The sequence below is a fragment of the Caretta caretta genome, chromosome 1, assembly GCF_965140235.1.
Source record: "Caretta caretta isolate rCarCar2 chromosome 1, rCarCar1.hap1, whole genome shotgun sequence".
NCBI classification, from domain to species: Eukaryota; Metazoa; Chordata; order Testudines; family Cheloniidae; genus Caretta; species Caretta caretta.
In genome coordinates this window covers 42,392,088-42,464,176 of record NC_134206.1, presented here as the reverse complement: position 1 = coordinate 42,464,176, position 72,089 = coordinate 42,392,088, and the positions used below count along the sequence as shown (strand labels likewise).

Genomic DNA, 72,089 nt, shown 5'->3' with positions numbered 1-72,089 from the left:
TATGTGTCTGACAATTTTGTTCTTTACTAAAATTTCAACCAGTTTGCCTGGTATTGGTTTACCAGCCTGTAATTGCCAGGATCACCTCTGGAGCCCTTTTTAAAAATTGGCGTCAGGTTAGCTATCCTCCAGTCACTTGGTACAGAAGCTTATTTAAATGATAGGTTACAAACTACAGTTAGAGTTCTGCAATTTCACCTTTGAGTTCCTTCAGAACTCTTGGGTGAATACCATCTGATCCTGGTGACTTATTACTGTTTAATTTATGAAATTGTTCCAAAATCTCCTCTAATGACACCTCAGTCTGGGACAGTTCCTCAGATTTCTAACCTAAAAGGAATGGCCCAGGTTTGGGAATCTCCCTCAAATCCTCAGCTGTGAAGCCAATGGAAAGAATTCATTTAGTTTCTCTGCAATGTCCTTATCATCCTTGAGTGCTCCTTTATCATCTCAATCATCCAGTGGCCCCAGTGGTTGTTTAGCAGGCTTCCTGCTTCTGACGTACTTAAAACAATTGTTTTGCTTTTACTTTTTGAGGCTTTGGATACCTAATTGTAAGCAGGGTCTGAATGAATGCTACCCTGACAGCTAGCTGGGAGGGGAAGAGACTATGGATATGTTTATGTAAATACAATTTGCTCCTGCTCTGTTTACATATTCATCATTTACTGCTGTGTCAAAGAATCAACTTTGGCTGGAGTTGGGTACAAATGACCTAAGAACTGAAGGCAGGGGTAGTGAAAAATGATTTCCAATGTTGTAATTATTGTAGGAATACAAAAAAGCAGGACTTGCTTAACCTTTCCCAGATGAGGGGAGCTTTCCTCAGTTGAAAGAACCTTGTTAAGCAGGGGCTCGAATTTCAGAGCCTGTGAAAGTAGAGGGATGGATATCTGTATCCCAGCCAGGAGGCTGCACATCCTCAAGGAGTCTTCCTAGACTGGTTTAACCTGTCCCTCCCCACTGTTCAAACAATAAAGCTAAATAGGTTTCATTAGGAGCCTCTTTGTTATGTTAGAGACTAACCAATTTATTTGAGCATGAGCTTTCGTGAGCCACAGCTCACTTCATCAGATGTTTACCGTGGAAACTGCAGCAGACTTTATATACACACAGAAATCATGAAACAATACCTCCTCCCACCCCACTGTCCTGCTGGTAATAGCTGATCTAAAGTGATCAACAGGTGGGCCATTTCCAGCACAAATCCAGGTTTTCTCACCCTCCACCCCCCCACACAAATTCACTCTCCTGCTGGTGCTAGCCCATCCAAAGTGACAACTCTTTACATAATCAAGTCCGGCTATTTCCTGCATAGATCAAGGTTTTCTCACATCCCCCCCACCCCCATACACACACAAACTCACTCTCCTGCTGGTAATAGCTCATCTAAACTGACCACTCTCCAGGTTTAAATCCAAGTTAAACCAGAACATCTGGGGGGGGGGGGTAGGAAAAAACAAGAGGAAACAGGCTACCTTGCATAATGACTTAGTGGTAGCCTGTTTCCTCTTGTTTTTTCCTACCCCCCCCCCCCCCAGATGTTCTGGTTTAACTTGGATTTAAACCTGGAGAGTGGTCAGTTTAGATGAGCTATTACCAGCAGGAGAGTGAGTTTGTGTGTGTATGGGGGTGGGGGGGATGTGAGAAAACCTTGATCTATGCAGGAAATAGCCGGACTTGATTATGTAAAGAGTTGTCACTTTGGATGGGCTAGCACCAGCAGGAGAGTGAATTTGTGTGGGGGGGTGGAGGGTGAGAAAACCTGGATTTGTGCTGGAAATGGCCCACCTGTTGATCACTTTAGATCAGCTATTACCAGCAGGACAGTGGGGTGGGAGGAGGTATTGTTTCATGATTTCTGTGTGTATATAAAGTCTGCTGCAGTTTCCACGGTAAACATCTGATGAAGTGAGCTGTGGCTCACGAAAGCTCATGCTCAAATAAATTGGTTAGTCTCTAAGGTGCCACAAGTACTCCTTTTCTTTTTGCGAATACAGACTAACACGGCTGTTCCTCTGAAATTTGTTATGTTAAATGCCCAATCAGAGCTGAAATCAGTTGTGGTAAGACTGTGTTTCTGCCCTTTCTGCTAAGACCTAAAAATCACTGAGAGCTGAAATCACTTGAGTTGGGGCAATGTTTCTGCCCAGCCTGCAATGAGCTGAAAATTATGAAGAGACTGATGTGCAGAGGTCACAGCAGAGAGGCAGGTGGCAGCAGAAGGCAACTGACAGTCAGCTGGTGAAGGAGTGGCTGCTGCAGAGGAGTGGCGTGATGAGCAGCCAGCAGGGCGGCTGGTGGAGAGGTACGGCAAGAGCGGTAAGCAGGTGGCCAGCAGGAGCGGCCAGCAGAGAGGGGCGGTGAGCGAGTGCCCGAGCAACAGAGCGAGTAAGGTACCTCTTTACCCCAACGGGGGGAGGAAGGGGAACTCTGCCGATGCACCTCTGAACTCTGGGTCTGCACTGACCAAGGACAGCAACTGTGAGTGGGGTGCAGAGAAGGGATGGGCACGTGAAAGGGACTTTTGTGTTGCTGGACTTAAGAACCTGAGGGGAAAAGGACACTGCCCAACCTACTTGGGAGTGGGTCTTTTACTCATGGTTAATGTTTATGAACCCTGTTTGCGGTGTTTTCCCAAATTACTTTCATCCTTTAATTAAAAGTTTCTTTTCTACACTCAGACTCTGTGCTTGCGAGTGGGGAAGTACTACCTCCCAGAGGTGGTGTGTAATTGTCCCAGGTTACTGGGTGGTGGCTTGAGCCAGTTCTGTGCTGTATCAATGGAAAGAAACCCCTAGATATTGAACCTGGCCCTGGTTGCTGCTGGCTCCACCTAGCAGAAGAGTTACATAATTATATTTTTACCCTTCGTTTGCCACAGTTTATGCTCCTTTCTATTTTCCTCACTAGGATTTAACTTCCACTTTTTAAAGGATGCCTTTTTTGCCTCTCACTGCTTCTTTTACTTTGTTGTTTAGCCACTGTGGCACTTTTTTGGTTCTCTTACTACGTTTTTTTAATTTGGGTATACATTTCAGTTGAACCTCTATTATGATGTCTTTAAAAAGTTTCCATGCAGCTTGCAGGGATTTCACTTTTGGCACTGTGGCTTTTAATTTCTGTTTAACTAACCTCCTCATTTTTGTGTAGTTCCCCTTTCAGAGAATGCTACCATGGAGGTCCTGGACTTCAATCTTTTATCTAGCAGCCTAGATTTGGCTTCCAGGACCTCTCTCCTATCCTTCCCTATGTCATTGGTACCTACATTTACCATGACCACCGACTCCTCCCCAGCACTACACATAAGTCTATCTAGATGTCTCGAGAGATCCGCAACCTTCGCACCAGGCAGGCAAGTCACTACGCGGTTCTCCCAGTCGTCGCAAACCCAGCTATCTATGTTTCTAATGATCGAATCACCCATTACTAATACCAGTCTCTTCCTAATAACGGGAGTTCCCTCCCCCAGAGAGGTATCCTCAGTGCAAGAGGATACCACAACTTCATCTGGAAGGAGGGTCCCAACTATGGGATCGTTTCCCTCTGCTCCAGTTGGATGTTCTCCTTCCCTGAGACTTTCATCCTCCTCAACAGCACAGAGGCTGTTAGACCAGGGGTGGGACTGTTCTCCTGTGTCCTGGAAAATCTCATCTATGTACCTCTCCGTCTCCCTTAGCTCCTCTAGTTCAGCCACTCTGGTCTCCAAAGCCCGTACACAGTCTCTGAGGGACAGGAGTTCCTGGCACCGAATGCACACATACACCACCTCGCCATAGGACAGGTAATTGTACATGCTGCATTGGGTGCAATAAACTGGGTAACCCCCACTCTGTTGCTGGACTTCTGCCTGCATTATCTTTTCCCTCTTGAAGTTAGTTCCTTTGTTGATGTTTTGTTTTTATCTGGAGGGTTTTGGCTTTAAGTTTAAGGAATGTTAAGTGTATCTAGCTCCCCCATACACTTCCCCCCTAAACTCCCTCACAAAACTCTCCTGTTAGCAACTCCTGTTCTCTAGCTCCTCTGGTAGCTTAGGAGCAAGCTTTTTAAAGCCCCGGCCTCCCTGAATAGCCCTGCCCCCTGGTTAAGGGTTGATAGGTGCCAAAGGGCTCATTAAGTGTGAGTGCTAAAGCCTTATTAAGAAGCTCTCAGCCTTGCCTAGCAGGCCGCTAGGCTCAGCACACAAAGGGGCAGCACACGGTCCCCCAAACAAACAGACCACACGGTATATTTCAGTCAAGCAGCAAGCACAGCACAAACACATACACTCCCACTAAGTATGGCTAGTGCGCTGTCATTAAAAGCAGCAAAGAGTCCTATGGCACCTTATAGACTAACCAACGTATTGGAGCATAAGCTTTCATGGGGGAATACCCACTTCGTCAGATGCATGAGCTGTCATTAGCCAGATGCATAAGCTGTCGTCTGAGCTTCGACAGATGCATGAGCTGTCATTAGCCATACTTTTGGTGTTAGAGAGTGTGCATGAACAATACTATGAAATATATACTATAGTGTACCATGAACTCCAGTAGCTATACCTGGATCACCTCCATGACAACCCAAATCTTCCATTTTGAATCTCTTTCACTTCCCAATTCACATGTCAGGAGACAGACTATATTATCCTATGTCATCACTGAGTTAAACTACTGTACAATGGCTCAGTAGGCAATGTCACCAGCATGTGCAGATACAATATAATGTTAAAATCTGTTATTTCATTTCTGATATTACAAATGATAAATACTTTGCATAACAGTAAGTGTAATTATTTTACCTTCTCACGCTACAGTTTACTGAACTATTTATATTAGTATATAATTCTAGGTTTCAGAGTAGCAGCCATGTTAGTCTGTATTCTCAAAAAGAAAAGGAGTACTTGTGGCACCTTAGAGACGAACAAATTTATTTGAGCATAAGCTTTCGTGAGCTACAGCTCACTTCATCGGATGCATTCAGTGGAAAACTGAATGCATCCGATGAATTGAGCTGAATGCATCCGATGAAGTGAGCTGTAGCTCACAAAAGCTTATGCTCAAATAAATTTGTTCGTCTCTAAGGTGCCACAAGTACTCCTTTTCTTTTTATATAATTCTAGATACACATGTGAACTGAAAAAGATTATAAAAAACTGATATTGTTTTACATTTGTGATTAACTCAGTGGGTAATAGATCTGTTGATAATTCACCTAGATATGAACTGTAATTAACAAACAGGGTCTGGGATAATTTCTCCAGGGTACCTGCCCAGAATGTCCAACTGTAATTGTCACAACCTCTCCCCTATTTACTGATCTGTATTGCTTCAGTAAAATACAGCTAAGAAGGACATCTATTAATGGTCAGAAATGTGAATTTAAAAAATCAGTGCAGCTGTGACACTTTTTGCAGTTTTGGCTTATTGCTTATGTTATCTTCAAAATGAAGTTCATTTCTAAAGAATTCCCATCAGAAATCTTGGAACCCCTATAAAAATTCCTGATATTTGAGCTCTCTGCATTAATTATTGGCATAGCTATGTACCACTAACAATCCCATTAAATAAACAAAGAGAGCATAAGAGGTTGGTGCTGGTCCAAGTTTTGTGGGTTTGAAAACAATTATTCAATTTGCAATAACTATAGCTATCTTTAAAAAGCCCCAGAAAAGACATATTTTTAAAAACTACGTTTTTAAAACCATAAATACAGTTTGCTTAGGGACGTGTTGACATTTTGTTGCGTGTATCTGCACATGATCTGAGCTGGATGAGCTATGTGAACTGGGCTTCATCTAACAGTCTCAGAGCGCTGTCTGAAATTTTCAAATGGAACATAACCAATGTGAAAGCATTCCCTGTTCAACAGAAGCCAAGAGCTTTGGGCAGGGCTTTTAAAAAATGTTTAATGCAGCAAAGTATAGGATGAGTGATGATAAGCTATACAATCCTAGTTATGTGGCACCATGGCAGCTGGAAGCATACCAAGTTTCTCTTTGCTTGTGCATATGTGAATTCTACAGGAGCCCCAGTTCGGTGCTTCCTGGCCTAAACCCTGCTGTTCAGGAACCAGTGAGGAACCTCTGGATTGGATGGAGCATCAAGAGTCAGCAATTTGTCTTAATAGGGCATTCTCATATATGTATTCATTTATTTAGATTTTGGCTTCTAAAATACACCTATCATTTCACCATAGAGACCAGCCCTGGCCAGGAGTATGACTTGAGTAGAGGGTGAGACATAATGAATTTACAAAAATGCTAAACCTTTGAAGTGGAGGATGATTTACATTTTAGATGTGTTCTATTATATTTTTTGCCAAGTTTAGCTATGTTTCTTGTTAAAACAGCTGCATAGTTTGAGTGTTGATACAACAGTACACTATTTAAAACTTATGGTACAGTTCTAAGAGATTGTTAGGAGCCTCTCTCCCACTGAAATCAGTGGGAGTTAGGTGTATCTTTGAGGATCTGGGCCTATATATCATCTCATGCCAGGTCAGGTCAGCGTAAGACTTAATACAATCCACACTATTTGTGTGAAACTGACTTGTGATCCGACACATGATATGGAGACTCAGCAGTGGGACAAAACAGGTCTGTTAGCAGAGCTCATGTACTACTTGTTCCACTGTTCCAGATTTGGGGGAAGAGAAGAACCTTTGCTATGTGGCTGCATATGGTATTAGCTGATCCTGGTGTCCAATCCAGGAATTTGTTTGTGGAATTGATCATCTGACCCTAACTTGTGGCTCTTGAGAAGGACTTTGTTAAAAATGGTCATGGTGAACTGTCCAAAAATATAAATATGGCTTAGTAAGGGGTACAGTTTTTCAATTTAGTTGACTTAATGTTAACTGTACACCTTCCCCTCCTCCCACCACACACACTTGTTTAATTTTAAATGAGCCTTTTAGTTCACTGGAGAGATCATTTTACTGACCCTCTGAAAAATTTTAAAGCCAGTACTGCTAAGGAGAATCATTCCTGTTAAGCTATTCCCAGGGCTTGTTGTTCAACTCAGGGAAATTAAATAGACTGCAGTGAAGAGGTACTGGACTTGGGGAGCAATGAAGGCTGGATACGGGAACACCAGTGGGCTAGGAGGAATGCTTTCCTTTGACTACAAGTATGCTTAGATGATAAGATCTATGGGACAGGCACCATATTTTTGTTATGTATGGATCACTGCAGAGCACAACGGGCCCTGATCCCTGACTGTAGCTTCTTGGCATGACCAAACTACAAATAATAATAAAAAAAGAGGAAATATGGATGGAAGAGGGGACACCACACACCTTAATGGCAAAGGAAACAGATATATGACCGGACGCAAAACCTACGGAAGCCAATGGTAAGGCTTCCATTGACTTCCCTTGGCTCTGGATCATGCCCAGGGAGGATGGTGATGCTTGGCTATTGGTTGTTTTACATTGCGGGAAGGAATGCCCCCCTCCCCCCTCCAAAAAATAGCACCCCCAGCATAGTCTTTCCTCCTGAGTGTTGTTTATGGTACTCTCCTCTACTCCCCAGATCCATCATTTAATTTAAATTACCATTCCCACCTCCCCACACACATACACATAAACTAAAAAAGTACCCAAACAGGGGAGAAACAACTTAATAGCATTTTAAAAATCCAATTAATATGGTTGCATTGGCCATTGGCAACAACAAGTGTGAGAAAAAGTATCTGCCATCTGTTTATCTCACAGCTGCATCTTCTGAATGACAAGAAGAGGAGTGAGAAGCAAAGTATATTCCTGTCTGTACCACCAGGAGTACTGAAAATGATATACGGTGTGCTCTGTAGACAAGTCAGCAGTGGTACACAGGAAGCTGTGTGTATTTTTCAGCTGGGTGTCTGATTTTTCCTCTCAGTCACACAGCTTCATTTGTTACAGAGATGGGGAGAGACTATTCCATGTAGTATATCCCTAATGATGACCACCTTCTTCTATGACAAGCTCAGTATTCTAGAGAAAGCCATTCCTTCCACATTCCACTATTGTCACTATAAGGTGTACCTTTAGGAGCCCTGCTGAGGAGATTATTATGGGTACAATTTGCCAGGTGTGCAAACAGCTGTGCGAAGAAAGTTTCCAAAAGGAAAAATACCTACATTTTGCAAAAAGTAAAGGGTAGGGCCCAGGGTTATATGCCTCCTTCTGAACTCTGAAAAGGAAAAATATTCAGAGGGATACCTATTTTCAGGTCCCTGTGTACTCTGTGCCACAATGAGACCTGACTAGAATGGCTGATGTCCCTGAATTCTTTGGCACCATTCATTTATCACCACAATACCCCCTTCATTCCCACCCCTCCACACTCACACAACTATGGCTCATACTTAACAATACTAATTGATGTACAGTTTGTTGATGATTATTTTCAAACTTTTGCTTTTTATTCTGCTCTGCCGTCGGCCTGGTTCCACTCCCCAGGTGCCATCTTCCACGACATTGTTCAGGAGATCCAGCTCAGAACCTCCTTCTCCTCATGTACACTGGGGAAGCAAGGCACTTGTAGTTGGCTTTAATAACTCATTTCCTTGGCACCTGCAGTGTTCTCCTTACTGCCAATCTCACCAAATTAAACATCTGACTCCCACCATCCCTGACTGCAAACTGGATGTCAGCTCTGTCATGTCAACCCAGTGCTGTCTAGCTCCCTGAAACAGTGCAGGGACATGCACTGAAATCCAATTAAGTCATCCTTGTGGGGAAAGCTGGAGAGCAAGAGACACCTCTGGGCAGGTTCTGGCAGGGCAGAACAACAGGAAAAAATCACCTCAGACTCTTGGTGGCAATACAATGATGAATTCTGCAGCAAGAATGCTAAATGTCATGGCAATTTGGGAAGATGCCAGATTTCATGGCTGTAGAGTCATGGCATTCTCAGGGCCCTAAAGTTAAGATGAATGGAGCAGTTCACACCTCCGATTGCTATTGCATCAGGCTTTGCAGGTTCAGGCAGACATCACTACCTTGCACATACTTGATTCACATTTGTAAGGTTATCTTTGTAACCCTAAGGGCTAAAAACATCATAAAAAACCCAACAAAAATGAAAAGCTCAGATTCTGTGGCAATGGGTAGATTCCATGGCAAGTTCTGCCGCCTTGAAATTGTGGAATATATGGACCCTTCTTATGTTCCACATAGAAACACATTTAACCATCACAAAAACTAAACTGAGAGAACAAACACCAATTCAGCTACAATTAAATGACCTAACTTCTGCTTGTGTAAAAGTCTGTCACAATTTGCATAAGATATTCCAACATCCCCACCTGGGGTTTGTATCTGGAACATCACTGCTCTGCTTTGGTCTCTTATTTAGTTGCAAGATTGTTAGTGGATTTCTCCCTAAAACTATAGCAGCTAATAATAGGAAGTACAATGCTGCAGACCATCAGTTTGCATTTTACATTATGCTGTGTAATGACTGCCATTGTTCTTTTGCACACATGAAATATTTTAAAATGTTCACCTTTCCAAGCCACTAACTCAGGCACATGCAAAGTTATTATTTATTTGTATTACAATATTGTAATACTGGGGGTCCCATCTGAGATATAGGGTCCATTTGTGGTAGGCACTGTACAAACAAATAATAAGAGAAAGTCCTTGCCCCCAAGAGCTTACAATCTAAATAGATAAAACAGCCAGAGCTTGAGAGGGGAACAAGAGGTATAGAGAGAAAGAAAATGACCCAAGATCACACAGCAAAGACAAGAATAGAACTGACATTGTTTTATCCCTAGTCCACTTTCTTATCCACTAGACCAGTGTTTCCCAAACTTGGGATGCCACTTGTTCAGGGAAAGTCCCTGGCGGGCCAGGCCAGTTTGTTTACTTGCCGCGTTTGCAGGTTCGGCCGATCGCGGCTCCCACTGGCCGGGGTTCGCTGTGCCCAGCCAATGGGGGCTGCAAGAAGCAGCATGGGCCGAGGGACGTACTGGCCGCTGCTTCCTGCAGCCCCCATTGGCTGGGCACAGCGAACCCCGGCCAGTGGGAGCCGCGATCGGCCGAACCTGGAGATGCGGCAGGTAAACAAACTGGCCCGGCCAGCCAGGGGCTTTCCCTGAACAAGCGGCATGCCAAGTTTGGGAAACACTGCACTAGACCATAGAATAGAATTCCCCATTATACCTATTATTGTCTATAGGTGTCCATGAGGTGGGTGATGCACAATGATAAGTATCTAAGAGGCAATGCAGAGCATTACTGATAATGAATTATTGCACATATTTCAAAGTGCAAAATATAAAATGTGCACCTTGTAGTTGTAATAAATTGGGCTGTCATGATACCCAACATTTCAAAAATGCAAGAGACCAGTCCATTTACACAGGAGTTCAGAATTGGCTGAATGTATCATTATCTTACATGGGATGATTATGGCAATTGAATCCCAATGGTGGGGCTGAAAATGAATGCCAGCTAGATTTTATATAGCCACACTCCCTTCTGCTCCAGACATACTAACTTTGCAGCTCGCAGAGAGCCATGCTGTCGACAGCAGTTTAACTCTCTCTGCACAGCTTTAGACAGGCAAAGGATTACCTCACTCGCCCATCTGGGACTGAGAACGTGGTAGGCAGTGTTTTACACCCAACTTATCCTCACTTTACAGGCATGTAAATGACTACAGAGGGCACAAAGCAGTGGCGAACTGAGACCCGTCTCCTTCTTAATATTTGGGAGTGGGGTGTGAGGGGAAAAGAATGAAAAATGTAGAACCCAATTCACTTACACTGGTATAAATCAGAAGTATCACATTGAAAGCAATGATGTTACACCACTGCAATAATAGTGCAAGTAAAATTGGAATCAGTCCCTTAAAGTATTCTTTACGCCCTCAAATTCCCTTTGCTTCATCATTTTAACCATGCCTTCTCTCACCCATTTTGTTTGCTTCCTCCAAAACATAAATATTTTATATTCTCTCAGCCTCTGCGTGGATAGTTCTAGACGGAAAAGCATTTTGCTGTGCTGATCTCATTCACTTGCAATATGTGCTACATGTCCTGGGCTAGATCCTCATCTGGTGTAAATCACTGTAACTCTATTTATGTTAATGGAGCTATGCCAATTTACACCAGCTGAGCTTCTGACCTTTGAAGCAAGTTCTGCATTAAGCTCACCTTACTTGCACTCATCTCCTCCCAGAAGAATTCCATCCTGAGGGGTCATCATGCAAGACTCTTGTTCTGATCTAAGCATGACATTTTTTTAACCAGCCCCAGAGAATATCTCTGCTACTAACTTCGGAGCACACAAAAGCCTAGCAAAGTTTGGAAGAAGAGCTAAAAAAAAAAAAGAAAAGAAAGAGAATCATGGCAAAAGTTGTGCTTGGAATTTGGAAGCCTCTCACACTGCAACCAAGTGCAATGCCAACAAACCACAAGAAAGGCATTTCTTTGTTATGCATTTAGGTTCAGATGGCCAAATACAGCTCTTACCCACCCCAGAGTAACCCTATGTACTTCACTGGGATTGCACCTGTGCGAGAGCAGTATTTGAGTCATGACTTGATCATATGTATTAACACACAAACAGAATAAAGTCCAGACCAGTAATATATGTATTTGGTGCTTTAAAAGGGCCAATTTCACAAAGTAAAAACATTTATGAGCCAGTTGGGAGGAAGAATTTAACCAGAAAAATGTGAATGATAATTGGGAATTGTTTAAAAATGGGGAAGTTGATAGTAATGAATACAAATCAGAAGCTAGGAATAGTAGAAAATTGGTAAGAGAAGCAAAGGCACACAAGATGAAATCTATGGTCAGCAGAGTTAAGGACAATAAGAAGGATTTTTAAAGTATTTTGATAACAAAAAGAATCCTGACAATGGTATTTGTCCATTTCTAGATGGAAACGATAGAATTATCAATAATAATGCTGAAAAGACAGAAATATTCAGTAAATATATCTATTCTGCATTTGGGAAAGAAACAGTTGATACAGTTATATCATATGATGATACTCTGTCCATTCCACTAGTATCTCAGGACTATGATAAACAGCATCTACTAAAGTTAGATATTTTTGAATAAGCAGGTTCCAGATCATTTGCACCCAAGAGTTTTCAAAGAGTTGACTGAGTAGCTCACTGGACATTAATACTGATTTTCAACAAGTCTTCGAACATTGGGGAAGTTCCAGAAGACTGGAAGGAAGCTTAGGTTGTTCCAATATTTAAAAGGGGTAGGTGGGATGACCCACATAATTTTAAGTCTGTCAGTCTGACACTGATCCTATGCTAGATAATAGTGCAGTTGATTTGGATTAAATTAATAAAAAACAAAAAGTAGGGTAATCTAGTTAATGCTAATCAAGATGAGTTTATGGAAAATAGTCCCTGTCAAACTAACCTGATATCTTTTTTATGAGATTACAGGTTTGATTGATAAAGATAATAGTGTTGATATAATAAATGTAGACTTTTGTAAGGCATTTGACTTAGTACCGCATGGCATTTTGATTTAAAAACCAGGATGACATTAAATTAACAGAGCACCCATTAAATGGATTTCAAGCTGGCTAATTAATAAATCTTAAAATGTAATTGTAAATGGGGAATCATCATCCAGTTGGTGTGTTTCTAGTGAGGTCCTGCACTGGTCAGTTTTTGGCCCTATGCTATTTAACCTTTTAATCAATGATCTGGAAGAAAATATAAAATCATCACTGATAAAGTTTTCAGATGACACAAAAAATGGGTAAATAATGATAAATAAGTGGTAAATAATGAAGAGGATAGCTCAATCTGGATTGCTTGGTAAACTGGGTACAAGCAAACAATATGAGTCTGAACATGGCTAAATGTAAGTGTATACAACTATGAACAAAAAATGTAGGCCATATTCTCTCCTGGGAAGCAGTGACTCGGAAAAAGATTTGGAGGTCATGGTGGGTAATCAGCTGAACATGAGCTCCCAGTGCAATCATGTGGCCAAAAGAGCTAATGTGATCCTTGGATATATACACAGGGGAATCTCGAGCAGCAGTAGAGAGGTTATTTGACCTCTGTATGTGGCACTCATGCAACCACTGATGGAATACTGCATCCAGTTCTGGTGTCTACAATCCAAGAAGGATGTTGATATACTGAAGAGGGTTTAGAAGGAGCCACGAGAATGATTAAAGGATTAAAATATATACCTTATGGTGATAGGAGCTCAATCTAGTTAGCTTACCAAAAAGACGGTTAAGGGGTGACTTTGTTACAGTCTATAAGGACCTACATGGGGAACAAGTATTTGTGAATAGAGTCTTCAATCTAGCAGAGAAATATGTAACACAATCCAATGGCTGGAAATTGTAGCTAGACAATTTCAGACTGGAAATGAGGCATGAATTTTTAACAGTGAATGTAATTAACCATTGGAACAATTTACTAAGAATTGTGATGTATTCTCCATCACTGGCAATTTTTAAATCAAGATTCAATGTTTTTCAAAAAGATCTGCTCTAGGAATTAATTTGGGGAAGTTCTATGGCCTGTGTTATACAGGAGGTCAGACTAGAAGATTACAATGGTTCCTTCTGGCCTTGGAATCTATGGGTATGTCTACACTATGAAATCAGGTCGAATTTATAGAAGTCGGTTTTTTAGAAATCAGTTTTATATATTCGAGTGTGTGTGTCCCCACAGAAAATGCTCTAAGTGCATTAAGTGCATTAACTTGGCGGAGTGCTTCCACAGTACCGAGGCTAGCGTCGACTTCCGGAGTGTTACACTGTGGGTGGCTATCCCACAGTTCCCGCAGTCTCCGCTGCCCATTGGAATTCTGGGTTGAGATCCCAATGCCTGATGGGGCTAAAACATTGTCACGGGTGGTTCTGGGTACATAACCTCAGGCCCCCGTTCCCTCCCTCCCTCCGTGAAAGCAAGGGCAGACAATCGTTTCGCGCCTTTTTTCCTGAGTTACCTGTGCAGACGCCATACCACGGCAAGGATGGAGCCTGCTCAGGTAACCGTCACCCTATGTCTCCTGGGTGCTGGCAGACATGTTACTGCATTGCTACACAGTAGCAGCAACCCATTGCCTTGTGGCAGCAGACGGTACAGTACGACTGGTAACCATCCTCGTCATGTCCAAGGTGCTCCTGGCCACATCGGCCAGGAGCGCCTGGGCAGACATGGGCGCAGGGACTAAATTTGGAGTGACTCGACCAGGTCATTCTCTTTAGTCCTGCAGTCAGTCCTATTGAACCATCTTATGGTGAGCAGGCAGGCGATACGGATTGCTAGCAGTCCTATTGCATCATCTTCTGCCGGGCAGCCATGAGATGTAGATGGCATGCAGTCCTTCTGCACCGTCTGCTGCCAGTCAAAGATGTAAAAGATAGATGGAGTGGATGAAAACAAGAAATAGACCAGATTTGTTTTGTACTCATTTGTTTCCCTCCCCTCCCCCATCTAGGGGACTCATTCCTCTAGGTCACACTGCAGTCACTCACAGAGAAGGTGCAGCAAGGTAAATCTAGCCATGTATCAATCAGAGGCCAGACTAACCTCATTGTTCCAATAAGAACAATAACTTAGGTGCACCATTTCTTATTGGAACCCTCCGTGAAGTCCTGCCTGAAATACTCCTTGATGTAAAGCCACCGCCTTTGTTGATTTTAGCTCCCTGAAGCCAACCCTGTAAGCCATGTTGTCAGCCGCCCCTCCCTCCGTCAGAGCAACGGCAGACAATCGTTCCGCGCCTTTTTTCTGTGCGGACGCCATACCAAGGCAAGCATGGAGGCCGCTCAGCTCACTTTGGCAATTAGGAGCACATTAAACACCACACGCATTATCCAGCAGTATATGCAGCACCAGAACCTGGCAAAGCGATACCGGGCGAGGAGGCGACGTCAGCGCAGTCACGTGAGTGATCAGGACATGGACACAGATTTCTCTGAAAGCATGGGCCCTGCCAATGCATGCATCATGGTGCTAATGGGGCAGGTTCATGCTGTGGAACACCGATTCTGGGCTCGGGAAACAAGCACAGACTGGTGGGACTGCATAGTGTTGCAGGTCTGGGATGATTCCCAGTGGCTGCGAAACTTTCGCATGCGTAGGGGCACTTTCATGGAACTTTGTGACTTGCTTTCCCCTGCCCTGAGGCACATGAATACCAAGGTGAGAGCAGCCCTCACAGTTGAGAAGCGAGTGGCGATAGCCCTGTGGAAGCTTGCAACGCCAGACAGCTACCGGTCAGATGGGAATCAATTTGGAGTGGGCAAATCTACTGTTGGGGCTGCTGTGATGCAAGTAGCCCACGCAATCAAAGATCTGCTGATATCAAGGGTAGTGACCCTGGGAAATGTGCAGGTCATAGTGGAGGGCTTTGCTGCAATGGGATTCCCTAACTGTGGTGGGGCCATAGATGGAACCCATATCCCTATCTTGGCACCGGAGCACCAAGCCGGCGAGTACATAAACCGCAAGGGGTACTTTTCAATAGTGCTGCAAGCTCTGGTGGATCACAAGGGACGTTTCACCAACATCAACGTGGGATGGCTGGGAAAGGTGCATGATGCTCGCATCTTCAGGAACTCTGGTCTGTTTCAAAAGCTGCAGGAAGGGACTTTATTCCCAGACCGGAAAATAACTATTGGGGACGTTGAAATGCCTATATGTATCCTTGGGGACCCAGCCTACCCCTTAATGCCATGACTCATGAAGCCGTACACAGGCAGCCTGGACAGTAGTCAGGAGCTGTTCAACTACAGGCTGAGCAAGTGCAGAATGGTGGTAGAATGTGCATTTGGACGTTTAAAGGCACGCTGGTGCAGTTTACTGACTCGCTTAGACCTCAGCGAAACCAATATTCCCACTGTTATTACTGCTTGCTGTGTGCTCCACAATATCTGTGAGAGTAAGGGGGAGACGTTTATGGCGGGGTGGGAGGTTGAGGCAAATCGCCTGGCTGCTGGTTACGCGCAGCCAGACACCAGGGCGGTTAGAAGAGCACAGGAGGGCGCGGTACGCATCAGAGAAGCTTTGAAAACCAGTTTCATGACTGGCCAGGCTACGGTGTAAAAGTTCTCTTTGTTTCTCCTTGATGAAACCCACCGCCCCTTGGTTCACTCTACTTCCCTGCAAGCTAACCACCCTTTAATCATTGCTTGCAGAGGCAATAAAGTCATTGTTGCTTCACATTCATGCATTCTTTATTCATTCATCACACAAATAGGGGGATGACTACCAAGGTAGCCCAGGAGGGGTGGTGGAGGAGGGAAGGAAAATGCCACACAGCACTTTAAGCACAGCACTTTAAAAGTTTACAACTTTAAAATTTATTGAATGCCAGCCTTCTTTTTTTTGGGCAATCCTCTGTGGCGGAGTGACTGGTTGGCTGGTGGCCCCCCCACCGCGTTGTTGGGCATCTGGGTGTGGAGGCTATGGAACTTGGGGAGGAGAGCGGTTGGTTACAGAGGGGCTGCAGTGGCAGTCTGTGCTCCAGCTGCCTTTGCTGCAACTCAACCATACACTGGAGCATACTGGTTTGGTCCTGCAGCAGCCTCAGCATTGAATCCTGCCTCCTCTCATCACGCTGCCGCCACATTTGAGCTTCAGCCCTGTCTTCAGCCCGCCACTTACTCTCTTCCGCCTGCCACCTCTCCTCCCGGTCATTTTGTGCTTTCCTGCACTCTGACATTATTTGCCTCCACGCATTTGTCTGTGCTCTGTCAGTGTGGGAGGACAGCATGAGCTCGGAGAACATTTCATCGCGAGTGCGTATTTTCTTTCTTTCTAATCTTCACTAGTCTCTGGGAAGGAGAAGATCCTGTGATCATTGAAACACATGCAGCTGGTGGAGAAAAAAAATGGGAGAGCGGTATTTAAAAAGATACATTTTATAAAACACTGGCTACACTCTTTCAGGGTAAACCTTGCTGTTAACATTACATACATAGCACATGTGCTTTTGTTACAAGGTCGCATTTTGCCTCCCCCTACCACGTGGCTACCCCCTCAACCCTCCCCCCTCCCCGTGGCTAACAGCGGGGAACATTTCTGTTCAGCCACAGGTAAACAGCCCAGCAGGAACGGGCTCCTCTGAGTGTCCCCTGAAGAAAAGCACCCTATTTCAACCAGGTGACCATGAATGATATCTCACTCTCCTGAGGATAACACAGAGAGATAAAGAACGGATGTTGTTTGAACGCCAGCAAACATACACTGCAATGCTTTGTTGTACAATGATTCCCGGGTTCGTGTTACTGGCCTGGAGTGGTAAAGTGTCCTACCATGAAGGACGCAATAAGGCTGCCCTCCCCAGAAACCTTTTGCAAAGGCTTTGGGAGTACATCCAGGATAGCCGCGAATGCCAGGGCAAAGTAATCCTTTCACATGCTTGCTTTTAAACCATGTATAGTATTTTAAAAGGTACACTCACCGGAGGTCCCTTCTCCGCCTGCCGGGTCCAGGAAGCAGCCATGGGTGGGTTCGGAGGGTACTTGCTCCAGGTCCAGGGTGAGAAACAGTTCCTGGCTGTCGGGAAAACTGGTTTCTCCACTTGCTTGCTGTGAGCTATCTACAACCTCCTCCTCATCATCATCTTCTTCTTCGTCCCCAAAACCTGCTTCCGTATTGCCTCCATCTCCATTGAAGGAGTCAAACAACATGGCTGGGGTAGTGGTGGCTGAACCCCCTAAAATGGCATGCAGCTCATCATAGAAGCAGCATGTTTGGGGCTCTGACCCGGAGCGGCCGTTCGCCTCTCTGGTTTTCTGGTAGGCTTGCCTCAGCTCCTTAAGTTTCATGCGGCACTGCTTCGGGTCCCTGTTATGGCCTCTGTCCTTCATGCCCTGGGAGATTTTGACAAAGGTTTTGGCATTTCGAAAACTGGAATGGAGTTCTGATAGCACGGATTCCTCTTCCCATACAGCGATCAGATCCCGTACCTCCCGTTCAGTCCATGCTGGAGCTCTTTTGCGATTCTGGGACTCCATCATGGTCACCTCTGCTGATGAGCTCCACATGGTCACCTGCAGCTTGCCACGCTGGCCAAACAGGAAATGAGATTCAAAAGTTCGCGGTTCTTTTCCTGTCTACCTGGCCAGTGCATCTGAGTTGAGAGTGCTGTCCAGAGCGGTCACAATGGAGCACTCTGGGATAGCTCCCAGAGGCCAATACTGTCGAATTGTGTCCACAGTACCCCAAATTCGACCCAGCAAGGCCGATTTAAGCGCTAATCCACTTGTCAGGGGTGGAGTAAGGAAATCGATTTTAAGAGCCCTTTAAGTCGAAATAAAGGGCTTCATCGTGTGGACGGGTGCAGGTTTACATCGATTTAACGCTGCTAAATTCGACCTAAAGTCCTAGTGTAGACCAGGGCTATGAAGTTGTCTTTGAGGGGTGTTTAAGCAGGTGACCATCTACATATAATATCAAAAAGAGAAAAGGTTGAAAGTGGTTGTGATTTGTGATAAGAATATAAAGCATTTGCACCCTGAATAACACTGATTAATATTGTAAAATGCATATTTGAGATTAATTAGGGTGTTTCTCTTTGTTCATCATCTCTTTCCTCTTCCCTTCCTCACTGAAATTCACTAGATTTAACAAGTCATATCACAGAAGAAATCCAAATACTCTTCTAGTCTCTGATATGTGTGAACAGGACAGGGGCAGAAAAGGAACATGAGTATCCTTATTTTTAAAAGTACCCAGTCTTCCAAGCTGGTTCTACCCATCTTTTCATGGTGAATTGTTTTCAGCTGCCCTTGAAGTAATCTGACAGCTTGGTGGAAGATTTAGTACTCCACACATTAAGGAGTTGGAATAGCAAATTATTTTACTGATCATAACATTTTTAAGGTGAACACTTTGCTAATCCTAAATGATGCCAGCTAGGTATAACTAAGATTTGTCTTAGTTGAGGAGGGATATTGGATGTTGTAATGCCTATTACCAAATGAAATGAATAGAGGTATGTCAGTTAACACCAGCTGAGTATCTGGGTCTGTATCTTTAAAAATATTTTTTCAGGCAGACATTCCAGTCAAGGCATTAAAATGCAAAATCATGGTAGTTGCACAAGAAAAAAAGGGGAAACTGGGCTAGGGGAGAAATAGAGATTGAAAATATTGTGTAAACTTTGACTGAAAGACAACTATCTTGCATTTAAAAGAATTTTCTTAACTTGTGCATGAAAAACAGGAATAAAGCTGTCCAAAGCAAGAAATACAATTCGGAATGGACTGAGGAAACATATAATATACATTTCATAAGAGAAAGAGAAACATTTAATAAGAGACAGATGTCTTCAGAGAGGGCATTTATGTAAATACCTTTGTGATATTGCAATGGATGGGCTAACACCATTAAGATCCAAAGGATCACAGACTGTAACTGGGAGAACATGAGATGCCTAAAAAAGGAAGAGAGCAGGTCAACTACCTGAGAAACGGTAGACTGATTCTGACATGCTCATCAACCACACCAACTATAGGGGAGAAAGGAGAATACATTCTCTTAACATGCAAGGTTGTACTTCTTTACTGCAGGTGAATCCAAGATGCACTTAGCTAGCTGAACTCTTGCTAGGTATTAGACAAGACATACTATGCAGAGTGGTTGTTTGTGACCATCCCCTACTAACCTTTCCCCTGTCCTTATGACTGGAGAAGTGCTAACTGGTCACTTCACCTTGAATGGTCCCTTGAAATGCGTGTTAACTACCTATGCTAAACAATCTGTTCCATCTTGTATCTAGCTGTGACACTCTGAGTACATTTCCCAGACCTGAAGAAGAGCTCTGTGTAGCTTGAAAGCTTGTCTCTCTCACCAACAGAAGTTGGTCCAGTAAAAGATATTATCTGGGACTTTTCAGCTTGGAAAAGAGACAACTAAGGGGGGATATGGTGGAGGTCTATAAAATCTTGACTGATGTGGAGAAAGTGAATAAGGAAATGTTATTTACTCCTGCACATAACACAAGAACTAGTGGTCCCCCAATGACATTAATAGGCAGCAGGTTTTAAACAAACAAAAGGAAGTACTTCACACAATGCAGTCAACGTGTTGAACACATTGCCACGGGATGTTGTGAAAGCCAAAACTACAAAAGGCTTCAAAAAAGAAATAGGTAAGTTCGCAAGAGGATAGGTCCATCAATGGCTATTAGCCAGGATGGGCAGGGATGCAAAACCATGCTTTGAGTGTCCCTAGCCTCTGTCTGTGTGAAGCTGTGGATGACAGTGGATGAATCACGTGATTGCCTGTTCTGTTCATTCCCTTTGAAGCACCTGGCATTGGCCAAGACAGGATACTGGGCTAGCTGGACCATTGGTCTGACCCAGTATGGCCGCTCTTATGTTCTTACCTCACCAACACTGTCATACTACGCAGAGATCATTTCTTTTCCATTTGTTTTTCTTTCTAACCTGAAGAAATCATGTTTATTAATATTGAAGCCTTAGGCTCTCGTTTGAGAATTTCACACAGACTGTCCCAGAGAAGTGAAATAGCCCTCACTCTATCAGAGGAGATAGTGAAGAAAGGGAGGGTGAGGCTGTCGCCATTTGGGATTTGGGGTTAAAAAATAACAGACGAAAGCCCTGATCTTGCAAACATGTATTTAACTCTATGCATGTGAGTAATCTACTCTATCTGTCCATCTGTGGTACTTCTGTGACTCCCATTACCATAATATCTAAGCACCTAACAATCTTTAAGGTTTTTATCCTTGCAACACCACTGCAAAGTGTTATTATCCCTATTTTACAGACAGGGAACTGAGGCACAGAGAGACTGAGGGCTTGTCCATGTGCACATTTATTTCATGGAAAGCTGTGTGGGGAGGTGGGTGCTGAATCTACTCCATACGAGCCTGCCACACACTAACTATCCATGTGGACCCTGCTGTTGCTTGCTAACAGTTTGTGAATGTACTTTGATCTACCGCACTTTAAAACAGCAGTAGATTAAAACTCACTAACAAATTATTAGTGTGCATCAGTTGGGTCCATATGCAGAGTTAGTTCTTGGTAGGCTAGTGCATGGTAGATTCACACCCCAGCTTGCCACGAAAAGAAACGTTCATGTTGATAGTTCTAAGTGACTTGGCCAAGGTCACACAGGAAGTCTGTGTGAAAAGGAATTAAGAACAGATCCATAGTCTTCGGCTAGTGCCTTGACCATCCTTTCCATCATGAGTTTAATTGAATGGGATTACCTAAATGCTTAAGGGTAAGCCCATGAATAACTGGTTTTTGCCGGATCAGTGTCTGTCTTGCAGTCCTGTCTTGGAAGTCTGATGATGCATGGTAAACATCTAATGACTACAGAGAAGAACCAATTTTAAGGCGTTTAAGATAATGTTCTTTCTTTTCATAAAATCTCTGACTAGCATTTGCTAAACTCAAATAGTCTCCAATACTTTTTCATTAGTTATGCGATCTAGCCATGATATTTTGAGAATTCTTCTATAATACCATAATTCAAAGGGTTATCGTTTCTATTATTAATTGTTGCATGTCCATGTTTCACATCTGTAATTTAAAAAAAAACAAATGTAAGTTTTTAAAAGTCATAATTTAGTCATCAGATTTATTTCCCTTCTCATCAGAGGCTTATTCTTTCAGAATGTGTCTTTTGCTCTTGCTGTTCTGGTGCTAACTTCAGTATCCTATCTTCCATCTTCTGTACTTATGCTTCCTAAGTAGCAATAATTTCTCACTGGCTGTATGGCTGTGTGGTACATTGGAATCTTTCATGTTTTTCCAGGATGCTTGCATAACACCAGAGTTTTGTCTTGTCCACATTCAACTCTAAACCATATTCTTTGCCATACTCATAATCTCCACTAACTTCATCAGACCTTTTTCTAAATCATCAACAACACTGTATCATCTGCATAGTGAATGTTACTCACCTATTTCCATTCATCTTACTATCTTCATCTGTTTCTTCTATTAATTTAATCAAACATGCATAATAAATATTGAATACATTCGGGGACATTATGCAACCTTGTCTCACTCCTCTCTTGATCTCTGTTAGATTTTTATTTTCATCTCCCATTATAATATCCTTCTGGTTTCACTATAAATTGTCTTATGACTCAGAGTTTGTATCCATCAATCCCTACAGATCTTAATATGTTGAGCTATTTGTAGTCGTAGATTCTGTCAAATGCTTTTTGGAAGTCAACAAAACACAAGTATACTGTTTTTGTCATTTCAACTGAACTTTCTTGTAGGAGCTTCAAGTTCAGATTGATGATTATTGTGCACTTTCCACGTTTGAAGCAGTATTGTTATTTGCTTATTTCCTTAACAATTTTTCTTTGTATGTGGTCTTGAACAACTCACAAAAGTATCTTGGAGGCATGCAATAGTAGGCTGATTGTTCCATAGTCTTTACAATCCATAGAGTTGGTCTTTTGTTGATTTGGATACACATTGAGGTAGTAAAGTCTTCTGGCAATTCTTCTGTTTCAAACATATTCTTCATTATTCTGATAGGGCTTTCAAGCCTTCATAACCTATGCTTTTTAACAGTTCAGCCTATATTCCATCACAACCTGATGGTTTTCCATTCAGAGATCTTATGAAAAGGAAGATTTGATTTGCAGGGCACATTTAAGAGGTTCATTGGGTGGTGTATGTTTATGGGCACTGGAAGGGAACGTTAATGGCAGAAGAATATGAGGCAGAAAAAAAGATCTTGGATGCATGATGTAGTATCCTGGGTGGATCAAAAGGATGATTCATCCACAAAGAGATTAGCAGAGGACAATACAGAATGAACTACCATGGTTGCAAACCTACAGTAGTTATTTTCACACACGTGATACTGACCAACGTACATATGCTGACATAAATTTTAAGTGCTCAATTTCATCTCTTCCTCCGTTCAGAAAATTTGTGGGCAGCTCATGATATTTTCAGATTTATTTATTTGAAATTATTTGCCACTTGTTTATGGATTATGTTTCCCTATGAATAAGTCACAAACTGTTCACTGCAAACACTTTAATTTTGAGACTCCTAAAGCACATTATTTTGTTACATTACATGTTGTTATATTGTTTCTGTTCCCTAATTAGATGACTTAGGTAACTAATGTTGTGACAATTGGGCCTACAAAAGTTACCCTAATTGGGAGCGCAACTGTAAAAAGTGAGTGTAAATTCAAAAGCTGTCACAATAACCCATAACAACTGCTGATGGGAAAAGGTGCAAAAAAGAGACAGGCTGAATTAGGCCAAACAAAAATGGCTACTGATCTAACTCAAGGATTGTATTAAGATCTTGTTTGGTAAACAGGAAAAGGATAAAACCAGAAATCAGTGAACCAAAATTGGTGCATTTGAAATTAGGCCTAATTAGTGGGCATAATAATGAGGAGATGGGCTATTCAACCCACCACTTCCTTTTTGGATCCTTAAAGAGAGAGATTTTGGGGTGAAAAAGTGGCTATTGGAGCAAGTGTCACCATCATGGCTGCGACCCCCACTATCCCCTGCTATCTTGGGCCTTCTGATGGATCACTTGATGATTACCTGTTCTATTGATTCCCTCTGAAGTATCTGGCATTGGCCACAGTTGGAAGACAGGATACTGGCCTAGATGGACCTTTGGTATGACCCAGTATGGCCATTCTTATGTTTTTTCTAATCCTAAGAGATGTCTTGATCAGACAGGGACAAAAGAGAGAGGGAGCCAGATGACATTGCCACCAGCTGAAACACAAACACCACCTGGATGTGAGACTTTATCTCCACACTGCACCTCTTCTGCCCCATGTGTCCTTTGCTTTCCCCTCCTTATTTCTTCTCTTTCCTACGTCTCTCCTTTTTCCTTCTGTCTAATAAGAGTCAGGCTTAGCCAGTCAAGACTGCAACATTGCTGTAAGTCTGTGACCAGAGAGGCAGCTAAAAGCAATGACCTAACCTGCCTGACGCTGGTACAAATTTGCCAGGTCTCAGATTGGCTGGTAAGACTGTGTTCTGGGTCTGGGTTTTCCAGCTCTGAGGTTGCAAGTAAGAGTCAACACCAGAGAAACAAGCTACCTTTTCTTTCTTTCCTGCTTTTTTCTCTTTCCTCATGCATGTGTTTTGTTTTGTCTTCTAGGAAACAGGATCAGACTTTAAAAACAACAGCAACAATGACAGTTTCAGCCCATTTCAAGCTTTTTCACTTTTTGCCAAAAAGGACAATTACTGTCATCTTTGAGATCTCACCATCATCTTGCTATTCAAACAAGGTGTTTTTTTTCTCTTTAACAAGCTCTCTACAGATGAAGGGAAAGGGAACAAGAGGAGCTGTTAAAATGAAAGCCTTCTTAATACTTAACATTTCAAATTCTTTAACTGTTTTCATTTATTTTTGTACCTTAAATAAAAGGTTAAAATGATGTGTTTGCCACGGTACTAAGCAGTCTGAGGTGTCTGCATACCAAATCCCAAATATTGTTTAAAACTGTTTAATATTGGATAGTGACTAGGTTATGTTAATACCTTTGATTCTTTGGGCCCCCTTTTTCCATGTAAATTAATTCAACACTAACCAACAGAACATGGTTTTAGAATTTAAATTTTTGAATTGAATATGCAATTCAAAATTTGCCTTTTTCAGATGTTTGAGTGCTCAACTGTAAAATGCATTTTCCACAAGTGTTTGTGATAATAAAACTCAGCTGCTTGAACGTTCATTGAAAGAAAACATAAAAGTGTTTCCAAGAGATACAAATCAAAATTAATTTTAGAAATTCAAACAAGGTTTTGCTGAAAATTGTTTCTACTGTTCTCTCAGCAAAGACAATCATTTGTGTTCAGCACACATATACAAATTATAATAAATGTATCCGTTAAGAGAGTTGGATTCAATCAAAATCAGGAAATATGAAATAAGGCTGCTGATACTTCCTTAGTCATATAGTTGCAAAAATTATATAAGTTTGGGATATCACCATGGCTTTTGCCATTTCTTTTATTTTCTTTGATAAGTTATTGCATATGATTGAAACAAACATCCGTTGGGCAAATGGCAGCTGAGAAATATATTAACAAAGATTATGAAGCTAATGGCTAAGGAGTCATTCTGATATTAGATAAGTACTGTATATTTTTAGCTATTGACTTGTCCTCCACCATATACATATCATTGACATCAGCCTGAAACCTTTTAAAGAGGTTTCATGGAATTTGAACAACTTTGCAAAATTCTACTTGCCTGCTTCTTAAAAAAAGGCTGTAGGGAGATCCAGGTAATGACAGACCAGATAAGATTTACACCTGTATGGGGCAAATTGATTGAAATTATAATTAAAAATAGAATAACAAAATACTTGGAAGATCACCACATCTTGAATACTGCTTGCAGATTTGGTTGCCTCATCTCAAAAAAGCTATGTTGGAATTGGAAAAGGTTCAGAAAAGGGTAACAAAAATAATTAGGGGTATGGAACAGCTTTCATATGAGAAGAGATTAAAAGGACTGGGACTGTTCAGCATGGAAGAGACGACTAAAGGGGAATATGATAGAGGTCTATAAAATCATGACTGGTGTGGAAAAATTAAATAAGGAGGTAAAAGAAGAACTAGATAAGTTCATGAAGGATAGGTCCATCAATAGCTAGCCTCTGTTTGCCAGAACCTGGGAATGGATGAGAAGAGATGGATCACTCAATGATTGCCTGTTCTATTCATTCCTTCTGAAGCCCCTGGCATTGGCCACTGTTGAAAGACAGGACACTGGGCTAAATGGATTATATGTCCGATCCAGTATGGCCGTTCTTATCTTCTTATGTTCATAGGATCAACAAGGGAAATCAGTGGGGGAATCTGCTCAACTTCTTACGTATCTATACATAAATGCAAGGAGTATGAGGAATGAACAGGAAGAATTGGAAATATTAGTCCATAAACTAAATTATGATTTAATTGGTATCACAGGGACTTGGTGGGATAAATCTCATGACTGGAATATTGGTACAGGCGGGTATAGCTTGCTCAGGAAGGCTAAAAAGGGAGGAGGTGCTGCATTATACATTAAGACTATATACATTACATATTAAGAATATCTATACACTCGTTCTGAGATCAATAAGGAGCTAGGAGGCAGTCAAGTTGAAATCTCTGGGCAAAAATAAAAGGGAAAAAAATAGAGGTGATGTCATAGTAAGGGTCTACTATTGATCACCAAATCAGGAAGAGAAGGGGGAGGAGGCATTTCTAGAACAAATAACAGAAATATTCAAAACACAAGGCCTGGTAGTAATGTGGGACTTTAAATACCCAGACATATGTTGGAAACATAATCAAATGCACAACTATAAAATGGGGAATAACTAGCTAGGTGGTAGTGCAAAAAGCATCTGGGGGTTATAGCGGATCACAAATTGAATCGGAGTCAACAATGTGATGTTGAAAAAAAGGCTATTAACATTCTGGGGTGTATTAAAAGAAATGTTGTAGGTAAGACATGGGAGGTAATTGTCCCACTCTCCTTAGCACTGGTGAGGCCTCAGCTGGAGTATTGTGTCCAATTCTGGGTGCCACACTTTAGGAAACGTGTGGACAAATTGGAGTGAGTCCAGAGGAGAACAACAAAAAATTATAAAAGGTTTAGAAAACCTGCCTGTAAGGAAAAGTTAAAAATACTGGGCATCTTTAGTTTTGAGAAACAAAGACTGTTAACAGTCATCCAATATGTGAAGGGCTGTTAGACAGACAACAGTGATCAATTGTTCTCCATGTTCTCTGAAGGTAGGACAAGAAGAAATGGGCTTAGTCTTCAGTAAGGGAGATTAGGTGAGATATTCGGAAACCCTTCCATCATCAGCATGGACACATGTCCTCTGGAATGGTGACCGAAGCATGAAGAAGCATACAAATGTTTAGCATATCTGGCATGTAAATACCTTGCAACGTTTGCTACAATCTGTTCTCACTTTCAGGTGACATTGTAAATAAGAAGTGGGCAGCATTATCTCCCATAAATGTAAACAAACTTGTTTGTCTTAATGATTGGCTGAACAAGAAGTAGGACTGAGTGGACTTAGAGGCTCTAAAGTTTTATATAGTTTTGGTTTTGAGTGCAATTATGTAACAAAAAAATCTATATTTGTAAGTTATACTTTCACAATAGAGATTGCATTATGGTACCAGTATGAGGTAATTGAAAAATACTATTTCTTTTGTTTATCTTTTTAACAGTGCCAATATTTGTAATAAAAAATAATGATATAAAGTAAGCACTGTTCATTTTGTATTCTGTGTTGTAATTGAAATCAATATATTTGAAAATGTAGAAAAACATCCAAAAATATTTATAATAAATTTCAGTTGGTATTCTATTATTGTTTAGCAGAGTGATTAAAACTGCAATTAATTGTAATTAATTTTTTTAATCAAGTTACTTTGTTTTGAGTTAATTGCTTGAGTTAATTGACAGCCCTAAAAAAAAGCAAGAGATCTGGATTACAATTACTATTATCATTATTGTTATTGGCCTAGCAAAGTGAGGTCTCACACTGAACTCAATGGCATTCCTCTGTCGGTCTGTAACGTGTCTATAACTTTGGAATGTTACATCTGATCAGTTCCAAAATGTCACCTGAATGACTTATCTCCCAGAAAGAAAGAAAAGAAAAAATAATGGTGGGGGGGGGAGAGGGAGAAATGGCACACACACAGCCCCTGGCATGGGGGAGAGAATGGAGGTCCCTGGTATGTAGGAGAAGGAGGCATGCGGAACATAGGGAAAGGGGCAAATGGGTAGCATGTAGATATTCCAAGCATTGGGGGGTGGGTGGGTAATGGAGGACAATGATATAGGGGAGGGGGACATAAAGGACCCAGAGAGCCCCTAGCATATGGTAGAGAGAGGAATGGGGGCACACAGATCCCCTGTCATGGTGGGGAACAGATGAGTGGAAGGAAGGGGGAAATGAGAGGACATAAAAACAGCCATATTGGGTCAGAACAATGATCCATCTAACGCTGTATCCTGTCTTCTGACTGTAGCCATGCCAGGTGCTTTAAACCTAGTGCCTATTAATTTCATTGGATGACCCTTGGTTCTTGTGTTATGTCAAGGAGTAAATAACACTTCCCTATTCATTTTCTCCACATCATTCATGATTTTATAGACCTCTATTATACCACACACACACCGTAGTCATCTCTTTTCCAAGCTGAAAAGTCCCAGTCTTTTTAACCTCTCCTCATATAGAAGATGTTCCATACCATTAATAATTTTTGTTGCCCTTCTTTGTACTTTTTTCTACTCTAAGACATCTTTTTGTGAAATGGGGTGACCAGAACTGCACACAGTATTCAAGGTGTGGGCATACCATGGATTTATATAGTGGCATTATGATATTTTATGGCTTATCACCCAACCCTTTCCTAATGGTTCCTAACATTCTGCTAGCTTTTTTGGCTGCCGCTGCACGTTGAGCAGATGTTTTCAAAGAATGACCCACAATTACTCCAAGATATCTTTCCTGAGTGGTAACAGCTAATTTAGATCCCATCATTTCATATATATAGTTAGGATTATGTTTTCCAGTGTGCATTACTTTGTATTTGTCAACACTGAATTGTATCTGTCATTTTGTTGCCCAGTCACCCAGTTTTGTGGGATCCCTTTGTACCTCTTGGGACTCCCTGCTTGCACTTGGGGGGAGTGAATTGTCATCTCCATTTATGGGCTGCAGCATCCTTTCCCCTCTGCACATCCAGCTGTAATAACAGATGTATGAGGAGGAAATAAAGCTGTGGCTCCGTCTGTCCCCCAGCCAGTTAATCCTGTGTGGGACACCTCATGTGCAATCCCTGTCCTCTCTAATATATCTGAACCTGTGATAGCTCATATATTAGGATGGGGGAGTCTTTACTTCCTCTCATATCTCTGCATGGCTATGTAGGGCCAAGGCACAGTCAGGCCCATGGGCAGGCATGGTCCCTACCCCAAGAACTTACTGCCCTTACAATTTGTAAGCCACCATCATGACTCACATTGAAATCTTAGTGGGAGTGCATGACTAACAGCTAATCATCCATACCACCTTGGGCTGGGGCCTCCCTCACTCTTGTAAGATAAGCAGAGACAGATCTGATCAATAATTAGATGAGAGACCACCAAGAAAAGGCCAAAAGTGGTACTGGTGATTCAGTAGGCGGTATTCTTCCCAGCAAGTCAGTACTAAATCAGTGACCAAGCCTTGAATTATATGGTACTGTGCCATCCTGTGGCTGAGACATAAAATGATAGTCCTCACCCTCTGTGGTCATTAAAGAGCTCATGAACTTTGCTCAGAGTAGAGAAGTTAGCCCTGGCTTATGGGACAAATTCATATCTGGGCACTTACATGTAGTCTACCCTAATGTCCACTTGGTTTCTCAGGTGGTACCCTTTCAACTTTCTGCCCTGAACTGTTGTGTACTATGGGTAGTATAGCTATGTGCTATTAAACACTCCAGCCCAGAAGTGACTGCAGTGCATTAGCAACAGTAACAATTCCCATCAAGACCTTTTATTAAAACGTGAGCGCAAAAAACTTCAGCCTTTATTGGTTGGGGGAGCCAGTCTTCTCCATCATGTGACAGGGCTTGGGACTCAAACATGGGCTCTTTGCTGGTCTTCACCATCACTTAATGCAGCAGTAATATTTATTAAGAAAGGGGTGGGGAGGAGCATCAATAATCCTGAGCATACAGCAATACATCCTACTGGCAACTGAAGGCCAGGAGGAAAGCGGTAGGATTCAGAGGAAAGCCATTCAGCGCAGACAGTGCTGAGCCCTGAAAGCTGCTGAGGCTGACTATAGATGTAACTGGAGCAACTCAGCAGTAATATAAAGTGTGGTGAAGGGCCAGTTCCTCTGGTGAAGTGTGGCCACTCTGTGCCACACTGACAGCACCACCTGGCTTTAGAGCTGGCATAACCAGCCCAGGAGGATTACCTCATCATAAAATGGATCCTTCAGTGGCATTGAACTGTCATACGGGAACTTAAGTCACTTCTACTCCCTGCTGCCAGTGTAGCAGGGAAAAGGGGAATGGCTAGAGGGAAGGGGGTAGGTCCAGGGTGCCCCTGCAGCAAGCTGAGCCTCAGCTGTGTTTTTGGCCCCCGGGGGCTGTTTGCAGCCAGCTTAAGTTAGAGCAGCCTTCAAGCTACTCTAAAATGGCACAGATGGGTTGGCCCTGTGCAGCAGGATCACAAGAGCACACAGGTAGGCTCTACATGCACTTCCCACACATGCTGTGTTCACTTTCACATAGCTGAGGATCTGGCCCTGATTATGAACAGGTCATACATAAGGCATAAGTGTCAAAGCCATGCAGCTTGCAGTGATTTGTTTGAGGGCAGCTGTGCTAAATGAGTGTAACTTACTTCAGTTTGCCACATGTGAGGACCAAATTCAGGCTTAGTGTCAATTCCTGCTTGTATTTCCCCAGTTGTTTTTTGTATCCACCTGGGCCTCCTGTCATGTAGTTAGATCATAAGCTCTTTGGTGCAAAGGCTGTCTTTTTCTTATAATGGGTGTTTTCAGTGCCTAGTGTGATGGGGCCTACTTCCAGTTTGGGGCCTCTACGCGTTACCATAATCCAACAAAAATTAATAAAATAATTATGTTTACTCAGCCTTGAAGGCACTGGGAGTTGTACCTGCCTACACCAGGGCTGACTGTGATCGTAAAAGTGTTGGAGGTGGTGTAGGGGATTCTTCTATCTTACACTCAGCTGTGAGTTGTTTTTTGTGCTACAGATTTTGCCATCTCATGGTGTGCAGGTTACATTTATTGCACCCACCCCATGAAAGCCAAATCAGTGCGGTTTACAATTTTTTGCTACTTTTACCCACTTAAACCATTGCTGAATTTAGCCCAGAATCTCCCATGGAACAGCACTCCCTTATTCCAGGCTTTGCTCAGCCTGTTATATTAAGAGTGGAGAGAATTTAACCATAAAGGGAATGTAGCCATTAAAATGAAAATGAATTACAGTAAATTTGAACTTTCAATTTAATGTAATACGAAGTCACAATAAGTAGTCTTCACTCTGTATATTTATTAAGTGCTTTAGGATGATGAAAGATGTATAATAATTCTTATTGTACCAAAACCTTATGGTGGTTCTGCAAAAATGTATCCCCGAAAAGAACTTATCAGCTAAGAGGAGTCCTTTCATTTTCCCTGAATCTTTGAGGTTCTAACTCAAAAGTTCTCTAAAGCGCTAATGAATCTGACTCAATCAATTTAAAAAAATCTGCATTCCCCCTAGCTGATTCCAAACAGCCAGAAAACAGTTAAATAAAATCAGTGTTGCTTCACTGCCATCCACTAGAGACCTATGCCGTATATTATCAAAGCTATTGTGTTTTGATGATTTAATAAAGAATTTTTGGACTCTGGAAATGATAGACTATGATTTTTTTCTAATAAAATATTATTAGTAATTTTCAAGGGTGGTTTTTGCCCCTACCAAATTGGTTGATTCCTGTCCAAGCATTCTATCTTATAGATAAGATAGAATAAAACAAGGTCAGTACAACTGCTAAGGGGGTCCTTGGCTACTTTAGCCAATGGGAAGTGCCAACCCCTGCCCCCTCTCTCAGAGATAGGTGCCTAAATGCAGGCTGCAGGGAGGGGTGCCGTACTCTGCTTGGGATTTTCAGATGCACACCTTGGTTTCAGGTGCTTATGCTGTTTTTAACAAGAAGTTGTGGGGAGGAAAGGAGGAAGAGATGCAGCTCCCTTGCAATATTTAGCCCAGTGGTTAGGGTACTCACCTGGAATGTGGGAGACCCATGGGTCAAGTCCGTTCTCCACCTGAGTGGAAAAAGGGATTTGAAATCGGGTTTGAGGCTCTGCCACCTCTCAAGTACGTGCTCTGACCACTGGTTTATAGGATATTCTGATACGAGGCTCTCTGAGGCCTTATCTACCCTACACAATTTTGTTGGCAAAAGGCAGCTTTTGTCAACAAAACAGTGGAAGTGTACACACTACAGTGCTCCTCCCACTGACAAAACTCCTGCTTTGCCAACAAAATAAAACCACCTTGGTGAGAGGCGTATTGGTTTTTGCGGCAAAGTTAGATTGACAAAGCATCAGTGTAGACACTGTGTTAGTTATGTCGCCGTAACTGGCCTCCAGGAGGTATTCCACAATGCCCACTGTGACCTCTCTGCTCACTGTTTTGAACTCTGCTGCCCTGCATCCAGCTACACAGGCATACATGCCTCTCCAAAGCTCCAGGAAGTTTTGAAACTGTTCATCATGGAGAGCTCACATAGCTACTGCCCAGCTGAGCATGCTGGCTCCCGTCAGCAAAGGTACTCCTGCCTGGACTACAGAGGAGGGGGTGGATCTAGTTGGTCTGTGGGGAGAAGAGGCCGTGGGAGAACTTGGAGAGAATCACAGAATCAAAACATTAATACAGAATCCTGCTCTCCCCGGCACTAGGACCACAGCGGCAGGCAGGAAGGGCGAGCTGCTCCTGGGGGCGTGGGAAGAGACTCATGCTGTGCTGTGCAGAGCCAGGGAGTGAGGTGGGGGCTGGTGTCCTCCTCCCCCCAGCCAGTGCACCAATCTCTGCTGAGCTGGGGTGGGGGCCAGGGGGACACCAGCTGTCTGTGCAGCAGCTTCTGCCTCAGGATTGGTTGCTTCCGGCTGCTGTCTGAACTTAAAGAGACAGTGTGCTGACACTCACTCTCCCCCAACACACACACTTCCCCAACACACTCTGCCTCTCTTTCTCACATACACACTCCCTGTCACACATTCCCCACCCACCCACACTTACACACTTCTGTGGTCTTCTTGTGGCAGTGTTCAGAAATGTCAGTTTGGTCGTATTCAGGGGCACCAGAACAGGGGAGGCCAGGGGGCCATGGCCCCACCACTGTTACAAGTGGGAGGGCTGTGCTCTCCCACTTTTCACTGGCCATAAGGGTAAGTGACAGGGAGGAGGGGGCAGAGAGGAGTGAGGGGGAGTGGAGCCTAGGGGGAAGAAGCAGTGCGAGGGCGAGGACTCAGGGGAAGGGGTGGCACAGGGGTGAGGCCTCAGAGAGAAGGGGCGGTGGGAAGACAGAGGCTTGGGGGAAAGGGTGGGGTAGGGGGTCGGGGCTGTAGTTTGGGTGCCAGTGGGCCCCTCACTTTTAGGAAGCTTTCACCACTCTTGGTCATACTGAGTGCTACTTTAAAAAGTGATTTAAAATGTGTTACTTTTTGGGCACACACAGCAATCATTACAAGGTTCATAGCATGGTGCAAACAAACAATGCCAGGCTCAGCACACTACAGCAACACACATTACTGTGGCTCAGTGTTAATATGCTTCTTCAAAGCATCCTCCAGCCGAATAGCCCCCAGTTGGGCTCCTCTTATAGCCTTGTGTTCATAACACACAGCACAATGTGAACAGCAGTACAAGAACAATGCTTTCTGACAGAGATGCCTGGGTTACAGGTTACCAGGGCAGTTGAAAAGCAGCTGGCAATCTAGTACCAGCCCCCATGCTGTACCTGCCCCCGTGCAAATCCTTCCCAAAGCACCCTGCGGCCAATTGCACAGTGGGATAGTGCACTGATCTGTGTGTTGATGCAAGAGCTGCTATGGTGGATGCACGCCACTGAAACAAGGAGCATAACGGGGACATGCAACAGCGTAACTTGCGTGGACAAAACTCTGTAGTGTAGACAAGGCCTTCGTCTCTCCTGCTGATCCACTGTGGCTAAATAATGAAAGAATAACTAGGCCAGAGAGAGAGAGCAAGCATGAGAATGACACTGTAGCCTGGTGGCTAGCACGTGCCCCAGGAGGTAGTACACCTGGAGTCCAGTTCCCCTGTTCCAATGGGGTTTTTAGATTAGTTATCCCAGTTCAAATCCCTTCTCCCTGTCAGGCAGAAGCAGGACTTGAACTGGGAGACTTCAGCATCCTAGGGGATTACTCTAACCACCCAGGTAAAAGTTATGAGGGAGGCCTTCCTTTCCCCCATTTCGACATTTTGTGAAAATGTCTCCATAGGGGCCTGATCCGTAGATGAGCTCTGCTCATGCCTACCAGATCAGTCCCTGCAGGGGAGCTGGGCAGAGGAACGCCTGTCTCCTTCCACTTTGTGCATTGCTCGGGGGCTTAAGGGTCTGGATGCCTGGCTCGGGGCTGCAGTGCATGTGCTCACACAGCAGCATAGGCACAGAGGGAACTTTTACTGAAAAAATTTAGGCACTGAGAAAGTTTAGGCATCTACAGGGTTCAGGGGCAGCTGTGCATGGGCTTTGTGAATCCCATCATTGCCTGCTTTGGGGATTTAGGCACCTGAAGTGGCAGGTAGGCACCTAAATCCATTTGTGAATCTAGCCCAGGCTCTGGAGGGAAGTCCCTGTCAATCATGAGCTACATTATTTCTAATGACAGGTTTCAGAGTAGCAGCCGTGTTAGTCTGTATTTGCAAAAAGAAAAGGAGGACTTGTGGCACCTGAGAGACTAACCAATTTATTTGAGCCTAAGCTTTCATGAGCTTACGCTCAAATAAATTTGTTAGTCTCTAAGGTGCCACAGGTACTTCTTTTCTTTTTGCGATTATTTCTAATGCTTTTCTGTATTCAAACCAATCTAGAGATGACTCAGTAATAATTGGTAAGTCAGTTATTCATGAGATTTTTCCCCAGTAATGGTTGAAAAATTTATTCCCAAATATATATATATATATATATATATATATATATATATATATATATATATATATATATATATATATATATATATATATATTAATTTGACCAGCTCTAACCAGAAGTGGTTTTCCCAACTCTACAGATATTTATCTCTGAATCTTTCTAACCTTTATTGGGTGGATTGCCTGATTCTAGTAGTTTAGAAAGTTGCCCCTGCCTTCCTTGTATCACATACACTTGGTACCATAATGGGCAGAGGCAGAAAAATGTAAGAGACACTTTGGGTAAATAAGTTTCCTGATTTAAGATCCTGAGGACATGGGGCAAACAGCTCTGGTCAATATCAAGACATAGAGTCGCACCACTCTACATTGGCAAACCTCAGAGTGCTTACAAAAGCCAGAGGAGGTCTGAATAGACTCTGGGCTGAGAAACCTTTAGCAGCCCTTGCACTGATATAAATGTGATCTGATCTTTCATCGGAAAAGACCTCCAAAGCAGAGTGTAGCAGAATTGCATTCTTCACAGTTTAAAAAGACAAAACATTGCAAAGTGAAATGCAATCTTTGCCCACTAGAGGGTAGTCTGGTCACCTCCAAGTTACAAAAGAGGGGTGTATGCAAAGCACTTTCAGAAAGCCTCTCTGTACTGTAGATAGACTATGCAATTTCAAAAGATTACTGTTTTCAGTTTTTTTCATTCATGTCTCATCAAAATTCTCCCTTAATTTTTTTTAAATGGCGTCTATCACTAAATACTTGGAGGTTTATAAATATTAGTGTGCTCTGAAGTACTCTCTGAATAAATGTACACATAACAGCAGATCAAGGCTCACTGGTAAAGGGGAATAGTTTTTTGATACGGTTTTGAAATTTTTAAAAGCTTATACAGCTGATAGTGATTCTTGTCGCATAGTTTTCTCAGGACAATAATGCAGAAGTTGGATAATTAAAAATAAAGGGCTAAAACCGAGCAAAGTTAGCTCAAATTATATACCGTATTATAAGACTGCCAGATATCCTGTAGTCAATAGGACTGTCACATCATTTAAAGGACTGGCCCAGGTTCCCAACTAAAATGAGCTGCTTCGTCTCCCGCATCCCCTCCTAGTTACTATACTTTAAACGCGCGTGCTATGAGCACTGGGTGGGGACAGTTCCAGCCTGTTTTCTGCTGCACGTGACTTCTGCTGATAAGAACTCTTTAGGCAGGGGACCTCCCAAGGAATGTAAAGATGCATCCCTGCATTCTGGGACTGCAGGTGCAGCAATCCATATGCCAACCCAAAGGGACATAGATTCAATCTGAAATGTATAGTGATTACAGCTACTTTACTGTTAAACAAAGAGCTCCAAATTTTACGGGCCTGGTGCAATGCCTACCAAACTCAGTGGAAAGCTTTTCTTTTACTTTAAGGAGTGTGCAGTCAGGCCCAAAATACTCAGTCCTTAACTTCTTCACCCCAACAAATAAATACACTTTAAAATAACACACTGAGAGGGGCAAATCCTGTTCACTTTACTTATGCAAAACTCCATTGAAGCCTAGAGGAATTTTCAATGAAGCAGGCTGAATTTGGTCCTGGATACTGGTGCCATATATCAGTTCATCTGTATTACATTATTTCAGAAACTCAGTTTTCTGACTTTTAAATCACCATACAAATGAATTAATCTGAAAAATATCCAGTGGCAGGTAAATTAATTCACTAGCATTGGTCATCCCCAGAAATATTCCAATATTGGTATACGCCTGGAAGAAAGAGCAAATTTTGAAAGTAAAAGAGGACACAAGTTGCTGTCACATAAAAAATAAAGACAGGTTTCAGAGTAACAGCCATGTTAGTCTGTATTCGCAAAAAGAAAAGGAGTACTTATGGCACCTTAGAGACTAACCAATTTATTTGAGCATGAGCTTTCGTGAGCTACAGCTCACTTTATCGGATGCATACCGTCTTCCACCGTCTTCCACGGTATGCATCCGATGAAGTGAGCTGTAGCTCACGAAAGCTCATGCTCAAATAAATTGGTTAGTCTCTAAGGTGCCACAAGTACTCCTTTTCTTTTTATAAAAAATAAATATACTCATAAAGTGAAAAAAGTCATAAGCACCAGCTCTGTCACAGAAAACAGACGTAAAGTAAGCTAATTGGTTGGAAGGAAATACACTGCATTTTTGTGTGTGAACTTTATCATCCATTATGAAAGAGAAGTTATTTGCCTGTTTGAGTTTTGTCTGTTTCACATAGTTCAGACAGCAAAAGCATTTAACATTAAAGAATTCATTATTAACCCCATGACATTCAAATCATGTCAATGGATACAGCCCAGCTGTCAAAGATATTAAGAGTATATTCAGTTGTGAGTCTGGACCAGAATCACAACATATCCAAGAAAGGGCGACACATTCTGATGCAATGAAATGAATTATTCTGTCATTCACCAGGACTGTATAGATGTAACACAGCAAAGAATAAACTCTTCTCTCTGTGTAAGTTCTTCATGATTTAACGTCAGAGTTAGATATGGTGTGGTAAACCCTGTGGCTACTGGATGGGATGAGGATGAAGATGATGGATTTGATAAACATTTCCCATAAAAGGTTTTGCCCTCCCAGGCCCCTCTCAGGCAGCAGCAAAATTTTGGAGAAGTGGCATCATCTCTGGTAAGTAAGCATTATATATGTAACCATTAGGACAAGTTAGTAGAGCTGTCCTTCGTAATTTGTTCAAACATCTGGTTACAACTGTTAAATAGGTTTAGGAGGAACATGTGGTCCTCATTTAAAACACTGCAAACACTATCATGATGCAGACTGTGAAAGTTTAAGAAAGACGACTACTGTTTTGATTATACTCTCAGACAGAAAATAAAAGAGAACTACATGCTAAATGATGTAAAGCTGTGAGAATTCCAGGCTCCTTTAATAGGCTTCTCCGCTGCAGATAAAGCAGCAATGTTTTCGTTACAGAACAAGCCAATTACCAAGGAAAGGCACCGGTTTCATTGTTTTCTGTGTCCCATGTGAAGTTATAACAAAAAAGGAAGAAGAAGAAGAGGAACAAGAAGAAGCAGCAGCAAAAATACCTGGAAAATGCAGTTAAAATGAACAAGGTTTTCCTTTTAATGCCATAATTCACAATCTTGAGCACCACGTGCCAGGTCTGCTTTAACCCCAATTAATTAGGTATCGACTTGGTTTTTTTTATTCAATTAAAGTATAATTAAATGGCAGTGGTCTATCTCTGAAAAACAGATGAAAAGGTTCTGGTAAGAATCCCTAGGTTAATCCAGCTGCTTAAAATGTGTGTTGTATTTGACCATTTGCCAAGAAAGTCTGTGAATACATGAGCCAGCTGGCATAGGGATGGCTGGTGGGAACCTGTCAGCTGATTAGGACCATAGTTGAGGCCTTTTCACAAACTCTGTTTTTAAAATACCTAAGAATGAGGCACTCGAACTTGGCAGGCTGGCAATTATGCTTGCAATGAAATCTTAAGATTTTTTTCCTCTTAAAATATGATTCTTGAATCATATTCCCTGAACCACTGAACCAAGCAGCTTATTTAGATTCATTTTAAATACCTAGCTAGGAGAAACGACATATCAAAGCCATATTTTGGCAACTATGGAGCCCGGCGATTCTGACCAATACTGCAAATCAGAAGAAAGAAAATATTTGAATGTACTGTATGTAGTAGCCTCACCACGCACAGCTTGAAGAGTCAGATGTCATAACTTAGGGCCTGATCTTCAGAGGAGCTGTGCACCCACAACTCCAGTTGACTTTAGTGGGAGCTGCAAGCGCACTGCTTGCCTAAGGCCAGATGCTGCTCACGTTGGTGAGCAGCTATTCACATGAATACTGCCGTTGACTTCAATGGGATTACTCGCATGAGTAAACACTCACCAGGGCAAGTAAGGGATTTGTGATCTGGCCCCTAATGTATCATTTTCATTGTAGCATTTAAGACAAAGAAACTTTGAAGTTCACCAACAATACTGGCATTCTAAATAATCTTTTCTTCCCTCATTTTCACTATTAAATGTCATGTATTTATTATGCAGAGGAGCAATTGCTTAGGCAGATAGCCACTATCATTGGCTATTTAAATGCTGGGTCGTGTGTGGTGTGCGTGTGTACAACTGTGTGTCTGCATGCCAGGTGTCAATATGAAATTTGCCATGCTAACAAGAGCCTTGCAACAGACTGTTACTTTGATTTTTTCCACCTGGTGCTTGCTGCAGCAACATGTCTGACTCGCCATGTGAGTTATCTGAGAAGCTGTCAAAAGAAAGGGAAGATTTGGGAAGTTTTCAAAAACCTGGCTGAGCCTGCCTTCTCAATAGTAACACTTTATGACACTTTTATTTTCAATCCCAAATCTCCATTGCTTGATTTTCTTTCCACTGAGAGAAGTTAGTTAGCAACAAAAGCCTTTCAGGCCCCAAAATGTTGCCAGTCGCATTTTCTACAAGGTTTTCTTTTTGCTCAACCCGAGGTTTCTCCTCAGCTTCCAGTCTCTTCTTTTCTCCACAGATAAGCAATGACCTTGCTATTTGTGCAAGGAAAGATAAATATTATCTATTTAAGCACCTGGAAGACAAGATAAAGTATATCTTCTTAATCCATTTCTAAAAGGTTAAGATGGGTATCTAAAGTCGCTTCATATTCACTGATTTACTCAGCTATGGGCCAGTTCATATTTTCAGAAAACAGGGAAATGATATCTACAACATGGAAATACTAGAAAGAAAATAAAACTACATTAAAAATATTATTAAGATTGCAAAGTTCACCACTAGAAAGTTAGGAAATGCCAGAATTAAGGTTGCCCCTAAAGAATTTGCAATTTCATCTATGACAAGACACAACAGAAGGTGAAATAGAGGGCCAGGTGGAAGGAGAACAAAGGTAATAGTAACATATGGTTACACAGACTAGTGAGGTGGACAATTGGCAGATTTTGATCTAACTTTTAAAATATTAATTACTATCAGTAATTCTTAAATCAGATTCCCAAAGCCTCAGTTTACCCAGAGAAACAGGTAAGTAATGACAGCTCCAGCTCCCTTTCACACCACCAGGGTGGCACAGCACCTCCCAGACAGGCCACTGTTACTAGCAGTGAGAAAATACAATAGTGCAATCACCATGCTCATTTGGGCTTTGGCCTTTCTGCTGACACTGACCTTAAGGATGACGATTAGTGCTTGTTTTGAGGGTGTCTCTTTTGATGTGGATTCTTGGATTGAGACCACCAACTTATTTCAGGTAGGCCACTGCCATGAAAGCTATTTATATTGTGGTTAAGGAAAGACATTTCTTTTACCAAAAGTCTCAGAAGTTCAATGAAACCCTCCTCATTTAAACAATAGTCGGAAATTTGACCTTACAAAGACAGCCTCGATAGGAAAATTTTCAGAGTCATGGTAGTAATGAACAGTCATTAATTTAAAACGAAACACATTGTTTCTTTTACTCAGTGATAGGTAATGAAATAATGAAAGGAACCCACAAGCTTTCAAATTGCAACATTAGCTGGATTTCCAGTGTAGCAAGATCAAAGAAAGGGGATTTGTGAGTTATAGTCAGAAAGTATCAGACATGGAAACTCACCACCAAGCTAGCGGAACATAATCAATCCCCCACCCTCTTTAGCCTCCTCCCATCTTCCCTCCACTACATGTACACCCTCTGTATTTACCATATCCTGCTCTTTGTTCTGTGTTCTGGGCCATTAGATATGGTAAACCACATGCAGCCCTGCATTGCTTTTGCACTTCCAGGAATTATTGTTTGTCCTTCATTTGAGCAATAAGAAACAATAGGCAGTGAGTTTCTGTGAAATTTAGCGCACCTCAGTCATGTAGTATTTTCAGGCATAACCTGAAATCTGAGTTATCTGAACGATCTAAGGGTAATGAACAGCTTGAGATATGCAGCCTGGATTGTGTTCTGAATTACAGTTTACACATAATGGCCTACATTTTAAAAAGTGACCTGTGATTTTGGGCACTCAGTGTGAAATGCCTGAAAGGGGCATTATTTTCAGAAAGTGCTGAGTGCCTATCCTCTGAAAATCAGGCCCACCTAAATTGTCTCAAGTCAATCATCTAAAAATTGAAGCATCCCAAATCACTTGTTATTTGAAAATCTAACCCAATAATGGTAATGTCTTCTGCTGGTATGGTGGCTTCTATCCATCATCTCAAACTGCTTCATGAATGTTCAGTTGCCAAGCAGCAAAATGGAAGTTCTGGTTGCACCCACCGCACCAGGCCGTGAACATTAAAGTTGTGTCTTACCTTGATTTATCTTTCTTGCCATATCTCTTAGTTACTCTTCTTGTTTTCTTATTCTCTTCTTCCATCTTCAGTTAATTTTCTCTTTGTTTTCCTTTCTATCTAATTTTCTACCCTGGATCCTCACCCCACCTTGATGAATAACCTTGTGGGCAGGTTATGTTAAAACTGCTGCCTGCAGGTGTTCTTCACCTTCCTTTGAAGCACCTGTTACTGGCTACAGTGGGAGACAGGATGCTGACCCAAGTGAAGTACCAGACTCCCTGTAGTGCTCCTGCATCTGACACCTCCTGCTCCTGGCACCAACTTTGCCATGCAGTCTATGCCAGAGGCAGCAAAAAAGGCAGCATGAGGCCACATATGTCAGCCCTACACTTCTCCTGCTCTGGGGAGTTCTCCTTCAGACAGCTGCAGTACATCAACAGCCCATGTACAATGCTGGAGTGACGTACAGGGCATGGGGGCCAGAACTGGCTGCACCGTTTCCCTCCTGTTACTATTATCGTTATTATCTCATTCTCAAGTGAATGGAGAAGATAAAAGAGCTGTGCCAATGGCTAAATGAATCCTATGTCAAGAAGATCCACTCTTAGCTTGATCAATGTAAAACCTACGTTCACTGTGTCAGCTAAATTCAGCCCAGCTTAATTTATGCACAGGAGACAAATCAGATCTACATTTCCCACACCGGAGCACAATTTGGGTCCAATGTGGCTAAGGTTTTAACGGGTTCAACTTGCTGATGAGGAAGCAAGCATCGTTTGACAAGCACAGATCAGCTGGACCTCTTCCAGAACATCATCTCGGAGAAGCAGTACAAGTCAAACTGGATGGACAGAAAGCTCGGGCAACTGGAGAAGTGTTGCAGAAAAGTGTTTTGTTGAGCTTGGACTTGGAAGAGCCTGTCAAAGGCACTGCATGGAGAAACTGGAGACATGAGATTCATTTAGCAAGGGGATGATGAGCATTTTTGGTGTCTGACCAAGGAGCAACTATTTATTCTGCGAAAGAGACAAAGACAGAGTCTGTTGTTCCAATATCAGCATCCAGCATAGAGAAATAAAAGCACCCAGAGACTGTTCTTGTTTTTTTACTGTAATTAGTTTAAATTTCTAAACCAAAAGCCATTTTGAAAGAGAAAACCAGAATTTTTTGTTCAGAAAATGTTGAAATGAAACATTTCAGAAAATTTCAAAACTTTTCCTTCAAAAAAATTTGTCAAAACTGCTTCTTTCCCACAAAAAGCTTCAACTTGTGATGAATTGGCATTTTCCAGTAAAAAGCATTTTGTTAAAAATTTCCCAACAAGCTCTAGACTTAAACTGTTTGTTAGGAATGTGTCCAATGTACACAGCTGTCAGCATTCTTCTGTCTCAGGCAATAGGTAAGGATGACTCATTTTCTCTAATTCTCTACTCTCCGAATATTGGAAGCATATTAAAAAAAATTCATCATGCTGCATTGTCTGCTGTAGCAGCAGCTCTCCTGGGAGTTCTGAGAACAGTGCAGATGGAGTGAAGGTAAGGGCTGGGGAAGCAAATGACATGTCTAGACCCAGATTTGCTTATAGCTGAAAATGGACTATCTCTGAAAGTCGTTGTGCTGTAACACTGCAGGCACAAGGGTGGCAAGTGCAATACGGTCTAACCAGCTCATTGCCACAACACTGTACTAATCCTCACAACATCCCTGTGAAGTGGGTAATTATTATTATTATTCTCAGCATAACTAATAAACACAGTTTAAAAAAAGAGTTAAGGTTGAAAGCATGTTTCACTGGAGTTTAGAAAATACCCAAATTCCCTATCATACAATTAATACAAAAATTCTACCACTTCAAAACACCCACCCACCTTTCCCTAGTCCTGTGACCATCCCTTCCATTCCCCCATAACTTCTCTGACCTGTCTCATTCCATATTCTGCCCTTCTAAACCACAGTTCTTTACTCTCTTCCCATGCCATCAGAAGCTCTATGTAGTCTTCATCCCTCACATACCCTGCCAGAGTCTTATCCTCCTCCATTCATCATCTGTTTTGTCCTATATAGGCTCTTCTACCACACTCATCACAGTAGTATCTGAACTCCTTCCAACAATGCATTAAGCAATGTGACCAACAACTGTCATGTTGTTTGCTCTCTCATGCTCTCCCAGGGGAGAAGTGTGTGCAGTAGAGTGTTTTGTTTTGGATTTTACACACATACGTGTTGCTATATGTTTATGTTAGAAAAGGCAAGGTCAATGAAATGTGCCTTGCTTTTGGAGGAGAAGGTGACAAGGTTTGCGATGGTTCCTGAGTTCATTTCACAGTCTCAAACTGTCCCCAAGAAAGCTCTGTCTCCTGTATTGACAAGCTTTGCCCATATTGTAGAACAGGGGCGGGTAAACTTTTTGGCCAGAGGGCCACATCGGGTTTCCAAAATTATATGGAGGGCCGGTTAGGGGAGGTTGTGTCTCCCCAAACAGCCATGCGTGGCCCAGCCCCTGCCTCCTATCGACCCCCCCCCCGCCGCTTCTTGCCCCCTGACGGCTCCCGCGGGACTCCTGCCCCATCCCAACCCCACCCCTGTCCCCCGGGACTCCCACCCGATCCACCACCCCTTCTCCCTGTCCCCTGACCACCCCCGGAACCCCTGACCCTGACTGCCCCCTGCCACCCCATCCAACCCTCCCTCATTCCTGACTGCCCACCCAGGACCCCTGCCCCCATTCAACCCCCCCTGTTTCCCGCCCTCTGACCGCCCCAACCCCTATCCACACCCCTGCCCCCGACCACCCCCTCGAACTTCCCTGGCCTCTGTCCAACCCCCACTGCTCCCTGCCCCCTGGCCGCACTGCCTGGAGCACCAGTGGCTGGTGGCGCTACAACTGCGCTGGCCTGAGCACCGGGTTGTAGGGGTGCTCAGGCCAGGGGCACCCTTACAAAAGGTAGGAAAGGGGACAGGGGGAAAGGAAAGAGGAAAGGAAAGGGGAGACAGTGGGGGAAGGCCCGGGGGTGAGCCTCCCAGGCCAGGAGCTATGAGGCGGGGCAGGAGGGGCCTGTGGCCCGTAGTTTGCCCACCTCTGTTGTAGAGTATTGCCTTGTGCCAGAGGAGTAGAGTTGTTTACCGTGGTCTTCATCCCAGAACTTTAGATCATCTTTTAGATATCCTGGGACCAGGCCATGGAGGGCCTTGAAGATGAGGACCAAGACCTTGAATTTGATTTGATTATCTATGGGAAGCCAGAGGAGGGAGAAGAATACAGGTTTGATGTGCTCAGAGCGGCCAGTGTTTCTGAGGAGATGTGCTAGAGTGTTCTGTACCAGATGGAGCTTCCTAAGTGTGAAGGCTTCATGCCCAGGTACGTTGCATTGCTGTAGTTCAGTAGAGAAGTGACAAAGGAATGAATAACTGGATGTACATGTTGAAAAGGACAGCAGAGAGAACTGATCCTTGTGAGACTCCACAAGGGAGAGTACAGCTTCTCATCACTACTTGTTGGGTGCAGATGTGCGGGGTCATCACATTTGCTGCTGAAGAAATGCCTGGAGTCAGCAGAAGGTTAGTATATATTTATAAAGATTTACCTTATATATAACCTGCCCAAAGACACTAAAAGGCACTACTTCTTAACAAGGCCAACAAAACAAAAGAAATTCAGAGCTTGTGGGCCAAGTCACGAGGTATGACAAGCCAAAGAAAGTTAGGAAAATGTTCCAAAGTGAATGATGGAATGTTTTGAAACACCATGCATTTCAAATCCCTCTTCTCGATTTTACCAAACTTCCCAGAAAAAAAACAACAACCCATCGTAGAATGAGATGAGGCACATGAAACTTCAGAGGATAGGGCTCCTTTTTTGGGGGCAGTTGAAGGGGTAGGGCTGGAAATGTGACTTTGACGGAAAGCCGGCTTCATCTTCAGCTCTGGAGCAGCTACTGCAGCTCCATAAAACTGTAGGTTTGGCATCAAAAGCTAGTGGCAGAGAGCAACTAAATGGATCACCACATGGAATGACTAAGAAAACATGTGTTTTTATTTTTAAAGAGCAGCTGAGGTTGGGTCAGCTGGTTGTGATAAAGGAGGCTTCAGTGTTTCTAAACTGATATATAGGGAGGATTATAGGGTGCTCCAAAAGTCAATGGAAAAGCAATTCTGACATAACTGAGCACTTTCTACGTTCCTTTGGTATTTGTTGCAATAATATTTGTTACCGAGAATTTATTTGGTACAAAATGTTAGTGTTTTTAGCATGCTTCCATGGGTATTCAGCACTGTATAATTGATGTACTGGTTTTTCACACTGTAAACTACAATGCTTTTGAGTCTCAAGAGTAGCATGAAACAACAGCTCACTGGGGGCACATCAAGTTTTGTGCCGTCACAGTTATGTCTTCAGGATAACATGACTGTATTAATATATTATAGCATGGAGGGTTGTCAGAGTGAGTTCTAAAAGGAATGAAACCCATTATAACCAGGGTGTTCAAACTCTAATTTACAACCCAAATCCAGAGACCTTGAAGGTCTGTGAGATAACATGCAGGTTATGGACTATCATGGTATTCACAAGGGAAAAGTGCTTTCCTGCACTGTTGTAAATGGGGCTTTCTAATTCTATAGCTGGCCTAATATAACTGTATCCTGCTTCCCTTTGCTTCTGCTTGCTTTTTGACTCACCCTCTCATAACTCTCTTTCTCTCTCTTGCTGTCTTTCCTTTTTAAGTTTGTGATAGGAGAGAGCCAACGTCTTCAGAAACATTCTAAGCCCACTTTATAGAATAATAGCTTAGAAGTTGGAGAAGTGTATTGGGAGATAAAATTAATATATGCCAACTAAGTCCACTTAGGCATTTCAGACATTTTTGCTACTATTGCAACTTCTAAAACAACTGCATAAAAGTGTTTTCGAGCCTGCAATGGGAACCTAAGTCAGGCTCAGGCCCGCTGACAGCAATTCTGGGCCCCAGGGCAGAACAGTCAATGGTACCCCCTAGAAAGGGATGGCTGAGGTTTACGACACTACTTTTTATGCTATTGCTAACACATTAGAACCCACTAGGCGTAAGTTGTGGCGTTCTTGATCTAGTTAACTTTTTTTCCCAGTTACAGCACCAGTATTAAACAAATTGTGAGCCTAAATATAAGATGTAGAATTTGTTATTTTGAATTATCTATTTAAATTAAATAAATACATTATGGAATGAAATTCATTAATATATAAAACATTTAAAGAAGCACGATGTAAGAAAACACCTAAAGTATCCAGTAGGCTAATTAAACACCTACTCATGATTCATGTGTAATCTAAAGACAAGGAAAAAACTGATATACAAGATGTAAATAAATATGACCAACAAAGTTAAAATATACAACACAATACTTTTGCTGCTGGACATCAGCACCCAGAGCAATGAGGAGACGGCAGGCATGGTGGATCAATATGAAAACTGAAAGGTGGATAAGGAATTGGTTAAAAGGGAGACTACAGCGGGTCATACTGAAAGGTAAACTGTCAGGCTGGAGGGAGGTTACCAGTGGAGTTCCTCAGGGATCGGTTTGGGGACCAATCTTATTTAATCTTTTTATTATTGACCTTGGCACAAAAAGTGGGAGTGTGCTAATAAATTTTGCCTATGAAACAAAGCTGGGAGGTATTGCCAATTTAGAGAAGGACCGGGATATCATACAGGAGGATCTGGATGTAAACTGGAGTAATGGTAATAGGATGAAATTTAATAGTGAGAAGTGTAAGGTCATGCATTTAGGGATTAATAACAAGAATTTTAGCTATAAGCTGGGGACGCATCAATTAGAAGTAACGGAGGAGGAGAAGGACCTTGGAGTATTGGTTGACCACAAGATGACTATGAGCCGCCAATGTGATATGGCCATGAAAAAAGCTAATGCGGTCTTGGGATGCATCAGGCGAGGTATTTCCAGTAGAGATAAGGAGGTATTAGTACCGTTATACAAGACAGTGGTGAGACCTCACCTGGAATACTGTGTGCAGTTCTGGTCTCCCATGTTTAAGAAGGATGAATTCAAACTGGAACAGGTACAGAGAAGGGCTGCTAGGATGATCCGAGGAATGGAAAACCTGTCTTATGAAAGGAGATTCAAGGAGCTTGGCTTGTTTAGCCAAGCTAAAAGCTTAACCAAAAGAAGGTTGAGGGGAGATATGATTGCTCTCTATAAATATATCAGAGGGATAAATACCGGAGAGGGAGAGGAATTATTTCAGTACCAATGTGGACACAAGAACAAATGGATATAAACTGGCCATCGGGAAGTTTAGACTTGAAATTAGACGAAGGTTTCTAACGATCAGAGGAGTGAAGTTTTGGAATAGCCTTCCAAGGGAAGCAGTGGGGGCAAAAGACCTATCTGGCTTCAAGATTAAACTCGATAAGTTTATGGAGGAGACGGTATGATGGGATAACATGATTTTGGCAATTAATTGATCTTTAACTATTCATGGTAAACAGACCCAATGGCCTGTGATGGGATGTTAGATGGGGTGGGATCTGAGTTACTACAGAGAATTCTTTCCTGGGTATCTGGCTGGTGAATCTTGCCCATATGCTCAGGGTTCAGCTGATCGCCATATTTGGGGTCGGGAAGGAATTTTCCTCCAGGGCAGATTGGAAGAGGCCCTGGGGGTTTTTTGCCTTCCTCTGTAGCATGGGGCACGGGTCACTTGCTGGAGGATTCTCTGCACCTTGAAGTCTTTAAATCATGATTTGAGGACTTCAATAGCTCAGACATAGGTGAGAGGTTTATTGCAGGAGTGGGTGGGTGAGATTCTGTGGCCTGCGTTGTGCAGGAGGTCAGACTAGATGATCAAGATGGTCCCTTCTGACCTTAATGTCTATGAGTCTATCTAGGAGACGACAGAGGTGAAGGTAGAGGGAAAACCCGTGCCTCGTTCTCTGGCTGAGTGAGATGGCCCCTTATCCTGCACCCGTGATAGCAGCTCGTCAGCAGTGGGAGCGGCAGCAAAGGCGGGGCTAGCCCCGGCTGCCTCTCGGCAAAACTCAGGCAGCTCAGGTGGGTGGCTGAACTTGCTGGCTTGTGTCAGACGAGGAGCTGCAGTCCAGGGGGAGGAAATCTGGTAGCACAGAGGGAGCTTGTTCCTCTTTCAAGTCTCCCTGTCCTCAGCCCCACATCCAGAGAGCCAGCACAGCAGGCACAGCGGGTCCTGAGCAGCCAGAGGAGGCAGCAAGCTCTGCGGTTCCCAGGCTACTGCTGCTGCTGCTCTGCCAGACTGCCAGACCCCAGGGTGCAGCAGTGCTCTGGGAAACAGTTATTGTCACAGTGCAGGATGGCACTCCGTACAGAGCGGCTGCAGCAGGAAACCGATTCCTTTCTTTTTTTAAATCATAATTTTTATTTAAAAAATACATATCTATCCCATCCACCCGGACCCTTTTAAAGCGCCGGACCCCTGGGCAATTGATCCCTTTCCCCCACCCCCCTGCCAGCGGGCCTGGTCAGGCTGCATTCCCCACAGAGGGTTTTACTGTAGCTTCCCAGAATTCCTTGTTTCATCAGAAAGAATGGCAACACTTTCCCTAACTTCTGACTCCCCTTCTATCCAGATTCTGCACCCGTATGGGATCTCTTGGTCTAAATTGTAAACCACAGGAAAACAGATTCAAGGTGTATCTCAAGGAAATAGGATGTCTCTCATTTTTAGCATTATATTTCTCTAACATTTTACATTTTGTTAGTACCCTGAAGAAGAAAACCTCCAAAGAGTCAGTACACAGGTTGGTGTAGGGATTCATGAGTTTTCCTCAAGTATCTAGACTGTATTTACCCACCCTGGCATGCCTGGTCTGTTCTTTGTTCCCAATGAACTCCATGCAATCAACTGCTTGTGGGTGGGCATCTGGGCCCTTTGATTTCAATGGGGCTCTACAGAGGCACACTGGTCTGCCCACACAAAGCTGATTGCAGGATCAAGGTTCCAAGCTTGGCCTCTGAACAAAGCACACAAAAATCCCAAACCAGGCAAACCCCTCCAGACAACCACACACATCTGCATGGAATTCAAAGCGAGAGGAACATAGACACAAGCTTTGCCTCTTTTGCTCTAATGATTACTTGCCACAAAATAGACTTAACTGTGTGTTATATCACTCTAGTGAAATATTTTTTACTTTAGTCTTAGTTTATAAGTGCCTACAGCCAGCATCACCTGCTTTTTGCAGGTGGCATGTGTTTTATTTCCATTGAGAGAAAAGTAGATATATCTTAAAATGCTCTTTATTTGTGTTAGAGAGAGAGAGACTATCTATCTATCTAAGGGCACCTATTAAGGGGGCATCTAGGCACAAAATACACTCTTAAAAGAAACCTAGAAAATTTTATCAAAATAAACTGTGATGCAGGATTTTCTTTGTGTGTGTGATGTTGAATAGACCTTGCAAAGACACCAAAGGCTCACAATAATGGGACTCTGTCCCTACAGTAGCTTTCACTGTGACAAGTTCACGCTGTAGGAATCAAAGCCATCAATGAGAACAAAAAATCTGATGAGAGCTCAGAAAATGGAAAATGAAGTTGACTTTCTAGATGCAACACACTCAAAAATTAAGTGCTTAGTAAATTTAATTACAAGCTCGAATAGACTGGCTTAGCAATGTGTCCCATAATGACACTGGAAATAAGGCTCCATTCACTCAAATGACCATATAAAGTTTCAAGAAGGAAAAACAATAGGGTGGGAGGAATCAGTGCATAGAATGTGAAAAGAGGGAATAATCTGTGCTACTTAATCAGTGGAACCCAACAGGAGAACCCAGTGCTTGTAGTAGCTAAATATTTGGGGTTTTACATGAGCAACAGGAAATGAAACAAGTCACCTGAAAAGATTAACTATCCATTTTCTAGGGTTGACGAGTTGACAGCTTGGTGGTGCTCCCCAGATCAGGTTAGAGGCAGTACAATAGCAGCTTATTGAGTAGGAAGTGCCACAAACTAATGAAAGCAAATTGATAAGTTGCTATAGTATGTCACAAAGGAGGATACTATTTAACGTTTTGCCCTTAAATCTAACAAGTGCACCTGCAGCATTCCAGAGACGAAGAAAGAGACTGGGCAGAAACCCCACCACCCGCTCTTTTGTGCAGCATTTGGAATAGACTGAAGCAGTATCTTTGGTAGAATTTTAAAGTGGGGCTTACTAGTTAATGAAATTGCAATTTTTAAAGACAAAAATGTAATGAGATAAGGAAAGTAGAGGATGACTGACAGCAGATCCTAGAAATGTTTAAGACATTCATTATTAAACTTTGTTATCCAACAATAGAGTTTTCTTGTTAGAGATCTGTAGGAAAAACTGGCACTGAAATAGGATGCAAGATGATCCACTTATACCTGGGCTGAGTCACAATGAAGTCAGTGAGGCTACAGGCAGATAGGCCCAGGGGTCTGCTCTCATGGATCAGTTTGCAGAATTGGGTGAAAAAAAAGAAAGTTTCCTGAATTGCAGCATTTTGCAAGTGCAAATACTGTGAAGACTTTACACTCCAAAGGATCATGTTTAAGTGATTTCCCCCCATCTCTAAATATTATATTTGCAAACAGTTAAGGAAAGTCAATATTTTCTAGGATTAGTATTTCTGTAGATATTATTTCCATTTCTTGCATTTTTCCTCTCTAGGTCGCTTTCTTCTCCCTAAGGTGCTGATCCTGTACTTGGTACCACACAGGCAGACCCTTGACACCACATAGAGACTTATTGACTTCAATGAGGATCTATGGGAGTGAGGCTGGCTCCACTCCTGTGGACTCAATTGCCAGATTGCAGATTTAGTTAACAAGTAAGGCATTTTTGTCCTGTCTAGCAACAAATAAACAATAAGAGCATGACCATGCATGCTTTTTCAAGTGTTCATAGCCCTAAAGTCCCCGTGAAGCTGGAGGAAATTATTATATTTCAAATACTTCATCTCTTTATAATCCTTAGAGAGGAGGGGGAAAAAAACAAAACAAAGAAAGCTGGAGTCTCTCTCCTAAAGATCCCTACCTATGGTTAATCCTCATTCTGATGAAAGATGCTTGTCTGCAAGTCGGAAGAAACTTTGCTTAAAGCCAGGCTAAGGATCAAAAGGTCTTCCAAATTAATGCTGCCTTCGCTCTGGCACTTCTTAACTTTTCCAATTTAGGCCCCAGTCCCGCAATGAAACCTATGTCAATGGACGCCTATTCTTATGCAGAGCCCCATTGAAGTCAATAGTACATTGTAAGGGGTCCAACCACAGAAAACATTTTGTGAGATCAGGGCCTTAGAAAAAAAGTGGGATGAATATTTGAACATTTGTGTTTAAAATTTGCTTTTGTGAGTATTCTTGCTGCTAAAGTTTGGTATTAATGGAAAGGAAAGAAGAAAGGAACAGTAAGAAAAAAATGCTCTTCCTTTGGTAAGTAAAGGTGTTTAAACAGGTTTGAGTTGAAATTCAAGGAAAATTTTTTTCCACTATTTATTCTGATCTAAAAATATAATTCCATTGCAATTTGACCTTGTGCCACAACTTCCTACTGGCCTATGATCACTGATTGTGATGTGCTTTGATGTTGCATTAAGGAACAAACATTTCAAAAGCTGAACCCAAATCTCTTAAACTACAGGGTCCAGAAACCTTTTTAAAATTCTGTTTACTAAGGAATCCGCCTACCTAAGTTACAGTAATAAGAAAAAGCAAAGAATAAACCACTTGAACATGGGGATATTGGGCTAGATTTACAAAAGGACTTAGATGCCTACAAGCCATTTAAGGCACCTAAGTTCAACATTTAGGTACCACTGAGATCCTCAAAACCCCTGCTTAGCTGCCATGGAACTTTATAGGTAGGGCTCTACCAAATTCACAGCCATGAAAAATGTGTCAGAGACCATGAAATCTGGTCTCCCCCTGTGAAATCTGGTCTTTTATGTGCTTTTACAATTTACAATTTTTTAAATCCTATCACCATGAAATTAACCAAAATGGACTGTGAATTTGGTAGGACCCTATTTATAGGGGCCTACAGTTTATAGGCCCCTACATTTCCACTGTAAAAATCCCCTAGACACCTAAGTTTTGCCACTAGGCTTGTGCACTGTCAACCGAGTCTGGGAGCCTGGGCACCTATCTCACACCTAAACCCCAAATGGACCCTCAAACTAGGCATATCTCTGCCTATTTTGTCTGCGAAGCCTGATCAGATAGACATGCTCAGAGCACTCCTAACTCCACACAACACCCATAACGTTTAGCTCAGTAGTTAGAGCGCTCATCTGGAATGTGAGAGACCATGAGAGTGCTCTAACCACTCCCTCTCTGCTTAATGGGAAGAAGTGGTTTGAACTTGGGTCTCCCCCATCTCAGAGGGGGATGCGCTAACCACTGGGCTATGGGGTATTCTGGGACAAGTCTTTCTTGGTCTGTCCTGGTGAAGCTGTTCCACTGTATATAAGTAATTAACTATTCACTGGAGCAGAGAGATTGGAACCTGAGGTCCCCATATCCCAGATGAGGGTTATAATGACTCTAGGTTACAGAGTCATTCTCATGCCTTCTCTGTCCCAATGATTATTTAAGTATTTATACACAATGGAGCAACTCCAAAAGGAGAGATGAGAAAGCCCGGACCCAGAACACCCCCTGGCCCAGTGGTTCAGACTCTTTCTTGAGGGTTAGGGGAGACCCAAATTCAGATCACTTCTCCACATCTCACAGAGCGGGCATTAAGCCTAGGTCTCCCAAATCCAGAAAGCATGCTCTAACAATTGGGCTAAAAGTTATAAAGCAGCCACTAGGCATGTGCACTTTCCTCTTTCAGCAGTTTTGCAAGAAACGGCTTATGTGCCTAACTCCAAGTGAGGGTTCATGCCTGAGAATGCGAAGCAGATAAGTGCCTCCCTCTGGCCCAGACCTAGGTGCCTAACTCCCTTTGAGGGATGGAGCTTTTGAACCCACCCCTCTGCTTGCCATTTCCTACTGTCTATCTTAGATGGCTCCCCAGTTAACATGCTCACTTTTGCGGATCCCATTCTGAGGTACCTAACTGTCCACTCAGCATTGCAATACCTCAGTCCCTTTGTGGATTTAGCTCATTTTCTCCTGTGCACTTTTTAAATGCAGAAGTAGGTAACCATTTAAATTACTTGTTCCCAAATGAGCATTCACCCCGTTTCCTGACATTACATAGTGAATTACTTTGGCATGAATGCGGCTTCAAAATATAGGCTTTGATTTACCACTGCATTACTCCAGCTTTATATTGTTTTTACTTTGTTGAGTTGCAGCTATATAAAACAGGATTAAAGCAGTTGTGAATGAGATCTGTAATCTCACTGCAATTTAGCAATGAATGTCCTGTACTGTAATGACTGTCCAAAGAAAACAATTATTCAGACTTAATTTTGATACAGTGCACCTGATTTTTTTTATTCTTTATTCACCATTAGTATATTTGAAGACTATTTTTCTTCTCACCGTTGTGGGAGTATGTGCACACTTATTTAGGGAGAGGTGAAGAATAAATACTATTTATTCACCTCTTATCTTTATAAGTGAATAAGTGAATTCACTCTTATTTTTATTGACCTCTTATTTTAAATCAAGTTTAAAGTCTTAACCCCTATTTTTTTTTAGAATATCAGGGTTGGAAGGGACCTCAGGAGGTCATCTAATCCAACCCCCTGCTCAAAGCAGGACTGATCCCCAATTTTTGCCCCAAATCCCTAAACGGCCCCCCTCAAGGATTGAACTCACAGCTCTGGGTTTAGCAGGCCAATGCTCAAACCACTGAGCTATCCCTCCCCCCTCCTTATCTTCATAGTGCTCCATGTCCCAGGCCAGGATATGTAAAAGACTGCCTACAGCTCTGGGATGAAAACCATGGTAGACAGCTAGGCTCCTCTGGTACAATTGAACTCTCTACAGTAAGAAAAGGAGTACTTGTGGCACCTTAGAGACTAACCAATTTATCTGAGCATGAGCTTTCGTGAGCTACAGCTCACTTCATCGGATGTATACCGTGGAAACTGCAGTTTCCACGGTATGCATCCGATGAAGTGAGCTGTAGCTCACGAAAGCTCGTGGAAACTGTTTCCACGGTATGCATCCGATGAAGTGAGCTGTAGCTCACGAAAGCTCATGCTCAGATAAATTGGTTAGTCTCTAAGGTGCCACAAGTACTCCTTTTCTTTTTGCGAATACAGACTAACACGGTTGTTACTCTGAAACCTCTACAGTAAGAGTAAATCTGGTCTGTGTAGGAGACAGAATTTTCACAGGGGCTGGTCTGAGACTATGGAATTAATATTTCCAGGAACTAAGGACCATCACAAACCTACCTTCCATGCCAAGTGCAAGGCACATTTCTTTGACCCTGCCTTCTCTATTATAAACAGAGCAATGGATATATTAATTAACAAAACGTAACAAAAAACCTTATCAAAACAAGACACTCCACTGTACTCCTTTCCCCCACCCCAGAAGAGATGGAGAGAACAAACAACGTGTGACAGATGTGTATTCATGTTGCTTAATACTCTGCTGGAAGGCATTCAGATACTATGGTGATGGGTGTGGTATAAAAACCTGAACAGAATAGAAAAAAATACCGTGTCATACTTTTTAATTTAAAAATGTGCTGTATAATATTTTGGATTAGTCACAGCCCAAGTTGGAAAATGAAACTACAATTTTTCATACCTGACATTTGTCACAGAAAGCACATGCCTGTTGTCTAACCTTCTAATTCTTCATTGTCCTCGTCATAATTGGGTGTATTCATGGTGGGAGCAGAAGTAACGGCTGTAATGGAGAAAGTCCATTGACCTCGATACTTCTGCCACTTCTCCTGATGTGGGTATTGTTGTTGCTGTCACAATACAGAATGTTGTTTTTCATGCAGCTCCTCCTCAGTGGTTGACGGCTTCACGGAAATGTCCATCATGTGCAGAATTTCCTATCTGTAATGCTTAACAAAACACAGACCACATTCTGTGACTTTAGTGTGCAACCCCACACCAATGTTCTCTGCAAAGCACACCAGACATTGTTTACCATTGCTTGAATGCCAATGTGGAGGGATGGCATTTCTGACTGGACAGGCATTCACTCGGCATACATTAAATATATGCTTAGTACTGGGTTTATTTCACAAAACACAGCTCTGCTATCAGGCACATCAGTGGTTATTGTCACATGTGTTTTATGTCTGAACTTTGGAAGAAGTAGCATTAGTTTCTGTGCCCAGAATTAAATGTTTTCAAAGTTCTTGAATAAGTCTGTGCATATTTTCGCTTGTTACTTTCTTAATAAGATCAAAATTGAGGGCATGCTCATGCTCTTATTTTGAAATCACAAGTGTTGCACTTTCAGCCATGCAGTAAAAGGAGGTGTTGATGTAATTTTTGTATGTACCTTAATTCTGCAATCATCCAAAAAGTCCTGCTTCTATTAATTAAATGGGATCCTATAAGCTTTGGTAATATGGCAGATACTAAATCAGGTTTGTTTGACTGGAATGCAAGGAACACACCTGAGACATGGGATTCAGAACAGATTCCCATACAGTAAGACATTTGGGACAGATTCTCATTTACTGTATGGCACTTTTACCTTTTGTAGTTAATAAACTTGTTTTGTCTGATACCAGTGTGTGGAAATCATAACTTGGTGTAGAAAGCTGTGTATATTCCTCTCCACATTGAGGGAGGGGGTGAATTTCATGAGCTTACGCTGTACAGATCTCTGTGCAGTGCAAGACGGTGTATATTTTTGGGTTTACCCTCCAGAGGGGGGTGTGCACTTGAGTAACTGGGAAGTTCCTTACCTGAGCCTTCCCATGCAAAGCTGATCTCAGCATCTGTGTGAAGCTGCAGCTGGGTGTGTCCCTACCTGTACGTGTGCTGGTAAAGTGCAGTCTGAAGCCTGAGGGAGGGCTTGGCAGGCTGCACAGCAATTCACTATAAAGGGAACCCAGACTGGTGGGTCAGGCGGGCTCAATGATACCCCAGTTCCAAGTGGCATCCCAAAGGGGAGGGGGAGAAAACCATCACAGTAGCCTGTGTTACTCAGGAAACACAAGTTTCCTAAGTGCTGAAGATTTCATGCCCAGGTATATTGCACTGCTGTAATCCAACCCAGAGTTGACAAAGGCATGACTAACTGGGGCCAAGTGTTCAATAGCCAGGATGGGCTGCAGTGTCCTAGCCCAGTGGAGATGGTGGAACATGTTATCTCTGGCTGTTGCTATGTGAGACCTCAGTGTCCGAGAGGAATCCAAGAATACTCCTAGACTATGGACTGAATTGACCAATTGTGGATGACCAATTTGAGTGGCCCTTAATGGTTCTTTGGAGTTACATAAATATGATGCTTTACTCAAACTCATTTTCATGACATCCAATTACATTATGTTTGAAGGCTAAAACACTATCTTCATTAGGATCTGATTTACTTTTATTCATGACTGAAGGATTCAAGGTAATGTTACATATTTGAAAACTGACTCAAGTACATAGAATGTGTATGCATCAGGTCTCATTCTCCATTTCTTCTGCCTTATGTAATCATTTACTCCTGTGTAATTTGGGTGCAAAATGTTATACTTCTGATCTATTAGATTGTTACATCCACATTGCACAAGTTTAAATAACTACACAAGATTCAAAGCAGTGGAGAATCAGCTCTGTGATGTCTTGGTATTATAATGGACAAGGAAGATTTTTAATTATGTTAGCTCAGATTAGTTAGCTTAACACAATTGAAAAGCCTTGTTAAGATTCCAGCTAACTAGAGCTGGGTGGAGAAAGTTAATTCCAGTTCAGAGAGGCTTTCAATATTTCAAAATCTGGTTGTATTCTGGTTTTGGAATTAAATCCAAAATTTTAAAAAACTCTCCTCAGAGGGGAATGGAGCCCTGGCTCCAGAACATACCACTGGGTGTGCTGCCCTGTAGCTGCAGGCCCTAGAAGCCCTGCTTCATTTCTGTTGAGACATCACGGGAATCTAAACATCTCTGCAGAATGTTTCCGTTTTGATGAATCAGCAAATTCTGGCAAGCAATTTTTTGTTGGAATTTTTCTAACCAACACTGGGTATGTCTCCACTACACAGCACCATTGGCATTGTGTAGAGTACATGTAGTTACAAGCTGCCGTGAAAAGCAGACTGTGTCTACACTGCAATGTGGATAGGTACATGTGGAAGTGAAGGGCTCTGGCAGGACGAGGCAGTGGGGAAAGGCTCTCCAATGCCAGAGCCTTTCACTGAGGTGGGGAAAAGCTCTGGCAGAAGGGTGGCAGCAGTGAAAGGTGCCAGCAGCAGGGATTCCCCATTGCCTACCTCTACCAGAGCCTTTCCCCACTGCTGGAGCTTTTCCCCACTGTCTTCCTGCTGTCGGAGTCTTTCCCTGCAAAGGGGAAAGGCTCCAGCAGCTCTATGTGGTGGGGAAAGGCTCTGGCAGCAAGGAGGCAGCAGGACCCTACACTGATAAAAAATAACAGTGTAGATAGGGGAGGCAGTGCTTGGGTGTGTAGAGAGTTGTGTTGAGTATATCCCTAAGGTTTTAGTGTGTCTTTACTCACCTTAGCAGTGTCTCACCATCTGCATTGCCATTTATACCCTTGCTAGAGGTGTATGTACTCTACATGCCACTGTAAGGGGTATGCAGTGTAGACATACTCTCTAATGCTAATGAATTTGAAGCCATGTCAGCTGAAGACTCCCTCCTCTATATATAAGTATGGACTTAGCAGTTCAATTTAGACACCCAGGTTTGTAAATTTTGCACTAGATCTATTATAATCTGCTGAGAAATACCCTCTGGATATTAAGAGATTGATCCAATTTCCAATGAAGTCAACAGGAGTCTTTCCATTGTCTTCAGCAGGAGCTGGATTGGGCTGTATATATGCATGGCTGGTATTTTGTTTTCCTAAAAATACAAAATCCACAAACTTTTTTCCAAAAAAGAAAAAGCAATTAATATAACAATAGCTGTTGTTCATGGAGCAGCAGCTACGTTCTCTGCTTTGCTGCTGGAGAGGTGGTGGAATGAGTCCAAGTTAAGTAACAAACACTTTTCCAAGAGTTCTGCTAACAGCATTTATAATGCGTGTATAAAAACAAATATAAATACTTCTGATTAAATCCCCTGGGAAGCCCAGAAAAGAAAATCTTGACCAAATGGAAAAAGACAAAATTGGTGTGAAAAATGAATTTGAAACTTCCAAGAGAACATTATGAACAATAGAGAATAAGATAAACTAAAAACTAATAAAAATAATATGATAACAGACAATAAATTGTCACTTGTGTGTACTGTTGATTTGTTTAATCATGTTTTATTAGGTTCACATTTTAAAAGATAGAAACAAGCACAAAAGAGTACAAATGTCCTAAAATATGCATAAATATTAATAATTCATCACTCATCCTCCAAGGAAATGATTGTAATTGTTGTGTGTGTTTTCACACTTCAGTTAAATTAAAAGTAAAATTCACCTCTGTGATGAGGGCCAGCATAAGCCGTATATATCACGCACACTCTATTTTGAAGGTTAAGTGGCACTTAAGTGGTATATAATGTTTGTGCAGGCACTCTACACAGGAATAAATTTCACCCTACTTGAATTGTGTATATTAGATGTTCTTTAGTAATTTTCTATTTAGAAATCTATATTCAGTATTGCCAACCCCAAATGTGCAAAAATCATGAGTCATGCACAAAAAATCTTGTTTGGCTTAAAAATCATGAATTTTGAAAACATAAATCTGTTCCTTTCTATTTGTCTTCTAGTGTTGGAGACTTTAGGGTTCAAGTTTTTAAACTTTTCTCTGAAATTACAAGAGATGGAAACTTATTTTAAAAAAAATTAAAGATGAGATTCTCAGGTAATAAGAACCCTTGTAACCACAAGAACACATGATAAAATCGCACAGTTCACAACACTATATATTGCAATGAAATTGTCATGAGTACTCATTTCAGTCAGATTAACTGACTTCCTGAGGCTTATCAATACCATTGACAAACACACAAAGATGAATATCAATAATAAATTAGACATGTTCATTGTATATGGATCTCTTGCCAAGTTGCTGGCAATAATAAAAATTAATAAATTACTGACCTCTTTGTTATGGGTCTTTCTCCTCACATCTGTACCATGTAGCTTTGAAAACTGGAGCAAGTTATACATATGAGTAGCTGTTAGCAGCTGTCTCTCTAAAGCATGATCTACCAATCTTCAAAAAGTGTATGTCTCTGGATCTATATGTCTTCTCTACAGGTGATGGACCTGAAGAGCAATGATGACACAGAAGAAATTTATACCCAAACTCTTCAAGTCCTTTACATACTTCACTTGACATAAAGGAGCCTGGAGAAATTTCTTAAAATGTGCTTCTCTGAAAATTGGTGTCAGGGAAGAGACACCGTAATTTAATGAAAACCCTCCTCGATTTCACCACAGTGCAATGCTCGAGATCCTGATTTTTGTTTTTCCTAACTTTGTTCAGGCTTCAGCAACAACAAAAACGTACGTATTTCTCAGCTAATTTCAGTCCCCACTAAGGCAATTCCTGGGAAATAGAGAACAAATAGCTTGTTTCAGTTTGCAAGGGGCTCCTTTTAGCCCATCTTGGGCAAACTGTACAAGAAGGTTACCTGGGAATAATGCAAGCCTTCACCGAAGGCTGTGGAAAGATGGTTCTAAATATGTCCTTTACAACATTTTTAGGTCAGGGTATGGTGCAGCTTTGTTCTGCTGAAATAAAAATGTATCGTCTTGTAAGACTTTAATGTTATAATTGTGATAAGGTTATATTACTTAAGTATTAACTAAGTTACTCTTCAAATAATGGAGTAAGGTGCTACCCTATATGAATCTGACCCTAAGAGATTCGGTCATTTTCTGTGTGATTCGAAGGAGAAAGAAACATAGTGAAAGCTAAGCTAAAGAACTACAAAGATAACACAATAGGTGTTCACAAGACAATCAGAATCAACATTCAATACCCTTCACCTATGCTCAGGATTTAACAATATAGCTATTTGCAATAAGCAACTTATTCAATGCATTTAGCCACCTTTTCTCTGTGTAAATTATTCACAGACCACAACCAGAGCTAGCTGGGAATTTTCCATCAAAATGTTTTTTTGATGGAAAATGCTATTTCTACAAAAACAAAATTTTCCATAGGAAAATTTCTATTTTGCTAACATTTTTCAATTTTCCGTTGGAAAAAATCAGAATAATAGAATCATACAAATGTAGTTCTGGAAGGGACCTCAAGAATTCATTAAATCCAGCCCTCTGTGTTGAGGAAGGACCAAGTAAACCTAGACAATCCCTGACGGGTGTTTGTCCAACCTGTTCTTAAAAACCTACTATGAAAGGAATTCCACAAACTCCCTTGGAAGCCTATTTCAGAGTGTCATTTCCCTTATAGTTAGAAAGCCTTTTCTAGTATCTAACCTAAATCTCCTTTGCTGCAGATTAAGCCCATTACTTCTTGTCCTGCTTACAGTGGGACACAGAGAACAATTGATCACAGTCCTCTTTATAGGTTTCAGAGTAACAGCCGTGTTAGTCTGTATTCGCAAAAAGAAAAGGAGTACTTGTGGCACCTTAGAGACTAACCAATTTATTTGAGCATGAGCTTTCGTGAGCTACAGCTCACAACAGCCCTTAACAAATTTGAAGACTATCAGATTCCCCCCATGCCCTGTCTTCTTGTCTTAAGACTAAACATGCCAGTTTTTAAACCTTCCCTCATGGGTCAGGTTTTCTTAAACATCTTATCATATTTGCTGCTCTTCTCTGGACTCTGTCCAGTTTGTCTACACCTTCTCTAAAGTGTGGCACCCAGAACTGGACACAGTACTCCAGACAAGACCTCACCAATGCTGAATAGAGGGGAACAATTACCTCTCATATCTTACATACAACACTCCGAGAATTATAGTAGCCTTTTTTGCAAATGCACCGCATTGTTGACTCAGATTCAGTTGTGATCCACTATAACCCCATATCCCTTTTAGCAATACTATTATCTAGCCACTTATGCCCCATTTTGTAGTTGTGCATTTGATTTTTCCTTTGTAAATAAAGTACTTTTCACTTGTCTTTCTTGAATTTCATCTTGCAAATATTCAGATTTGCAACCAATTCCTCTCTGTTGGTCAGAATCAAGTCTAAAATGGCTGTCCCCATGGTTACTTACTCCACTTTCTGAAACAAAAAGTTGTCACCAGGACATTCCAAGAAATTATTGGAAATTTTATGTTTTGCCATATTACTTTTCCAACAGATGTCAGGGTAGTTAAAGTCCCTCATTACAGCCAGGTCTTGTTGTTTTGAATATTTATTTTATTTGTTCTAGAAATGCTGTCCTCTTCCTGATTTGGTTATCTATAGTAGACACCTATCATGATGTCATCCCTATTTTTTATCCCTTTTATCCTTAGCTAGAAACTTTTAACTGGTCTGCTTCCCACATCCTTCTGGACGTCAGAACAAGTGTATATATTCTTAATGTATAATGCAAGACCTCCTTCCTTTTTATCCTGCCTGTCCTTTCTGAACAAGCTTTCCCCCTCTGTACCAATATTCCAGTCATGAGACTTATCTCACCAACTCTCTGTGGTGCCAATTAAATCATAATGTACCTTATGGACTAATACTTCCAGTTCTTCCTGTTTATTCTCCATATTCCTTGCATTTTTATATAGACATCTAAGATGTTGAGCAGATTCCCCCACTGATTTCCATCTTGTTGCTTCTATGTCCCATTTGTAATTTTCTGAATTCTCCACCTCAGCATCTACCCTCTGCCTTTTTATGCTTCCCTGGAGGTTTTGTCACCTACCTCCTTTGAACTTAGTTTAAAACCTTCCTCCCTAGGTTAGTTAGTCAGTGTGCAAAGATGCTCTTTCCCTTCTTGGGCAGGTACACCGCATCTCTTCCCAGTAGACCTCCTTCCTGGAACAGCAGGAAACTGAAGCCTGCCCATCGACACTATCGGCACAGCCATGCATTCATCTCCAGAAGGTGTGTAAAATGAAATAACTTCATTTCCATTTGGATCTACAGTTGAAACTGTTCGAGTGCCTCACATCCCCATTCTCCTCAAGTCCCCAAAGGCTGGGCTTATTGACTGGACTATATCTTATTTAATGTCCCCCTAGTTGAACTGATGTGGTGTATCATCTGTGTCATGTGGCCATGGTGCATCATGGGAGAAGTAGTCCATCTGGGGAACCCGGCTCATAGCGGAAAATGGGGGCATGAGGCATTTGAACCTCATCTCCCAGTGGGCATCAAAAGGGAACACATTAATGTCAACCCCATGTGAAAGGAAATATTTCAATTCAGGAATGTCCAAATGACATATTTAAAATATAATATTTTTTGGAACTTCCCTTTCCGCAAAATATTTCAATATTTAGCCTTTTTGTCCCAGTTCAGAACAAAAACAAACTTTGAAATATCAGACTTTCCCATGGGTTGGAAATTCTAATTTTCTACCAGCTGTAACTACAACTATTGCCTCTACTTTTTGCTATTCCCAATTGGCTATTTATGTTGTGTAATCAGTTCACCGACATCATATTATAGTGTTTCTGCCTCCCTGATTGGATGATTCATTGGATGACCCACAAATAGCTTTCAAGAGGGCTATCCAGTCACCCCTCATGCGAATGTGCAAATGAGTACACATGTTCACTGAAAATGAAGAAAAGGAGATGTGTATACTGTCAAAGTAAATTGGAAGTTGTAATTAGCATAAGTATTCATTTATATCTTTTTTTCGCAGCATTTTCCCAAATCTTTTTCAGACTGACAACTGGAGGATTCTGTGCATAGACTGAGGTAATTAGAGCTGTGAAGGGAAAGGAGGAAAGTCTTAAGAAGCTGAAACCGGAACAACAGTGTTTATGTTGTGCCTTGGTTTGACTCCAGGGAATTAAGACCTAATTCTTTCCCTAATACTCATAGACTTAGATGGAACTGTATATGTGCCAGGAAGAAGGCAAGCCATTTCAGCCATCTCTGACCAGAGAAATGTATTGATTATATTGGACCAAAATCAGGTATGTTCCAAAGTAAACAGCAAATGGCTATTTTAATCTAGAGCTTTTTAAGTGACACTGTTAATTCATTTTTCAACTCTCTTACAATTTATTGAACTTTTAGTTTATATTGAAGCATCCTTTGCTTATAATGATCAAAAAGTACCTGTATGCTCCAGGTCTGAATTAAGCCATCGTCATTGTAGACTTGCACCTATGGCACTAGCTCCTGGATTACATCAAAATCTTGGCTCTCATTTTTAAACAAGTACATTTCTAGAGCTTGTGATTGCAAAGAAAAGTAAACTCAACCTGAAAGTAACTAAACAAGTGATAACTGCCTGAGTCTGCAGACAGCGTGGGACAACAGTTTGGAGAGGTCTAAATTGCCTCATGCATCTTAAGAGGGTATTAACTCCAAGACCTGCTGCTCTGGGTCTCCACTGACTCAGCTAACAGCACCCTAGAAAGCTCTGCATTGATAGGAGGGGGACAAGTGCAGTGGGTATGGCCCATCCACTAAGGCATGTTTACCCTGGATGCTGCAGTATGGGGATGTCCCCGTGCTGCAACCCATGCCTCCAGGGTTAAATAGGGGACCTTTGCTGGTCCCAAGGAATGTGTGAGGGTCCTGCTGTCACTCCAGTGGGTGAGGAGAAGATCCAATGTTACTGCCCCTGGAAAGGAATAGGGGGCTCTGTGACAACCAATCCAAATGGGAATTTGGGTCTACTGTGTGTGTACAGCGTGAAGCCAATGACATCCCTACTGTGGTGCACCTAGGGGCTGGATTGCTCTAACCTGGCCCTGGTGTGCTCCCAGATGTTAAATTCCAAACATAGCAGAAATAGGTGGAAGCCAGAGAAAAGTAAATTTCTCTCTTTATTTAAGTTACATTGGACATGGATTACAAAGTTATATCGCTCCTTATCACAGTGTGTCATTTTTTATTTCCACATAAGTGCAGCATTCCTATGCAACTGGACTAAGATGCTTTCTTCCCAAACCTCCAGGTTCTCTTGCAAGATAGCCTGACTGCACACAGCACTATAGATGCAGGTCTAGATCCTGGGCTCCCTTAAAGAGACTTTTGTAAGATAAATGCTACCTCTTGGCCTGTTCGAATTATTTGAAAAGAATTAAAATAGTGGATACATGAGAACTGATAGGCATAATTTACTTACCATTTCAAAGATTTGTGATAAAAAAAATTCTTACTATGTAGGAAATAATGGAGGTGAAATTAAAAACACTTGAAATTTGCCCAGTATATGTAGCCCTGTTAAAATCAGTGGAACTATTAGTGTAATGCAAGCAGATTTGGCTGTAGACTGACTAAAGTGAAGGCCTCTATTGATTAAGGTTCTACCACAGCTTGAACTTTATATTCACCATCTTGGACCTACAAGAGCAATACAGCACAATGGCTGCCCTTCTTCTGTATAACTAGAACGTTATGATACTACTACCTCTTAGAAATAGGGTTTATTTTGCAGGCAAGTGAAGAAGAAGCTAAAAGATTGTGGATTCACAGATCAATTTATTTTCACTGAAGAAGAGGACTTTCCTTTTTATGGCAATAGTTTACCAAACAGGTTCCTGTAAAAGTTTAGGTACGTATTAAGAAAAAAATTTGTTGAGACAAATCCATAGCAAAAGGTTAAAAAGATATAAATGATCTTACAAGAGGGATTCTTCCTCACTGCCACAGAGGTTTGCATGAAGTAAAGGAGTTGCTCTCTTTGAAGTGTTGCCAGCATAAATAGCTCAGAGTAAGAATTTTGGTTTTCATAATAAATACTGAAATGCAAGAGAACTATGCATTGATGAAAATACTGTATGGTTCACTGGGACTAGACAACTCAAGCAGATTTAGCTACAGTATAAATAAAATGTCTTCCAAACTACTCTTTTTTTTCTTTTCTTTTTTGGTAACGGGTGTCAAATTTGTAAAATGATTCCCTGGGAATAACAATAGCATGCAAAGGCAGATGTTCATCTTTAAAACCTGTCCAGTCTTTAGACTTCCTGAGATTTGGAATGCAGGATCTCACCTGCAAAAACAACTTTGGAGCAGCAAGGCCCCAGCTTCTCACAGCAAAGTTAATTCATTTTTCAATTAGGTGTGTTTCATCTCTGATTTCTACCTGCGAAAGTCTTTCCATTGACTTGATTGGGTTTTGGATTAGACCCCTAAATATACAAGTAATGCAACCAATTTGAGGTTGTTCCTTTGTTCATACTGTCACACGCTAGTATCTTGACTATTGTAACTTCACTAATCTGCAACCCTAATAATTCTCACAAAGTACCCACTGATCTTGCTTTACTTTTCCCCCCACTTTTCATCAGTTAATGACACAATATTATAGTGAATTCTCCATATTAAGAAGACGTCATTCTTTTCACACAATACACTGCAGCATATTTCTCAGTGTACTATGTGGTATAATTGCAAATAATGTAAAGTTTATTACACTCATCAAAATAAATGAACAAAGGCTACTTTATGGTACTGTAACTGTCATTTTTTTAAAAATCATGTTTGTTCACTTAGAGCCGAGTTGTATTCCCATTGAAAGCGATGGCAAAAATGTATGACTTCAGTGGGAGCAAGATATGTCACCTAGTTGCTAGGGGCCAGACTGTAACTGACCCTGTTGTGGGTGCACAAGGGACAGAGGAGCATGCAAGGGGCCTTTTCTCCTTCCACACTCCGAACAATGGCCTGTTAAAATGAAGTCGCTGATTTTGGAGAAGTAAAGGGACAGTTCCTATCTTCCTGCTCACCATCACCTTCCTCCTCATCACCAGTGGCCATCATTCTGGCACCTCCCAAGGGCTACCTCTCTCTCCATTCCTGCACACAGGCTGGGATACAGCTTTTATAATATGTTACACTGACACCCTATGTCTGATGCATATTCAGTAGGGGTTCTCCCTTTTTCCTTATTTGTATTTCCTCACCCTACTAATGTTGGGGTATCATTCTCCTATAGGTTACTATATTAATGATCTTTACTTATTATCATGTACATCAACCGGTTGCTATGGCACTCTTGTGATCAGACATTTTCAGTCGTTCTACCCAAAAGCTGGTGTTAGCTCATGTTTCTGTGGTTGACTGGTGTCATCACGGACAAAATTCCCCTTCACCGTCTGTTTCTAGTTCCCCAAAACTTAGGGGTGACCATTAGGTCATTTATCTGTGCCAAAGTTCACAGGCTCAAGCATTATGCTAACTGCTGAAGCCAATGTCTTATAGGATACAGGCCTGTAGATTTCTTGCATTACTGCTGGATATAATAAAGGCAGAATATAATGAAGGCAACACAGTGAGTATAACAAAGGCAAAGTAGCCCTATGGGCTACAGCCTCAGGGGTACATGGCTCCACACTCCTTCACACAAAAGCCTGTGCATTCGTGACATAGTTGAACCCTAATTTATGCCATTGCATCTCCCAGTCAATAATGTCAATTAGCAAAGTTCTCCTGTATCTAAGAATTAAAGGCCAAATTCTCTAACACTGCCTTCTGAGAAGTGTGTAAAGCCCCAGATGCAACAGAAACAAAATTATGTTGCGTGTGTATGTGTGTAGCCAGGCTTTGGAAAGCCTACACAAAGAACTGCACTGCATAGTACACTGTCAAGACCTGCATTATCTCTCTGCATAGGAATGGGTGTGTATGGGTGGAGGGGGAGCACAGAAAAGAGATCTGTATGTTACAGCACAGATTCCCTAACACAGAACTTCACACAGGCTGCATCTGTTATTTCTTCTCATAGCCTCCAATAGTCTCTCTGGAGTGGCTTCACTCCAGCTACTTCATACTCGGCTTGAAGAGTCATATATATACACACAGCCTGCCTATTTTGATTATGTGCTCTATTCAAGGATTAAGCCCTAAAAGATAGTCATCCATGTACCATGATCAATGGAACAGGAGTCAGAGGTCCCATGTTCCCTGGAGAGACTATTATTGATGGGAAAAACAACGAGGAGTCCTTGTGGCACATTAGAAACTAACAAATTTATTTGGGCGTAAGCTTTTGTGGGCTAAAACCCACTTCATCAGATGCATGGAGTGAAAAATACAGTAAGCAGTATATAGATCACACCACATGAGAAAATGGGAGTTGCCTTACCAGGGAATGCAGAGAGTTAGACTGGAAGCAACTCTGCCACATGGAGAAAGCAGTGCACAGGGTTTAATAAAATTCCATTTGTTCAACTTAACGTGCATTCAGCTTCACACTTTGTGGATGAAAACATCCACAGTCAGCTCTTCTGCCATGGAGAATTCTCCACATATTCTCTAGTCAATATAATGTACCCCCATCTTCATTCTTTATTCTGCTGCCCCAGAGCCAAAATTCCTACTCTACCACAGGATACGGCCAATAGGGAAAATCTACAAATCCACAAAGAGCAGAAAAGACAATTCAATTAGCAGAAATTACAGAGGTTCTTGTTGTTCACCTATGGACCAGCATATCTACATTTAATGTGTTATGGTCCTGATCCTGCAATGCTTACAGATGCCTAACTTTAAGCATGTGTGTTGTCCCATTGACTGTAACTCTACAAGCTCAGAATCTTCAAACAGTTACCTGCTTAACTTCACTCATATGTATAAACTTCTAGGACACCTCATGCAAGTAAAGATAAGTAGGCGAGTAAATATTTGCAGGTTCAGGGCTATACAGTTTCAGTACTTGGCCAAACGTCTATTAAAAGTCTACATAGAGCTAAATACGGAAGTCCGCTGCCAAATTCAAATACCAAAGAAAAACCCTCTGAAATCAGAGGCAACGAGTTTGTACATGTGCTTGTTTTCCTAAGAGTGCAACCTTTGTGATTTCATATTTCATGATGACCACTTTGCTGACAGCTCCTTCAGAAAGGTAAACAGATCATCCTGCACCAGAGCTAGGAAAAAAACTCTGTCTTTACATTTACTCATTCTTGTTTGCAAAATCTTCAGCTGCTTACTCAGGTCTGAAGCATTTGAAGAGCCAGATGAAAGGGAGATTGATTGAGGACATTTGCACGACACAAAGTTCCTGCTCTATATTTTAATCTCTTCCTTGATGGCAGAAGGTCAGCAGAAGTGAAATGAGCTATGACTAGGGTGGTCTCTCCCAGCTGAGCCTCTAATGGAGGATTCCTCTTATTTCGACTGAAGTGGTGGTCAAGAAAAAGGTCAGGATTGAATGAGCTAACGGCCTTTTGTGTTCTAGCCTTTTGCAAACTGGTCTTTGTGCATCCACATTAAAAGTATAACAACAGAGCCACACAGAGTACCTAGTCCTTTGGTTTTTGCTATTGGAATAACTAACTTGAGTCGCTCTATAGTCATCAACCTGGCTATATAAGTTAACATAGAATCATAGAATATCAGGGTTGGAAGGGACCTCAGGAGGTCATCTAATCCAACCCCCTGCTCAAAGCAGGACCAATCCCCAACTAAATCATCCCAGCCAGGGCTTTGTCAAGCCTGACCTTAAAAATATCTAAGGAAGGAGATTCTACCACCTCCCTAGCTAACGCATTCCAGTGTTTCACCACCCTCCTAGTGAAAAAGTTTTTCCTAATATCCAACCTAAACCTCCCCCACTGCAACTTGAGACCATTTCTCCTTGTCCTGTCATCTTCTACCACTGAGAATAGTCTAGAACCATCCTCTTTGGAACCACCTCTCAGGTAGTTGAAAGCAGCTATCAAATCCCCCCTCATTCTTCTCTTCTGCAGACTAAACAATCCCAGTTCCCTCAGCCTCTCCTCATAAGTCATGTGTTCCAGACCCCTAATCATCTTTGTTGCCCTTCGCTGGACTCTCTCCAGTTTTTCCACATCCTTCTTGTAGTGTGGGGCCCAAAACTGGACACAGTACTCCAGATGAGGCCTCACCAATGTCGAATAGAGGGGAACAATCACGTCCCTCGATCTGCTGGCTATGCCCCTACTTATACATCCCAAAATGCCATTGGCCTTCTTGGCAACAAGGGCACACTGTTGACTCATATCCAGCTTCTCGTCCACTGTCACCCCTAGGTCCTTTTCCGCAGAACTGCTGCCTAGCCATTCAATCCCTAGTCTGTAGCGGTGCATTGGATTCTTCCGTCCTAAGTGCAGGACCCTGCACTTATCCTTGTTGAACCTCATCAGATTTCTTTTGGCCCAATCCTCCAATTTGTCTAGGTCCCTCTGTATCCTATTCCTACCTGCCACCATATCTACCACTCCTCCCAGTTTAGTATCATCCGCAAATTTGCTGAGAGTGCAATCCACACCATCCTCCAGATCATTTATGAAGATATTGAACAAAACCAGCCCCAAGACCAGCCCTTAGGGCACTCCACTTGATACTGGCTGCCATCTAGACATGGAGCCATTGATCACCACCCATTGAGCCCAACAATCTAGCCAACTTTCTGCCCACCTTGTAGTGCATTCATCCAGCCCATACTTCTTTAACTTGCTGACAAGAATACTGTGGGAGACCGTGTCAAAAGCTTTGCTAAAGTCAAGAATACATCCACTGCTTTCCCTTCATCCATAAAACCAGTAATCTCATCATAGAAGGCAATTAGATTAGTCAGGCATGACCTTCCCTTGGTGAATCCATGCTGACTGTTCCTGATCACTTTCCTCTCCTGTAAGTGCTTCAGGATTGATTCCTTGAGGACCTGCTCCATGATTTTTCCAGAGACTGAGGAGAGACTGACTGGCCTGTAGTTCCCAGGATCCTCCTCCTTCCCTTTTTAAAGATGGGCACTACATTAGCCTTTTTTCAGTCGTCCGGGACTTCCCCCGATCGCCATGAGTTTTCAAAGATAATGGCCAATGGCTCTGCAATCACATCCGCCAACTCCTTTAGCACTCTCGGATGCAATGCATCCGGCCCCATGGACTTGTGCACATCCAGCTTTTCTAAATAGTCCCTAACCACTTCTTTCTCCACAGAGAGTTGGTCACCTACTCCCCATGCTGTGTTGCCCAGCACAGCAGTCTGGGAGCTGACCTTGTTCGTGAAGACAGAGGCAAAAAAAGCATTGAGTACATTAGCTTTTTCCACATCCTCTGTCACTAGGTTGCCTCCCTCATTCAGTAAGGGCCCCACACTTTCCTTGGCTTTCTTCTTGTTGCCAACATACCTGAAGAAACCCTTCTTGTTACTCTTAACATCTCTTGCTAGCTGCAGCTCCAGATGCGATTTGGCCCTTCTGATTTCATTCCTACATGCCCGAGCAATATTTTTATACTCTTCCCTGGTCATTTGTCCAATCTCCCACATCTTGTAAGCTTCTTTTTTATGTTTAAGATCCGCAAGGATTTCACTGTTAAGCCAAGCTGGTCGCCTGCCATATTTACTATTCTTTCGACTCATCGGGATGGTTTGTCCCTGTAACCTCAACAGGGATTCCTTGAAATACAGCCAGCTCTCCTGGACTCCTTTGCCCCTCATGTTATTCCCCCAGGGGATCCTACCCATCTGTTCCCTGAGGGAGTCAAAGTCTGCTTTCCTGAAGTCCAGGGTCCGTATTCTGCTGCTTCCCTTTTTTCCCTGTGTCAGGATCCTGAACTCGACCAACTCATGGTCACTGCCTCCCAGATTCCCATCCACTTTTGCTTCCCCTACTAATTCTTCCTGGTTTGTGAGCAGCAGGTCAAGAAAAGCTCTCCCCCTAGTTGGCTCCTCCAGCACTTGCACCAGGAAATTGTCCCCTACATGTTCCAAAAACTTCCTGGATTGTCTGTGTACTGCTGTAGTGCTCTCCCAGCAGATATCAGGATGATTAAAGTCGCCCATGAGAACCAGGGCGTGTGATCTAGGAGCTTCTGTGAGTTGCCGGAAGAAAGCCTCATCCACCTCATCCCCCTAGTCCGGTGGTCTATAGCAGACTCCCACCACTACATCACTCTTGTTGCTCACGCTTCTAAACTTAATCCAGAGACACGCAGGTTTTTCTGCAGTTTCATACCAGAGCTCTGAGCAATCATACTGCTCCCTTACATACAGTGCTACTCCCCCACCTTTTCTGCCCTGCCTGTCTTTCCTGAACAGTTTATAACCATCCATGACAGTGCTCCTGTCATGTGAGTTATCCCACCAAGTCTCTGTTATTCCAATCATGCCATAATTCCTTGCCTTCACCAGGACCTCCAGTTCTCCCTGCTTGTTTCCAAGGCTTTGGGCATTTGTATATAGGCACTTGAGATAACCTGCTGATCACCCCTCATTCTCAGTATGAGGTAGGAGCCCTCCCCTCACAGACGTTCCTGCCTGTGCTTCCTCCCAGTATCCTGCTTGCCCACTTACCTCAGGGCTTTGGTCTCCTTCCCCCAGTGAACCTAGTTTAAAGCCCTCCTCACTAGGTTAGCCAGCCTGCTCGCAAAGATGCTCTTCCCCCTCTTCGTTAGGTGGAGCCCATCTCTGCCCAGCACTCCTCCTTCATGAAACACCATTCCATGGTCAAAGAATCCAAAGCCTTCTCTCCGACACCACCTACATAGCCATTCGTTGACTTCCATAATTCGACGGTCCCTACCCCGGCTTTTTCCTTCCACGGGGAGGATGGACGAGAACACCACTTGCGCCTCAGACTCCTTTATCCTTCTTCCCAGAGCCACGTAGTCCGCAGTGATCCGCTCAAGGTCATTCTTGGCAGTATCATTGATGCCCACGTGGAGAAACAGGAAGGGGTAGAGATCTGAGGGCTTGATGAATCTCGGCAGTCTCTCCGTCACATCACGAATCCTAGCCCCTGGCAAGCAGCAGACTTCTCTGTTTTCCCTGTCAGGGCGGCAGATAGATGACTCAGTCCCCCTGAGGAGAGAGTCCCCGACCATCACCACCCGCCTCCTTCTCTTGGGAATGGTGGTCGTGGAACCCCCAACCTTAGGACAGTGCATCTCATGCCTTCCAACCAGCAGAGTCTCCTTCTGCTTTCTTCCCCCAGACGTATCATCTGGTCCACTCTCCGCAATGGTATCTGTGGAGAGAACATGAAAATGGTTACTTACCTGTGTCTGCGTTGCTGGTACCCGGACATTCCCCCTTCTTCTTCTGGAGGTCAC

The 72,089-nt window shown here is 42.3% G+C and overlaps 1 long non-coding RNA gene across 1 annotated transcript; it reads left to right on the top strand.

Annotated features, from left to right (window-relative positions):
* Positions 1–41,483: 41,483 nt before the first annotated feature.
* LOC125621070 (uncharacterized) lies at positions 41,484–62,835 on the top strand. Its single transcript, XR_007352400.2, has 4 exons — positions 41,484–42,321; positions 59,221–59,469; positions 61,882–61,983; positions 62,750–62,835. It is a non-coding gene; the product is annotated as an uncharacterized LOC125621070 (long non-coding RNA).
* Positions 62,836–72,089: the final 9,254 nt, after the last annotated feature.